This window comes from Amblyomma americanum, chromosome 6 (assembly GCF_052857255.1).
Source record: "Amblyomma americanum isolate KBUSLIRL-KWMA chromosome 6, ASM5285725v1, whole genome shotgun sequence".
NCBI classification, from domain to species: domain Eukaryota; kingdom Metazoa; phylum Arthropoda; class Arachnida; order Ixodida; family Ixodidae; genus Amblyomma; species Amblyomma americanum.
Genome location: NC_135502.1, coordinates 139,018,704 through 139,090,792, shown reverse-complemented (window position 1 = coordinate 139,090,792; position 72,089 = coordinate 139,018,704).

Here is a 72,089-nt window from a genome sequence, read left to right as displayed (position 1 = left end):
TTCAAGCGGTTGCGAAACTGCACAATGATGTTCGGGACTGTGGTATTCTTGGTAGGAACACGGTGACAAGCATCAATGTCATCGAGCGCTATGGACTCATTGATCACTTCACCAACCCTCTGTAATGTGTCTTGAAGGTTCTCCTGCTCAGTTTCGGGAACACCCTTAATTTCAATGTTTTTATTTCTGGAAAACTGCTCTAGAACAGTGCATCGCTGTTCGAAGTCTTCTACAAGCTTCTTGAGTCCATCACGCTCGGATGACAGTGTAGCATTTTCAGCTCTGAGTACCTTGTATTCTTCCTTAAGCGCTGTAAACTCAGCAGCTATGTCATCAAATGTTTTGGAGCAAAATTCAACACTGCTGGATAATTCGCGGCACTTTTTCCGAACATCCCTCTCGATTGATCTACGCAACGAAGTAATTTCCTTTCGGAATTCTATTCGGAGTTCTTCATGTAACTTCTCGACATCAATAGGCATATTTCACAGGCAACGTCAGCTTGGCAGCGACAGCAGCAAAAGGAACTATAATACTATAAACGTAAAAAGGAGCAATAACCATGGACCTGTGGGTGACAAGAAAAAGCGTGCGTCGGTCAGGCTTTGTCCCGCTGCCCCTGTCGCTGCCAAGTGAGGTAGACGCTGGTCCGATGGCGCTTATGTAGTTGATGGCCCCTGGTGGTGGTTCCCTGTCGTTGCAGCCCTCGGCGATGAGCAGAAATAACTTGCGAGACGTAGGCACCGCAGGCGTTGCCGTGACGTCACAAAAAGTTCTTTTCCGAAGGATAAAAATCCTGGCACGTGGATTACGGCACAACACAGCAGATCAGGGGTATCTGTGGGTGACAAGAAAAAGCGTGCGGTCGGTCAGGCTTTGTCCCGCTGCCCCTGTCGCTGCCAAGCTGCCGATTTGCCTTTAGTTTAGACGAAGTGAGAAAGAAAGTGTGCTTCGTCGCTGAATTTGCCGACTTGCACGCCGGTAAAGCTTCGGATGCTGTCGACATCTGTGTCGATGCCAACGAACGAGGGGGGGAGACAGACGAGGGCCAACTGCAGAGCTTTGCATGAAGATAGCGGTGCCGTGGAGGTCAGAATATCTGTCAGAAGCAGCCCGAAAAGGAAGCGAAAGCGCTTGGAACTAGTGTGAAATGCTTCCTTTAATGAGATATTTATCGTGCACACAATGCGCCGGCAGCCGCACTGCAGTAGTGAAAGCAGCTAATCACTCACCATTTATCCGTCTTCGAGCACTGCTGGCGTTCTCCGAACGAATATGTTCCCTGGTCCAGTGATCGGCTCGGCGCCGGCAGCAAGTAAGGAAGAGGAGGAGGAAACGTGAAAGAAAGTAAAAGTGTGACGGATGGAGAACTGAAGAAATTTCCTTCCCTATACGAAGGAACTCCTTCCCGAACACGACCCGCAGGAAAGGACGTTGCTCCGTTGCCGTTTTCGTGGTTCCCTCGTGCATCGTCTGACAGGTCATAATATGCGGCGGTAGCTGAGATTCTTTTAACGCGTAGAGAATGTCTTTCAGAACTGTACGTTGGACACTCTCAAAGAACATGAAATATGATGTCATTGTGGCCACAGACGTCACATGCAATGTTATCAGCCATGCCAATCACAGTAGTGTAATCGTTTTTTGAATGCGACAGCAAGCCACAGGCGGCACAGCAAGGTTGTCTAACGTAGAGGTGGGCCGGATGGAAGCCGTAGTTGCAGATCAGGATCCAGGGGTAGTAGACGCGGGTTCGAAAACTCACCTGAATTACACAAGGTAAGCGTGATCTCTCGTGCCAGTGTTCGAAGCCTACCCGCTGCGTCAGATCTCGAGATGCGGATGGACACAAAATCGCCCTCGGGGTGAGCAGTTCGAGTGGCCTCGTCAGCGCGGTGGTTGCCTGCGATGCCGCTGTGTCCTGGCTGCCAGGAAGAATTTTTTAATGCGCTTTGTAGAAGCAGAGTTATCTTTAGTAAAAATTTGAATTTCACATCTTCACGCCTTTTTCTCTCCTCTCGTAACTTATTGCACGCTGGAAGGTCGTCGCCTTCCGTCGGCCCCACCTCCGGGGACAGATCTTTCTGACCCGGTGGAGCTACGCGGTATATTGGCCGCGGCCATATTAGCTGCCTGACAACTGAAGAATCGGCTCGTTCTGTTGTCACCTTAGCTCAGTAATTTTGCCTTGTTTTCTAGTTATTAAATAGGTTATTTCCATCCTTGGAAGACGGCCGAGTCTTTAAGGCGGTACTGTCCCTACGGGAAGGGTACGGCAGCTCCGGCGCCGGTATCCTTATAGGGACAGCGCCATCCGAAGGAGCCCAGTGGGGCGGAGGCGGCCATGACATCACATGGCGGGGATCTGCCAGTCATCAGGGACGTCCAGCAGTGCAGTGCGTCATCATGGCTCAGTGGGGACGACTCAACTATCGTCGCCTCTGACGAGGAAGTGGCTGACATGGCTGATAGGGTTCCACAGAGTGGAACCCTATCAGGCTGTTCGATGATATTAAAGTACTACTGGGATCTGCTCCGATTCGCAGTCGCTTCACAACGCAAGGGGCTCTTCATCTAGATATCTCAACGGAAGTGCAAGTAGACATTCTTCTGCGGTGCTCTCAGATCGGTGGCATACGAGTTCAAGCCTTGTTGCTACATTCCTACATGACTAACACATGTGTTATAAGGGGAGTACCAGTGTGGTATTCGGAGAGTGCCCTTCTTGACTACTTGAAACCGCAAGGAGTTCTGCACGTGCGACGGCTAATGCGCCGGGTGGAGCCCGGAGAACAACAATGGGCAGCGAAGCCTACAAACTCTATTGTGCTAACGTTTGCTCCCAACACCGAGCGCCCCGGAATAATTGACCTTGGTTTCACCAAACATGCAGTCCACGAGTTCGTTGAAACTCCTCCCCGGTGCTTCATGTGCCAACGCTTTGGACATGTAGCGAGAGTTTGCACCAAAGATCAACGTTGCAAGCGGTGTGGTGGTGGCCATGATTACAAAGAGTGCAAGGCAGATTTTGCTTGCGCTAATTGTGGAGGTGACCATCCAGCGAGTTTCAGTGGCTGCACATTCCGTGTAAGCGCCTTACACCGTCGCAAGCCCTTCATTAGTGGCCCCAAACCACGACCTACTGAGAAGCCGATACATGGAAGTGAAGAGCTCCCTGCGCTCGAGTCGGAAGCTCGGGACGTGGTAGCAAGCGACGTCGCTGCACGACCTGATCCGAGCAAGTCGGCAACGGCCTCCGAGGGTGAGCTGGTTGTTCGATCTGCTTCTACAAAAAGTGTCCATGTTCCTCAGCGACCAGGTCACAGCAAGACTCGACAACATGGAGGACATCCCCTTGCCATAAAAGAGATGCAGACACCAGCTACCGTGGCCAAGAGTGGGTCCCATTCCCCGTCTTTTGTCGAAGTGGTGCGCCAGTGCGTGCAGCAAAATAAGGAGCTCAAAAGCCGGAATCTCTCCGACCTTCTACGCGTTTTGTTTGATGTCCTGGTTTCATATAGCCAAGCGATGCAGCCTGGCACTTTGAAGAACTTTATACAGCTGGTGCTTTCCTTTGAGACCTTGATCACCGCCTTCCCAGAGAACTTCAACTCCTAGATGGCTCGTTTTTTTCAACCTGTTGCAACTAAAAACCCTCGAAAAGTGCCGTTTATCATGCAATGGAACTGCGCTGGATTTATAAGTCGATTATCAGAACTAAAATTTTTCTTGAAAGAGACCTGTGTTCCAGTAGTGGCCCTCTCAGAGGCTGGCTTGCCAAGCGGGAGGTCTTTTCCGGGCTACGTCGCCCACAAGAATTGCAGCAAACAGTCTTTTCGCGCAGGAAGTGCCGCCCTTTACATAATAATAATAATAATTGGTTTTGAAGGAAAGGAAATGGCACAGTCTCTGTCTCATATATTGTTGGACACTTGAACCGCGCCGTAAGGGAAGGGATAAAGGAGGGAGAGAAAGAAGAAAGGAAGAAGTGCCGTAGTGGAGGGCTCCGGAATAATTTCGACCACTTGGGGATCTTTAACGTGCACCGACATCGCACAGCACACGGGCGCCTTAGCGTTTTTCCTCTATAAAAACGCAGCCGCCGCGGTCGGGTTCGAACCCGGGAACTCCGGATCAGTAGTCGAGCGCCCTAACCACTGAGCCACCGTGGCGGGGGCCCTTTACATACGAAGCGAGATTCCTCATGTGGCTTTGAACGCCACCGATCTTTGCACCGACAGTATTGAGGTAGTAGCTTTGAGGATTCGGCTCGCCTTCCGAACTCTGTCCATTGCATCAGTATACGTTTCCCCGCGGAAGAAGGTCGATATGGCTTTGTTACTCCAGCAACTTTGTGACCGCTGCCCAGCACCCAGAATCATCTGCGGTGACATCAACGCCCACCACCCTGCCTGGGGTGAAAGGAACACAGATCCTCGCGGACGCCAACTTGTAGAAGTCATTGACAGTTTGGACCTGTGCGTGGCCAATGACGGAAGTCCCACTTTCTTTCGGCCTCCAACCTCACCCACATCTATAGACCTAACCTTACATTCACCTGACGTCCGTGTGCAGTGGTCAACTAGAGCTGACCGAATGGGAAGTGATCACTACCCGATATTTGTGTTTACTGCCGACTTCCATCTGCGTGGTCCAAAAATTGCCATGTTGTTAATTGGGACAAATACAGGGAGCACTTAGCCTGTGTTTCCGGTGATGTGACAGACAAAATGATTTATGTTAAGATGGCTGCTACCACGGCGCTCAAGCTACCTGATCATTTTCCGACTCCGGATTTAAAACTAAGGAACCTCTGCGCAGCGCGCAGAAGGGCGGAGCGACAACTGTTGCGGAAGAAGGACGACACAGCCTTGAAGACAACTTTCAGCAGGCTCAACTCTGCCATTAGACGTCATGCGAACAAGCTCTGTAGGTCCCAGTGGGCATCTTTTGCGCTAGTTTGACTGTTTTCTCACCGATAACGAGAATTTCGCGTGTCGTTGGCAGTCTTGCTGGTGGCTCTCGTCCGAGTAATCCTTTCGAGGCGCTGCATTGCGCACGCAGAAACATCTCGTGTGCTTGGCAGATTAATTTGCGGATGCATTTGTAAATTCCAGACCAGGCATTCATCCCTGCGCTCTGCCTGCTACGTCTCCGTCTGTTATGGACGCCCCGTTTACACTTCGAAAACTACAGACAGCGCTCCACAGCCTGCGGCGTCGCTGTGCACCAGGTCCTGACGGCATTACCAATCAAATGTTACAGATCCTGCCTCTGGAACACCGGAAGATGCTCCTAACCTATCTCAATCGAGTGTGGGAGTCTGGTGACGTTCCCCCTTCATGGAAGGTGGCTTGTGTAGTCCCACTACTGAAGGCCAGCAAAGAGATGACAGACGCGGCCTCGTATCGTCCTGTATCGCTGACGTCGTGTATGGCTAAGCTAATAGAGATGGCAAGTAAGCGATTGTCTTGGTGGCTTGAGGATAGAAGCGCACTACCAACATGCATGACTGGATTCCGCACAGGTTTAAGCGTGCAAGATAGCGTTCTGGACTTGATAAGACACATTGAACATCAGAGTGCTTTTGGACTTTCAACACTAGCTATTTTCCTAGACGTATCAAAGGCATATGATAGCGTCCTCCAGAGCTCAATACTGAATAGTCTGCAGGTCATACGCGTACAGGGCTATCTTCTGCGATTCATTCACTCATTTCTCAGTGATCGTAAATTTCGAGTGCGGTTAGGCAGTACAATGAGCTCCGAAAGCACGGTATCGCGAGGGGTACCTCAGGGTAGTGTCCTGTCCCCAACGCTCTTTAATGTTGTCATTCCTGGTCTTCCCGCAAAAATGCAAAACCTTGTAGGCATGTCCATATGTCGATATATGCAGACTACATTTGTCTTTGGTTAACCGGATATCAACACAAACGCATAGCTATATTAGCGCGACAGGCCGTGCTTTCAGTTAAAAGTTACCTTCAAGGTGTTGGGTTGACTCTCTCGGTGGAAACATCTGGCTTCGTCCTGTTTCCAGGTAGGGGACGACGGTATGCGCGGCTGAGCATAGACCTTGATCAGTCTTGCCTTCGTCAGGTCACCACATACGTTTTTTGGGCGTCACTATTGACTCACGTCTACAGTGGCGACGAGCTGTGGACTCGATTGTGGCTTCACTATCTTCGCGTCTCAATGTGCTCCGTAGAGTTGCTAGTGATCAGTGGGGAAACCATCCTGCTTCAATGATCCGGCTTCACGATGCCCTGGTGACAAGTCGCATAATGTACCAGCTCCCTTTAATTTCCCCCTCGGTATCGCAGCTGGAACGCTTTGAGGTTTTGCACAGAATGGGACTAAAGAGGGCTCTCGGCGTTCCGCAAGCTGCTCCAAACAATGCAGTACTGTATGAGTCTCAATCGAAACCTCTTCGGCTAGCCGCTTCACAAAGACTTTTGCTGCAAATTGGCCGCCTCAGAGAGACTGTTGCCGGGAGAGCGCTTTTAGAGCGCCTTCGAAAGAGATCTGAGTCCCGGGCGTACTTGGCTTTAAGTACTCTTCGTTCTCTGGGTCTCGACCTTCGAGATCGACCTAAGACGTTAAACCACCTTGGTCCTTTCCGAGCCTCGATTGTTCCTTGACAATTAATTCCCCACGTTCGCGCTAAGCGGAATTCTCCTTTAGCGGCAATGCGTTCGCTCGTACTGGAACATCTTGAGACCGAATATGCCAGTCATCTTCAAACTTTTACAGACGTCTCTGTGGACAATGTCAGAGGATCTACTGCAGCTGCTTTTCATATTCCGTCTTTGAAGTATGATTGGTCTGTTCATTTTACTAAACTCGTGTCCTTCACAATGACTGAAAGCGTTGCCATTGAGGCAGCTCTAAAAAAGCTACGGTGTTGTACGCCTCAACCTACTGTCATAATTACGGATTCAAAATCTGCCCTTCAAAGGTTAGAGTACGGGTTCCCCACTGATGCTTTGAGTCTTAGATCCCTACGTTTGGTGCAGAATCTACATAGCAAAGGCTTCACTATACATTATCAATGGGTGCCCTCGCACATCGGTACATGTAGTCCCTCATGACATCAAGCAAATGTTAAGAGATGTGGTGTTGTGCCACTTCAGTTCTTTGTGGAGCTCTCCTCATCAGCCTTGTGTGACCAAGGGTCTCAAAAGGTACCAAGCCACTTTGCTGCACCGCGTTCGCACGGATTCTGCTCGTACGCCAGCGTGGATGTATAAGACTGGCCTAGCGTTGTCACCATTGTGTTCAACGTGTGGTGTGTGTGGTGACATAGAACATTACCTCTTGTGCTGTACTTTGTACAACGCGGTACGGGCTGTGTTATTCGGATCCCTCAAGAAGGCAGAGTTCCTCACAGTTCTCTTCAGGACATTGTTTTCCCGCGCGGGAGCCAGCCGAGTAGAAGTGATGCTTCTCGCCTTCTTCTACTTTACCTGCAGGACACGGATTTGGCCTCCACATGGTGACCTCAGGAGTGTCTATTTGGGTTTTTGCGGACAGTGTTTCTGTGATTTCAATTTAAGTGTCGCTACGGTGGAGCAATTGCCGGCAGCAACTGCAAGGCTAATCCCACCGGTAGTTTACAACCACTCAACTCAACTTAACTCAACTGAAGAATCTTCCGAATAGCCTACTGTCAACTTGTAAAAGCAGGTGAAATCCTCCGGGGATGTGGGAGCATAAAAATGTCGCCATAACTGGCTCACCAACTTTCGCGCGTGATGGTTGATTGTCTCCTGCCTGTAAAATTGTATTTGTTTTGGCTCAGGGGTCCATGATAACGAAATGCAGTAACTGAGCTAGTTGATCTGCTTTCCTCGGAAAGTGCGGCAGAGCCCCTTTAACCTCTGCAGCACTGCGGAAGTAGCAGTATGAGGGCTTCCAAAGACATGAGTATGTAAATTTGTGAATGACCGATTCCGCGTATATTGGCATCAATTCATTAACGCTTTCTCGTCATACCTTTGTGAGACAGCTTAGGTGTCCCCTTAATTTTCAAGTCTTTTTCTTCAGTTTTTTCTCTCTTTCGAACTTTGTCGAAAGGTTATGATTCCCGCGGCCCAGTGCAGAAAGATGAGGATGTGGTGAGTGTATTGCGATTCAATCACAATCTTAATGATTTCATCCTTCATCCTCCTTACCGTCAGGACTGTCAAAACCATCGGCCTGACCGTCAGGCTTCAACCGACGCGTCAGGCGGGCGTCGACGCCTGCAAATCTTGCGACGCCGGTCGACGCCTGCGACTCCTGCGACGCCTGCGAGGTGCCCGCGTACTTAGAGCGACCACTTGATTTGCTCGCGCAGGCGCTCGGAAAAAGTAACGGTGTGAAGATACCAGGAAATTCATGTACTACGATGAAGTAGGCATCGAGAAAACTTCTAGAACGGCGATAGAGGCCTGGATGTGGCTATTATTATTAAAAATGCCTAAAGCCATTTCTCAGCATTTTGAAAGAGAATCCTTTTTTTCTTTTTTCGAGTATTCTCTCCCAAGCCAAAAAATAGACAATACCTCTTTATTACTTCCAGGTAATTGCAGCTGAATCTGACATGCTTGGAGATGGTTCACTCAGGTGTGGTTCTGTCACCTTTCGCAAAAATCAAGTACGAGACGATAGGTTGGGGAGTACGGCCGCCATTACGAGGAATATATGTCAGACTCCTAATTGCCGGTTGGGGGCGGGGGGGGTAAAGCTAGCCAGACAAGAAGGAGCTCTGCTTATAGGTTCTATCATACATAGAGAATAAGGAGATCACAGCACTACAAGTTTTCTAGCGCCGTTTATTATTTATGACTGGCTGCCAGTGGTTAAACTGCGTGAGGGTTGATGTGCACGGACGCCACGACCACATGACCTAATTATGTTTTGTACTCATTAAAATTTAATTTCGCTCCTTATGTGCCTGTAAAATGCGATGTGCAGCCAATCAGACATATTGCAAAGGTTTTTCAACCTTTAGAAATGCAACAGAAAAGTCCCGCTGGTATTGCATTTCTGTTTCTTGAATGAGCTCTGCAACCTTGCATTCATTTCTTTTTATGCATCTTTACTTTCTGCATTCAATAGGCCAAAACCTTGTGGCAGACAGAAATAAGGAGCTTTTCATGGGAGAAGGGGTGAGGGTGGGGGACCGGTGTCAACGTTTTTTCCTTGAGGTGGGATGGTCCAGATGTCGGCTCCACGAAAATCCAGCCAGGCCCTTCTTCCTTGGAGTACAGAACAAATTCTACCAGAGACAGAGCGCATCCGGTGATCGGATTTGCGATAGCGGATCAATTCATTCCTGCAGAGCGCCAGGTTGGTCGCTGAGCAGGAACTCAAATGCTCTCTCCTACACCGCGTCAAAGGCAGGGTAATGTCACATAAGATTTTCGGCCGTGTCTCTGGCCGGGCATGCCGGGAACTGAGGGGTAGGGTGTGAGTGCAGGTTTTTGAGGATCAATTTCGCTGGTGACAGAAGACGACCAGCCTGGGCCCGGCAAAGAAGCACCGTCTATACCCTTCGGAATGTGCTAGGTGGGCGGCTATTTAATTGCTCAGGGTTGGCGAATTGCTGCACTACGCTGCGGCGATAGCGATATTCGCGATGCCATGCCTCGGCTCTCTCCATAGGAGGTGACGACGGATGTGCAACGTCAGCAGGGGCCCAAGAAGCGGCAACGAGTGTAGATCCAGGTAAAAAAGCGAAAATACTTGTAGCGCGCGCTGCGTGGTGTGTTTTTTGCTTCCCAGTGATTCATTCATGTGCAGAAATTCATTTGATAACTATGGTGTAGCCTACTTCTCGCAGCCTGCGGGCTTCTTTTCGAGTAGTGTTAAGAACGGCATAGTCTTCTCCCCCAGCACGCCAGGCGGTTTGGGCTGCTTTCGAATCAATGTTAACCTTGTAGGTACAAGGAGCCGGATCCTGTCTTTCTACTATTCGAGTAATGGCATGGCATATGGCAATGAGCTCGAGATTAGTGACAGTGTGGTACTCGGAAAGCCGTCGAATTAAAGTTGTATTGACTCAGAGAAGTGACGAGCTATGGCGTCGCGATGTTGGAAATGAGCAACGTCTGCATATAGCTGGATAGCCCCTTCCTGCGAAAGCTTGTGTGACATCTTCTCGTGACCATGGTAGAGAGACGTTGGTCTGATGGTTCTGAATATTCACAAAGTGAACCAGGGAGGAAAAGCCTCAGGGTGCTTTCCAGCGTTTTTACGAGTGGACTTGTCGAAACGTTTTTCTTTCTTCTGTGTTCAATTTTATCGTTACCTTGTGCCCTGCTTCTCTTGCCATCACTTCTCAGGAAGACTAGTCTTCCGCATTCCTTTCCAACCCATCGTTTTCTTTTCACGCTTTCTCTGTTTTTTTTTCATTTTCCTTTGTTACATTTTTTTCGGGTATTGAGTTCGGCCATGCTGATTAATTCCTTATTTGAGATTTTGAGGTCAGCACAGCTAGTCAAACTAACCCACCTGTTTAGTATGGACACAAAGCCTTTCAAGCCCACGTCCGCTGTCTCCCCACGCTCCACACCTCGGATTCCTTCCTGCTGAGCTGGCCTCTTTCCTTTCAGTTTTCCTCATCAACCGGTTAATCAAATTTAGCAGCAATTATGCCTGGAGAACATTCACCCTCCAAATCCCAACGCCATTCTCACTTCACAAACTGCTGCCCCAACCGGGCCTTCCTCCTCACACGGACGACCCTATTTAAATCCCGCCGATGATGAACACTTTTTCCATACGAAGACAATTCCACTTGTCGAAAAGTTGGTAAGCACTCCGAGGTTTTCCCTTTTTTGTTCACTTCGTGATTATATCGTGACGTTTAGGTGAAAGAAGACGAAGTTGTTCCCGACCAGAATGCTATCTCTTTGCCTTCAAGTTTTATCGTTAGTTTTCCACAATCAGTGAGGCGCCGCTCCCTCTTCGTGACGGCGATGGAAGTGGAGGACTTCAGGCCTCCTCTGGAACCGGTGGGTCGGCGGCAGCCGTCCAGAGGAAGCGCTTCCAACAATCGAGCGAGGCAAGCAGCCAGGCCACCGTGCTGCACTCAGCCATAAGCGAGGAGTCTTCGGCGGACGACGGGTTCGTCCCAATGATGAGCAAGAAAGGCAAGAGAAGACTTCGTAAGAGTGAGGACTCATCCTCATCAAGCACATCTATCGTCATCACGACGCGTGGTGCATCGGCGCATACAGTCCTGTTTACGCCTGAATCGCCCACCGACAACCTCAACCTCCTGAACAGACAGGCTACGTCGGTGCTCCTCGAGGCTCGCGTCCCGGGGTTGATCAAGGACGTCAGGATCAACAGCCGAAGGAACCTCCTTGCCATCGATGTAACGGATCGGAGCGCCTTGGAAAGTCTAGCCACCATCAAGAAGATCGAAGACATCCCCTTCCGCTCTCTTGTTCTTGAAGACAATGGAACAACCGCTGGCGTCATTTACGACATCGATGCGAACATTCCCGAATTCGACCTGCCGGTACTCATTAAACCAGCGACGAACAGCATCGAAATAACCAAGGTTCAGCGCCTCGGCAAGTCAAGGTGCGTCAAGCTCACTTTTAAGGGCGATTGTATTCCATCGCACGTGAAGGTTGGCCACTTTCGATGCAGTTCGCCCATTCGTCCCGAAGCCGCTTCAGTGTCGGAAGTGCATAAAATTTTGGCATATAAGTGGTGTTTGTAATATCACCATAGGGTGCATGCGCTGCTCCGAAGCACATAGCTGTGATAGTTGCCACGCTACTGTCAAGTGCGCCAACTGCCGTGGCCCTCATGACGCTTCTTCGCAAGTCTCTCCCCGCCTGAAGAAAGAACGGGCGGTGTTGAAGCAAATGGTGCGAGACCATTCAACGCGCAGAGAAGCCACAGCTACGGTGCGTAGGCGTTGTTCGCGTCGTCGACGATCTGCTAGACGAAAGGCCGACAGCGGCAGGGAAGCCCCCATCGCTCCTGCTACTTGTCTTCCCCCTCCACCGAGTAATGTAAGCCCGGTGACTGGTGAAGCCGGAATGAGTGCTTCAGAGGTGACATGGCCACCATTGCCGAAGCCACGCTCGACCTTTGTGTCTGAGAAGGCATCAAGGCCCCACTGTCCATTGCCTGCAGCTGAGCGAGCCCAAGGCAGAGATCCAGCCCCAGATGAGGAAGTGCATGTGTTCGCCATCTTGGGGTCTCTCAAGAACGCCATGCGTGTGATGCTGTCTAGCTTTCACTCGCCAGCAGCACGGAATGCACTGCAGGTACTGGACGCGCTAAATTCCGTTCTTTCAGCTTTCCACTAGAAGACACAATGGCTCTCCCAGCGTTACCATTTGAAAGCCAAGTCAGAGAAGCGTCAGTTTTCCAGCGGAATGCCCGCGGACTCAATTCCCGTATTTCGGACATTTAAAAATACGTCTAAAATCGCAGATGACTAATCCTTGTGATTTTTGAGCCCAATTTACAAAATCCCAACCGAATTTCTAGCTATGAAGCGTCTGCATCCTCCAAGCACAGGGGAAATAGCAAGGTCATCCTCTACATTCGAAGGGAGCTTACTTACGTGCAGCACACGGTTCCCCCTCACGACCATAACCAGTACGTCTGTGTAACGGTGAAAAGGCGCACCCTGACATTTACGCTTGTGGGCGCGTACTTATGTCCGACAACAAGGTTTGACGCCGACAGACTGAGGGACTTGTTGGCTGCAACACCTGGTCCTTGGATTTTCACTGGGGACTTTAATGCGCATCACGTCACGTTGGGAGGCATCCGGATGAACTCGAAGGGAAGAAGTCTTGTCTGTTTCGCATCTGACTACGACCTACAATGCCTTAACGACTGTTCTCCAACGTACAATCGCGGGCTGTCTTACAGCAGTTGTCTGGACTTGGCGTTTGTGTCTCGGTGCCTTGCGAGACGCGTCCGGTGGTTTGCAGACGTAGAAGCGCCTGGAAGTGACCACATCCCCACATATATGATTGTTCCTGGTCTCGCTGGATGCATATCTGCCAAACGTTTGTAACGAATAGACTGGTCTCTTTTTAAAACACATATGGAAGAAGCCGGCGGAGAAGACATTACAACATGCATTGAAGAGCGCATCAAGGAGGCTACAAAACACGTGAGATGCTTCCTCGCTCCAATGCCAAAGTTCACAGACTTCGATGTGGAGCTGCAGCGCCTCCGATCGGCTCGAGGAAGAGCAGAGAGAAGATGCAAGCGCACAAAGTCGTTGCACGACTTAAGGGATGCAAGGCGCACACAAAAGAATATTCAGCGCAGAATTCAAATCTTCCAGGCTTACCGTTGGAAAGAATTATGTGAATCACTGGATCCTTGAAAGCCTCTCACGCATCTGGAGTGTGGGGCGTGGTTTGCAAACATCTCTTCAGCAGCTCCAACCATTCAAGTCTCTCGCACTTCACCGAGGACGTAGCGAAGCGGACATTGGTGATTTTTGTGCGAGAATGGGAGGTCCCAGGAACCAATCCACAACTCTGAATTGCTGCGAAGTGCCTAGATATAGAGATATACGAATGGACCTTCTTTTCTCCATGGAAGAACTAGACGCCGCCATGGCCGGTTGCAGACGGTCTTCACCGCCGGGGCCCGATGGAGGACATACTCTGCACTTTCAAACCTTGGTCAGGAGACTCGACGTGTTCTTTTAGACCACTTCAACTCATCACGGTGTGTGGGTACAGTTCCGGACGTGTGGAAATCAAGTCGTCTGGTTCCAGTCCTTAAACCTGGAAAATCGCCGCTTGACCTAGCATCGTACCGCCCAACCGCATTGGCTAGTTGCGTGGGCAAAATCATAGAAAGGATCGTGCTTACGCGAACTGACTGGTATCTGGAGCGCTATCAAATATAACCAGATGTAATGTCCGGGTTTCGGTGGGGACGTTCATCTATTGATAGCGTGATTGCCCTGGTTTCATCAGTTCAACATCAGAAGCATCTGAAGCGCTTGACCGCTGCGTTGTTTCTGGATGTTAAAGGGGCGTATGATAACGTCACTGATCAAGCTGTTTTGGACTCTCTGGAAGCTTCAGAACTTGGTGGTCGCATGTTCTGCTGGATACGAAGTTATCTATCCAACCGATCACTATTTATGCAGACTGAGGACGGACCAACATTACACTTCCCGTGGGGTCCCACGAGGTGGAGTACTCAGCCCAACGCTTTTCAATCTTGCCCTTGTCGGCGTTGTCGATGTACTACCAAAGTCGGCGAGAGTCTCAGTCTATGCAGATGATTTTTGTATCTGGGCATCAGGAGTTACGTGACCACAAGTTCTAGCAAGGCTTCAAAAGGCTGCAAGCAATCTTGCTGCCTACCTGCGCCTGCAAGGCCTGGAAATTTCAACTGAAAAACGTTCCGTTGTTGCCGTCACTCGCAATGACACGTCCCAATACCCCTTACGCATAAATGAGCCAGCAATACCCTATGAAAGAAGCCATCGCTTCCTCGGAGTAATCATCGATCGAAATCTAACATGGAGCCCACACGTGTCGTACATGAAAAGGCGACTGACATCGATCGTTCACGTTCTATCCTTTCTCGGAGGGACGTCGTGAGGAGCATCCGTACACTCGATGCTCCAGCTGTACACCGCATTATTCATGGGATTCCTTCGGTACAGTATCCCTGCACAAGGAAACTTGAGGAAAACGAACATACGGTGTCTGCAAAGTGTTCAGGCTCAAGCTCTGCGGACGTGCCTAGGACTGCCAAAATGCGCGTCTACAGCCGCAACAGTACTCATCGCTCAGGAGAATTCAGTGACTGACTATGTCACAGTCGAAGCCTTGAGACCGCATATTCGTTACCTCTCTCGGATTCCCACGCACCATCTTGCGGGTCTTCCTTCTAACCGGCCGAGTACATTGTTTGCAAAAATTATTCATGCCCATCGCGACTTCCTACCAACCCAATTTACACCAGCCTCTAGACCGTCTTTTCCGTTATGGAGTCTGCACCAACCTTGTGTGCTTCTTTCCATACCGGGCATCAAAAAGAAGGCTGATTTATAGACGGCACCACTAAAACAGACAACCCTAGAATATTTGCATGAGAAACACGGACACCGACTGAACGCATACACCGATGGCTCAGTGACCCCTTTCAGGCCCTCGGGCTCTGTAGTCATCCCTGTAAGGGCCATAGTTAAAATGAAAACATCACACCGGATTTCATCGACTGGCGCAGAGTGTACTGCTATTCGTGTCGCCATTGAGCATATCAGTGAAGAAACACCCCAGCAATGGTCTGTTTTAATTGATTCAAAGGCAGCCCTCCAAGCGTTACAATCTGCTCTTCGTCATGGGTCCAATGAACAACTTGTCGCCGAAATCCGAGAACTCCACCACACAACCATCAACAAAGGGCACGATATTGTTTACCAGTGGCTGCCAGAACACAGCGGCATCGCAGGAAACGACCACGCGGACGAGGCCGCGCGAACTGCTCACCATGAGGGTGATTGCGTGTCCATCCCCATCTCGAGCGCCGACGCAGCGGATAGGCTTAGACCACTGTCGCGGAACATCACGCTTGCCGCGTGGAATTCAGGCCAATTATCGCATTCGTGTTTAAAAACCTTGGACCCAGATCTGAAGCTTCGGCTTCCATCCGGCCTACCACAACGTGAAGCAACTTTGTTGTGTCGCCTGTGGCTTGGTGTAGCTTTTACCAAGCACTACTCCTTAATAGGCATGGCTGACAGTCCTGCATGTGCCATCTGCGGGTGTGTTGAGACAATAGCCCACATTCTTTGTGAGTACCCTGCCTACAGCGCCGAAAGACCGTCTCTCTGCCATGCACTGGAGCATCTCGACCTGCGCCCGCTGACGGAAACGAAGATTCTCGGCCACTGGCCGGGGTGGTCGTCGGCGGTGAAGGCGTCCAAGGCACTGCTCCTCTTTTTGAAGCCTTGTGGTTTGCACGATAGGCTGCGATTTTACTGAACGCTGTGGCTTTACATAGTGACTTTAATTTCCTGGAACTGTCTTTTCTCCTTCTTTTTCTCCCCTCACCCCTTTCCCCCGTGCAGGGTAGCAAACCGGGTATTCGTCCGGTTAACCTCCCTGCCTTTCCTCGTCCTCATCCTCCTCGTGACGTTTAGAGGCAGCTCTGCGCCTTTAGTGATTAACTGAACTCCTATTCCTTGGAAATGGGATATCATCTATTAAATCAAATAGTTGCATTGTGGACATGGGACTGGCACGCCTCTAAATTGTCAACGTCTTTGTTTAATGACCGCAGGATTTGACGGCGAGCCGCCGTTGTGGAGAAACAGACACGTTAGACTTGAAATTGCTTCTCTGCCACAACCTGCAGGCCGTTTATTATCCTCTACAGGTGTAGGTACACGACTGGGTACTACTGCGTCAGAGCAGTAACCAGGTGCATAGCCTTGTGATTGATTCGCGCAAGCTGAACGGGTTGAGTCACATTAAGCCGCATGTACGGATATGCGTACAGGATTTTTTTGTTATGAGTGCTCGAGCTGATGCAGTTTCACTTGATTGATTCTCCGCCCATTCCCAGAATCACGGCGCATAAGGTGTAAAGCCTTATGGCAACTAAGCACCGTGGTATGAAGCCAGCTTTTGGCCCCTCTATCCTCGTCACTGGGCACGTCGATGATACAGACTGTTCGTTTCCATCAAATAACTGACTTCCCTTAAATGAAGAGAGATAAGGTTCCATTCGGCCTCTGCTCGCAGCCGCAGACCGTTTATGGCATGCCCGAAGCCGGTTTTTTTCTGGAGAGGTTTTCATGCCACACTCATTCATGTTTTCGAGGACGACATTAAGGTCTGTCTGTAGGGCTGTAGTTCTTGCTCTGCTGAGGATGCCGAATTGGTCCTTAGCGTTATATCACTCCCATACACAGCCAAATTAAGACTGGGTTAGCATTGGCGGGAGACTTGACATAGCAATGCTAAAAAGAGCCGGCGATATGACAGCGCCTTGGGGAATGGCGACTTGGTTTCCACGTTTTGGCGGGCTAGTTGGTCGTTGGCTAGCGCCGTGTCGTTCGCTTTCTTGTCTTTTGTGCTCGTCTTTGTTCGCGCTGTTTGTTCAAGATGCCTAACCAACTAGCCCGACAGCGCCGTGTCGTTCGCTTTCTTGTCTTTTGTGCTCGTCTTTGTTCGCGCTGTTTGTTCAAGACTTGGTTTCGTTGCCATTCACCGTGAATATCTCCAAGCATTACTGAGCACGTTCTGTTCCGCAAGAAAACCTTTCTCGAGGTGGAAGAGGTTCCCGCATATCCCCACTTCCTGGAGCCAGTGAATTATAGCCGAGTGGGACAAGAAATCAAAGGCCTTTGTCACGTCTACCCCAACAACCACCAAGGGCAGTGCGCTGCTAGGGTAAGCGAGAATATCGTTGTGAAGCCTTCTGCGAATCTCTTGCTTGCGAAGCCATCCACGGAAACCTACTTGCGTAAGGGACATAACTTTGTACTTGTCTAACTACCGTTTAAGTCTTCTTAGAGTCATTCATGACTTTACGAAGGCTGGTCATTAGCGATATCGGCCTGAAGTCTTGTAATATTCGCCTTTGCTCTCCATGCTTTTGTATTGGTATCATCAAGCACTCTTCCCAGGCAGAGAGAAGATCACGGTTGGTCCAGTATTCGTTTACCCCTTTCTACAGGGCAAGTTTATCTCACCTGGAAAACGTCAGAATTGTTGAATAAGCACACTATCCTGTCCCGGGATACTTATATGGTTGGATTCATACAAGGCTGCCTCCTGCTCATGGGATGTAAATTGGGACGTCCTAATCTTTTATGATTCAGATAGCGGGCCCGCGGGTATGGCATCTACATTTTCAGGTAGGAAAAAACCATCCCTGCTTGTACTGCTTGTACAGCTAGGACAACCTAGGAGACTAAAATTCAAGGCCATGCCCTGAGAAGAAGAAATCGGCATTTCGCGTGCCAGGCCTTCGGCCAGTTAACTGCTCTACTGAGGGAGCTGCACAGCAGCTGTCAATCTTGGAGGGCAAAGTCCATAAGGTACAGTTGAACCTCTTGAGTAATGCGAACGAGAGTGCGCCTACGATGGGATGTCCGGCCATATCGGCGATACGCCTTAAGAGCACAAAGCCTACGATTCCACAGACTCAAAAGGTAGTAGCCCGGCTTCGGGGTATCTAATTTTGCTGGAAGCTTCGTTGTAGCTTTCTTCTTGGCTTGTTTATTGGAGTAATTAGCCCGTATATTCCTGTGGGAACGTTCACCTCACCGAGCATCTTACGGAAATAATTTCGTGAGGCGTGCTTCTCTATTCGACGGTGCTGTTTCTGTTGTGTGATTTTCGCCATCGAGGGGGCCATGACACTACCACGGGGTAGTGATCACTGCCCATGACATCATCTGCCCGTGACCATTGGATCTCACTGCGGTGGGAAACAAGTGTAAGATCTGTGGAAGTTGTGTAGGGTTTAAGGATATATAGGCGGCTAGGGCCCTTATATGTTAAGCTCAAGGCAGAGAAAAATTGCTTTATGCAGAAGTTTACATTAATGTAAATAACCAACGGTGACAAAGAAGGCACAGAAAATCAGTTTGCAGTCCTTTCTTCTTAGTGATGACTAATAACAAAACGTTTAGAAATGGCTAATAGTGCCACCTTCAAAGAAGGTCGAGAAACCTCCGCAACCATCCTCCGCAACCAACCCCAGGAAATCAAACAAAGGCCCCAGCTTTCTTCTTAGGAATAAAAAAGTGTTGTGATAGGGTTAAAATTGTGCTTATTGTAATAAATTGACTACAATTTATTAAATCTACAATTTTTTTATTACTTCTTTCTTTAAAATATTAAACACCAGTGAAATGGCAGTACGAGCATCTTCAACTAAGAGCAAGGTTCAATGGAACGGCATGTGTTCATTAAAATAAACTCCACAATGCTGTTTTCTGAGTGTTTCTAGCTGTCTGCTTGAAAATAAAACATGGTTTGCTGTTATTTCATCTTCAAATATTTCACACTTTGGTTGTCTTACTTTGTCAGGAAGAAATTATGTGTGAGGTGTCTGTGTCCTATAAAAGGGCAGATATTCACTACTTTGAGACGTCCCTGTTGGGAGCAGGACTTCCTTTCCCCCAAAACTAATTTTAAAAAGTGTAGTGGTTATTTGATTCATTGATCTGCGGGTACTGCCATTCTTGTCTTAAATTAACATGAACGAAGTTCATGCAGTCTTTAAGCGGTATATTAAATTTTGGGTTTCCTTGCCACGAGCCTGAGCAGCGCACAAGTCTCCTCTTTCGTTGCCTTTCATTCTGACGTGGTTCGTTACCCGCGGCGTTATGTTTTTTTTTTTTACCGTTTTGCTATTTCTATATTGTTTATGATGTCTCCAAGTAGAGGAGTGATTGCAGTTGGCGAGTGGACACCTGTAAATAAACCTTTCGATTCTGTGTAAATAACGCTGTGTATGAGGTTCTCGTTTACTAATTTTAAATGGCATCACAGATAGCGCAACGTGCGGCTGTGAAGATGGATGCGCACCGTGGAAGCCTTACTATTTCATTCGAAGTTACTTGCACGACTGCGCTTCCAATATAATAATAATTGGTTTATGGGGAAAGGAATTGGCGCAGTATCTGTCGCATATATCGTTGGACACCTGAACCGCGCCGTAAGGGAAGGAATAAAGGAGGGAGTGAAAGAAGAAAGGAAGAAAGAGGTGCCGTAGTGGAGGGCTCCGGAATAATTTCGACCACCTGGGGATCTGACATCGCACAGCATACTGGCGCCCCAGTGTTTTGCCTCCATAAAAAGACAGCCGCCGCGGTCGGGTTCACAGACTGCAGAGAAGTTGTACCTTAGAGGCAGCCGATCTCGTCTTCGAGTAATGCCAGGTAATGTGTTTAGTGCGCTGAGGTTTCGGCTCATCTCTTCAAATTGGAAGAGCAGAGGCCCATTAGTTTGCGGTTTGTTGATAAAGAGTGTTCTAGGTGGGAGCTTTTTCACTATTTGATGACAGCTGTGTTTAGGCAGTGAACGGATTTTTAGCATCTATGAAGACGTGACGATCGTTTTTCTGTCTGTAAGTGATAGTTCATTAGTTTCAACATAAAGAATGTTTATGGGTGATGTCCTGTGTGCACCAGTCGAAAGACACAAACCTAAAATATGTACTGGGTCCAGTCTAACTGTACGATCGGCTTGCTGGCCCACACACTCCACATCCGTAGTGCAGACTGGAATGCACTACAGAGCGGTGAATTTGTAAGAGACATGTCCTATCGGCCCTCCAGTGTTTTTGCGGCATCACGCTGAGTGTGTTGAGGGATCGGGAGACGTTCTTTTTCACTGCGTTCGTATGAGAAAAGAAAGTGAGGTTTTTGTCAAAATTATACCTAAAAATTTCTGTTCACTTTTTATGGATAACTACTTCCTTGAGGTGCAGGGTGGGATCTGCCTCAGTGAGAATTGAATTGGCAATGTTTTCTGAGGGCAAAACGCGAAACCATATTGATCTGCCCTTGTTCCTAGTTTATTTTTTTGTTAATTGTCTTTGTCCTTCTTATATGCCTATGTTACAGGATGTGCAAGCAATCCGGAGATCGTCCACATAGACTGATTCTCATGCTTGGGATCCCCACGGAAAATTCCCCAAGCTTTGTTTCTTTTTCCTTTCTGCTTCTCTACATTATTGTGTCCACCATACTTTCTGATTTGATTTTACTACTCCGGAGGACTGAGGGTTGGCTAGGCACGCAGTGGCATTGGTTTGTGAAATGTTCATTTAGGTCGCCCACACTGTGGTTGTCGGCAAATATTTTTTCCAGACTGGTCTTTTCTTGGAAATGTGCCCAGTCAGCGAAATGCAGCTCCCAACGTCGTGGTGTTGCTGGGGCCACTTCAGTTGAAGATGTTTACCTGATTAGTATTGATAGATGATCAGTTCCATATCGTTGGTCTAGGAAATGTCATTTATGGTCTGTAAAAATAGACAGTGAGCGGAAAGACTAATGTACACAGCTCATTTCTCCTTCTAGGAGAGAATCATGTCGGGTTTCCAGAGCTTGATATACAATGGTTATTACAGAATATAAAGTCCTCAATAAGTTCTCCTGTAGTGCTAGTTTTTTCACTCCCCCAACAGCTAACGTGGACGTTAATATCATATAATAATAAATACTGCTCTGGTAGCTGCTCTTGTAGATATGCTAATTCATGGATGGTTACCTTGAGTTGTGGCTGCAGGTATGGCAGCACATTTTTATTGTTTTAAATGAGTGTAAGATGGCCGCCACAGCTTGTAATCAAGTTTTGACCTGATGCTCTCGAGCTGGAACTCCATTTTTAACCATGATGGCAGCGCTACTTGACAGCTTGCTCGCCTGCTTACAGTCGCAACGAACGGCTTTACAGTTTTTGAGAATGCATTTGTGCTTCGAACCCTAGTTCTTTTCCTTTAAACACAAGGCCACAAGTAAGTGTGTGGCTAGGATGTCTTATTTTCTGTTATGTATAAGTCCTCTGCAAAGTGAATGTATAAAAGCCAACATGTAATAAATGTGTGGGAAGAAAGGGCTAGATTGTGATATCGAGACCCTGATTATGTGATTCTTTTTTTTTGTCGATCTAAGGAGCGCCGCCGTCATTCCGACGACGACGGCACATGACTGCCTTGACTTGTGCCCATCGCATCCCCGGATACGCTGCACGAGCATGCAGGCCACATGGTTGTTCACGTGTTAGGCCTCTCCGTGTGGTGAGGGGACTTGGGGCCTGCTAAACTGGAGGTGCGCGCAGCATGTTTTGTAGGCGGCACAGGACTGTCCGCTGACACCACGGGTACGGGTGGTCCGGCTCCAGGCTCATTGTGTATGACCAGGGCAGACGCCGAAGGCCACTGTGGTGCTGTTCTCTGCTGCACTACGGTTGAGTAGCTCGTAGTTTGCAACAAAAGTCATTTTCGCAATTCCCTGAAAGATTTGCTCGCTTTAATGTGTAGTGTTAATCTGACTTTTTTTTTCCTTTTTCCAGCCTATGCATGACCGTGAGTAAGCAGGATTGCTCCCCTCAGAGTTTACGCAAAAGGGTCGTTCAACTTGACGGTTCAAAGCAGGATGCTCATGGGAAGCACATTTGGCGCAGGCCGATTGGCATCGCAGCTCTGCGAGCCGCGGCCATACCACTGGCACTTGCAGCATCGACGTTAGTTTGGAATATATGGTCTTAGCCTGATTTTTGTATCACACCACTACAGCATCTCCATGGTAGTAGCCTTGAGGCAAATGTGATGACTAAGTGTTTTGTTTGCGTTTCTTTACCGTTTCGTCTCATGTTATTCCTACACACCTTCATGACATTTTGTTCTTTTAGACCTTCCAAGAGTTTCTCCTTACACGAGTACCTTAAATCATAGTCTGAAACGTCTCCATGGACTGTATTTAATGACTAATGTGGGCACACTGTTACAGCAGTACCGCTAAAACATGACTTCTTGCAAGTTTTTGTGCCCGTGGTTGTAAAGAACATCTAGTAGAAAGTCTCGATTTGCTTTTTTTTAATTTGAAGCCCTGACCTATGGTATCTCTGAGAGTTCTTGTGTCGAGGAATGGCGAAATTACACTAGAATATTTTTTGTTCAGGGCTAGCGTTTGTCACCACTTCGCGCACTTTTGCGTGCGCTCGCAGACACCCTTAGAGCGGGTGGGGGTAGCGGTCTTGGTAACAGAGGAGATGCCCTCGACTCAGCGTGGCAAGCTCAGCCGGAGACCAGCTACCAAGTGACAAGGGGGTTGGTCGTTTGGTGCCCGGCTTTCGCCGGTCGCAAGCCAGAGAATGGGTCGGAGTCAAAGGTTCTCAAAACAAAACAGTTTATACAGCTAGGAGACGATACAAAGTATTTCACTATCACTCGCACGAGCAGATACAAAGTGATTGACAAATACAATGCACTCGTGCAAAGTAACAAAAGAGAGAGATTACAATTCAACAAAACATTTGCACCTATCGTGCACTAACAGAGAGAGACAAACAAACAAAACACAATTTGTTCACCGGGCACTGCGACAGTCCGACGACTTCAGGAGAACGACGGAGCCGATCCGCAGACTGGCGCACGTTGCCTCGCTGGGTATGTTCGTGGCTGGGCGAGTGGTGTTCCCCCGGTAGTCGAGCGGGCGCGCTTCTAAGAAGCTTAAACGGCGGCCCGGGCTAACAGACAGCGGTTGCAGCCCCTCATTTGTAGGCGCAGACAGCGTCTGATTGTTCTTCGCGGCAAGGCAGGCGCGCACCTACACGCAGCTTCAACTGCACAAACTCCTCCTTCTTGCGCAGCGCGCGACCCCATTGTTAGAGCGGGTGGTGGTGGTGAAAACATTTCTTCAGAACGGACAGGAAGTGTTTGGATACGCCCGTAAGGGACCGATCCTTACAAACACTAGGTGGAGGTCCCTAGTTTGGGACCCCAGTGGCGGTAGCCGCCGCCCGGGCGCACCCGACTAAGGCTTGTTGGGCCTGTAAGTCGTGGCAGCCGAGCAGGGTCGCCTCCCAGTTCACCCGGGTTGGGTTGGGGATGGGGGGAATGGCAAGGTTGGAGGGGCAGGCCCACACCATGTGATAGGTGTCCGAAGACACCGCGCTACAGTGCGGGCAGTTGCCGCTAAAGGAGGGGTCTAAATGTTTTAGGACTGCCGGGCACAGCAATGTATTGGTGAAGAGGCGGAGAAGGAGCCGCTCATCCGCCTCCTTGAGGCCTTTACATGGGCTAGGGTAAAGGCGATGGCTATCTTGATAGTAGGTTGCGATATTTTTGAACGTATAGACCGGAATAACATCGGGTTCCTGATCAGGTGGGAAGGAGAAAACAGCCCGATGAGAGAGCGCGCGAGCGGCTGCGTCTGCTGCCTCGTTTCCTGCCAATCCCTGATGAGCAGGGGCCCATATGAGGTGACGGTGCGCGGGGTCCGTATTCCGTATGCAATTTTGGTATATTCGATAGGCTAGGAAGGGAGTCCAGCCTTATTCGACGTTCCGACAGGCCCCTCGCGAGTCGGTGATTATGAATTTTGAATTGGAATGTGAGGCCGCGAGAGCAATCGCGACCTCTTCTGCTTGTGTTGCACTGCGGGCTCTGAAAGTGAGGCCGTTAACTGTGTTGCTGTTGTGAACTAACGCTGCCGTTTACCATCCCCCGTGGTGAGGGCCGGAGGCGTCCAAGTAGTATACACCTGTTTTGTTGCCATAATATCGAGCTAGCGCTTCCGCTCGTGCCAGGCGCCGACCATTATGGTCTTCATGTGACATGTTTGCTGGAAGAGGCCGCACGTGGAGGGCACGTCTCCACAGTTCCGGGATGTGAAACCTGTCTTCCATTGGAGGGGTGTGTTGGATATGGAGTCGAGCAAGAAGGCGACGACCCGACTCCGTTAGCGACAAGCGCGTGTACTGGTTTGTAAAGTGCGCCTCCCGGAGCTCCCGGAAAGTATTCACCACCCCAAGGGCCATAAGCCGGCTCTTTGAAGTAGTGATGGGGAGGTCAAGGGCACGTTTAACAATTTTGCGAAGGATGACCTCAAGGGCGTCCTCCTCTTGTTTCCGTAGGGGGAGATAAGGAGTCGAATAGAGAATTCGACTAGTTACAAAGGCGTTTGCCAGCCGCAAGGCATCCTTACTTCGTAACCCTTCGCGTTTGTTGGAAACCCGGCGGACCATGCGGCCCACCTGGTCCGCCACCTTACGGAAACCAGCTCCTAGAACACTGTAGGTCATTCGCGCCCCGCTGAGTCATAGGCGCAGGAGCGAAAGGGAGAGGGTATCACTTTGGCGTGGACAAGGTTACTACCCCCTTTCAGTCGACAAGCAAAAACGTGTCCAACATTCGAGAAACATCGACGCCGTGCGCGGCCATGCCCCCTTCGGGGCTGCGCCGGCGAACTGAGTTGCAGCAGTACGCAAAGCTACGCACTCTCTGGGGGTCCTTCCGCTGTTTTTGTTTTATTTCATCGCGCGCGGGCGCGATTTCTTGGGCGCAGCGCCGGTTTTGTTCGAAAATGCGTCGAATTTTGTGAGAGCGTGAACCACATGTAATAGTCGAAAATTGATGGCATTCTTTGCAAGGAACTTGGCTGTGGTCTCAGTGCGTCCCCCTTTCAGAGAACGATCAGAGGAGAAAAATGAAATAGCCATAAAATATATGTGCTCTTCGTCAACGGTGCCAGCCACCCACCAAAAAGCTCAACGATGGGACGGGGCAGGAACTTGCAAGCAAATGCTGCCCTTGCGAGCTGTATACTGCGACTACAACCAATCATCGTGCAGCTGAGAGTAGCTACTCCACACATGGTTGACCCTAGCCGCACATAAAGAAAGGAAAAACCGAGAAGCGAGGAGATGGAGGCCCGTTGTGAGAGAGAAGATAGGAGCGTAAGAAGAGAAGAGGAGGACAGAAACAGGCGACTGCCGATTTCCCGTGGTTAGGTCAGGCCGGAGGTACTATCTACAGGAAGCGCGCGAGAGAACAGGAACACATGCCTGCCCATTGGCTACTGAATCCGCAGATCGTGATCCTGGTGTAGGACATCGGGTTTTAAGGAAGGAATGCAGTAAGTTCGCACGCTATAAGATTGAGCATATTAGTGCCAGTCTCCTGAAGTAGGATAGCTAGGGAAAACGCTGGCGTGATGGACAATCTTCTCTAAAGTTGCGCTTCTTCGTACCAGATTCCGTGAGAATTTCATTGCAAGAGCCTAAGAGGGTCCAAAGAAAAACTGCCGTGAGGTTTCGCGCGAATGGCCGCCATTATTAAACTCGATTTTGCGCGGAAGTGAAGGTGGTGTCAGCGCGATTCCGGGCTCTTGATTTAGAGAAACCTGTGGCATTCCTAAGAGTAGAAGCATGTACTTGATCACCTTGGCAGTCGCAAGCTTGACAATGTGGTTGAGCAATTCTTCATATAAGTGTACCATGCGCGAGCGATCTTTCCCAAGATTAGTCTCTGCGCAGTGTTGTGCAGCATGGAGAGTTTCAGCATAAGCCCGATGTATGCATGCTTGCTATGGTGCGTAGCAGGATGCTCAAAAGCTGTTAGGAATAAAAAAACGGAATTAGACTATTGCCGTTACACTGTGGGGAGCGTTTGTGTGCATTTTGTACTTAAGATTGATGTTTACTGCTTGGTGTATTGGGCAGCGCTGGATTTTTTATTTAAGAAAACTCGTCATTGACAACATTTGGCTCCGAGGCTGGTTGCCGTATACTGGCAGCGCTCTTGTGCCCAGTATTCGAAAACTTGTGGTTGACACGTAGAAGCTCTCCTTGTTGCTTGCACTCCTCTCGTCGTGATAGTCTGGTACCAGGAGCCTATCGCTAAGTAGGGCACTTCGTATCTGTGGCAGTGGCTCTGTCGGACAAACCTTTAGGTTGACATGTGTGGGCCGACCGCAGAAAGAGCATCGACAGTTGTGCGACAAGTGGACGCGAAATTTTTCTTTGCCCGAATTTGTGACAGGTCCCACACACGGCAGATTTCGGGTGATAAAGTGTTACCGGTAGGAGTATGCTGTATAGATGGATTTTGCGTTCAAGTATGGAGCTCTAAAACGTGATGAGAGCTGCTTCACTCTTGCCAATGGGCCTAGCGTTAAGTATCCTGCACCAGTAGCACGTGGGGTTGGCCACGAGCTCTTCGCTTGTTAACCCATTGGCACAATATATGACCCCTCGGATATGGGCAGGGCGAATCGTTTCATAATCGTTTATAGATGTCGTCTTTCCAGAAATTAGGAAGAGGCTATAGACCGAGATGATCCTTGGCATGCGGATGTCATATGTTGCCTAAAAACTGCTTGCTTCTTTCTAGAGGTCGTACTTGAAATCCTGAGTGAAAATCAATTTTTTGATGCTCAACGGCAGCGGCTCCGTGCATCCAGTGTGCGAGGAGAGTGAATAGCTGTCCAGGTGAGGTTAGCTTAATTATCAAGTTGTATTTAACAATAACTATATCGACGACTGTACCTTTGTACTTTCTCCTAACAGGCGACCAATAATTCTCTTCAGAATGGTCATTAACAGCAAAATGATCGCTTCTGCCCAATATGGTGAAAATAAGCCCTGTTGAAGGTAGGGATCAGTGTCGCTTCTCGACGCAACCTCGGTCAAGACGACACCCGCTCCGTCCCAGACAGGCATGCCGCTGAGTGAAGGAGTTTGTTAGGGGTAGAAAGAAGTATTAGGTTTATTTACATATTTACAAGCATGCGAGTTCAGAAGTGAGCTGCTTCAACTGCATCCGCAGTCCAGTTTTATGCAGTTCGTCTTACCTAAATTCCACAGGCTGGGGATGCCCTCGCCGTGGTAAGAGTTGCTGAAAACTTTCACTCGCACGCACAAACGAGCACCTCCACACACGTGGACACGCCCCTGGCATAAGTTGAGCCCGAGAGAGAAGGGGATGCGGTTGGGACTCCGCCGGTCTGGTAGGTTGCGTTAGCTGGCCTGCCAACTCTTCTACAGTCGGCGAATCTATTCTTCCTTCAAAGAAGCCGAGGCGCAAAGCCGGAGCGCCGCTTTGAGTGTTAATCCAAAGTGGTTGTGCCATTAGCGAGGCAGGCGACTGCTGTGAATGAGCGGCACTGAAGACCTCCGAAAGGGTTTATTTCCATACCTGAGCTCTTGCTCGTTCGGATCCCGGGAAACCAGAATTTGTTTTGCCATTATCGAACATGGGGAAGGTGTGGCGACAGCTGCAGGCGCTTGCTGGTAGTGGCGGCGTCGGGGATCCCTGAAAGGCGGTTTTCTCAGAACCCTGCTCCGCGTTTGGTCTCACGCCACGACCGGGCGAAGCGCAGTAATGAAACCACCCTGACAAAGGGCGAGAGCTGCTGTCTCGATGGCAAACCTTGAGACCTGCTGGAGCCAATCCTAAAACTCCGCCGCGGCCGGGAAAATCTCGATCGGCCAGTGGTAGCAATTCCTTGCCGAGGAAAGACGGGCTGCTCTTGGGAGTGGGAGGAACGGTTATCTTCTGCGAGCACCAAGTCAACCCCCAAATTTCTCACAATGGGAAACAGCGGCCGGTTCGGCCCCAGCAACAAGGCTCCACACGACGCGCAAGCACTCAGTCTCTGCTCCTGACCCACCAGACTTATCCCAACAAACATGACAATAACATAACAAATTTTGACACCGAATGGTCCCGCCATTTAAGTCAACGTATCAGGGACCTTTGGGCAACAACCAAGTTAGAGCCGTGCATAAAATGAATTGGATTTGACAAATACATTGAAAAACATATTGTAAGGGAAGACTTCAAGGGAGACGTTTATTCCAGCCCGCAGGCAAAAACTTGCTCCCAGCGAACAGCACCAAGCGATGACGATGGGAATGTACAGTGCATGAAAAGAGGATGAAGTCGCAGCCAGAGAGGCGACGACGAAGAAAGCGCATAAAGTGCTCACACTAACTACCCGCGTGTGTTTTTAGTGTTTTTTTTGTGTTTTTTGTTTAGTGTTTTTTGGTTAAATGTTATGAGCCAAAGCCAGGCAATAAAGAAAAAAAACTACCCGCGCAGTCAGAAGCGGCCAGCCTGGCCGCGATTAGTCCGCTGCAAAGCGCCGAATGAAAGGCTTCAGGCGGGAAGCGTGCACAATTTCAGTCCTGCGGTAACGGCGGTCCGGGGGAGGATCAACAGAGGTGACGCGGTAGTTCACTGGTGAAGTTTGGTTGAGCACCAAGTAGGGACCAATGAAACGAGGCTGAAACTTGTCACAAAGACCAGGCGTCCGCAGAGGGGTAGAAAGCAAGACTTCGTCTCCAGGGTTGAACGACACAACGCGGTGCGTCATGTCGTAGTGACTCTTGCGATCCTCCTGGCAGGCGTGAGTGTTCAGGCGAGCAAGATGGCGGCATCGGGCCACGCGGGAGAGAAATTGTGCGGGGAGAGACGGTGAGGAGCTCGCAGGCGTCGAGATAAAAAAAGGCGTCGAGAAGGGTAGTGGGAGAACGGCCGTACACGAGGAAAAACGGGGAGTAACCAGTGGTTCGTTGCAACGCGGAATTATAGGCAAAAGTGGCGAAAGGAAGGACTGTGTCCCAATTCTGGTGGTCAGGTTCGACGTACATAGCAATCATATCTGAGAGGGTGCGATGGAATCGCTCTGTAAGACCATTGGTCTGGGGATGGTAGCTGGACGTCATCTTGTGAAGTGTAGAAGAAGCTTGCAGAACATCGGCAACAATGGTCGAAAGGAACGCCCGGCCGCGGTCACTGAGAAACACCTGAGGGACGCCATGGCGGAGCACGATGGATTGGAGAAAGGAGGCAACTTCGGGCGCCGAACTATCAGGCGAGGCTGCGGTCTCGGCGTAGCGTGTGAGATGGTCGATGGCAGTGACTATCCATCGATTACGTCGTGTAGTGCGAGGAAGCGGGCCATACAAGTCGATGCCGACGACAGCGAACGGCGTGGCGGGGTATGGTAGAGGCTGCAGATGTCCAGCGGCAGGTGAAGTCGCCCGTTTTCGGCGCTGGCAGAGCGGGCAAGATGCGACGTATTTAGCGACGCTGGACGAAAGGCCAGGCCAGAAGAAACGGCTCTTGACGCGGTCATACTTTTTGTGAAAACCTAAGTGACCGGCTGTCGCGTTACCGTGGAGGGCCTCCAAAATACAGGAGCGAAGTGTACGTGGCAGCACGCGAACCCAGCGGGTGCCATCAGGGCAGTAAATGTAGCGGCAGAGCACATTATTTTCGAGTTTGAACTGGCCAAGCTGACATCCGAGCGGTAGGAGGGTAGGAAGCTCCCTTGAGACGGTCGATTAGGGAGCGGCAATACGCATCTTTGCGTTGGTTCGATGCAAGGTCGTTTAAATCGTCAGATGCGACGCAGGGGAGTGCGGCGAGGTGCTGAAGAGCTTGCGACGATGAGGAGGCGCTGTGAGATGTGGAAGGTGGAGTTGAAGATAGACACGAAGAGTTCAGAAGAGGGCAACGAGAAAGAGCATCGGCGTCTCGTTGTGTTCGACCGGACTTGTAGGTTACGTCAGAACGGTATTCTTGGAGACGGAGAACCCAGCGGCCAAAGCGGCCAGTCATGTTTTTAAGGCTTGACAACCAGCACAAAGCGTGATGGTCTGTGATGACCGTGAAGTGGCGACCGTAAAGGTAGGGGCGAAATTTATGCACTGCCCAAACGACGGCAAGACATTCCTGCTCAGTGATAGTGTAGTTAAGGTCGGCAGGTGTCACAGTGCGGCTGGCAAACGCAATAACTCTTTCGCGAGAGGTAGTATCACGCTGCAGAAGAACAGCACCAAGGCCATGGCCGCTAGCGTCAGTGTGTAGAATAGATGGAGCAGCATCGTCGAAATGCCCAAGGGCAAGTTCGGAGGTGAGAGCTTGCTTTAAGGCTTGAAAAGCACTTTCGCATTGCTAAGTCCCAACAAAAGCACTGTGAGCAGTGAGGAGCTGATGCAATGGCGCTGCAATGGTCAGAAAATTTCGTATAAAGCGCCTAAAATTAGAGGACAGACCGAGGAAACTACGCAGTTTTTTAGTGTGCTGGGCACGGGCAAAGTTCAGGACAGCGGCAAGCTTGTCAGGGCCGGGTCGAATGCCGTCCCAGCTGACGAGGTGGAATAAAATTGTGATTGAAGGCCAGCAGAAGCGAGGCAAGTGAGCACTTCATCGAGGCGGCCTAAGTGTTCACGAAAAGTCGAAGAGAAGATAACAATATCGTCCAGATAGCATAAGCAGGTTTTTCATTTCAGGCAGCGAAGGACTGTATCAATCATGCGTTCAAAAGTAGCAGGAGCGTTACACAGTCCAAAAGGCATAACATTAAATTCGTAAAGGCCGTCAGGAGTAGCGAACGCGGTTTTTTTTCTTGTCGGCTTCATGCATGGGGATCTGCCAATAACTAAAACGGAGATCTAGGGTCGAAAAGTATTCAGCTCCTTGAAGAGAGTCGAGGGAGCCATCAATCCGGGGCATAGGGTAAACGTCTTTACGAGTGATTTTGTTGGGGGCACGGCAATCAACACAAAAGCGCACTGACCCATCCTTCTTCGTTGCCTTGTGTTGCGGTCATAATAGACTTTTTCCCCTCGTTGTGCCGCTTTCAAGTTTTCCTCTACTAGAGCACGCGTAGAATTCAGTCGGTCGCGCAATTCCAACACGTAACTCACAACAGTTTGGCTTTCTCTTGTTGCCTCCCAGAATTCTTGCAAAATCTGGAGAGGAGAACGCAGGGCTCTCCCATGCAAAAATTCAGCCAAGGTGAATCCGGTCCCTTCATGAGAATTGTTCTGTGCGCGAACAGTGTTGCCGGCAAGCAGCTCTCCCAGTCATTTTTTCGTTCTTAGCACAACGCGCGCCGAACCCTTTTGAGTACGTAGTGAATTTTTTCGACACTGTTCGACTGGGGATGATACACCGAACTCTGTATTAGCTTAATACCGCACCTCTTCAAAAAGGTGCTTGTTAAGGCGCTGGTGAGCACGTTTTTATGATCCGCCCGAATCTCCGCGCGAAAACCGATTCGTGCAAAGACGCTGAGAAAAGCGTCCATGATTTCTGAAGAGCTTTGTTCTTTGAGAGGGACTGTTCCGGGGAATTTTGTGCTGGCATGGTAAGGAGATACTTGTATCCTGATTTCAACTGCAGTAGGGGCCTTACCGTGTCGATCACTAACCGCCGAAAAGGCTCGATGATCAGTGGAACCAATTTCAGGGGAGCTTTCCATTTGTATCCTGGCTTTCTGACTCGTTGACACGCGTCACACAACTTCACGTACCGCTCAACGTCTTTGAAGCACCCTGGCCAGTAGCGCTTCATAAAAAAGTCGCTCTTTCGTGATGTTGATCCCCAAGTGTCCCGGTCAGCTGTTCCCATGACACAAGCCCAGAATGTCAGCCCGGTACTTTTCCGGAATTACTTGTTGATCAAACGTCTTGCATTTGCGATCTCTGCAGTGCCTGTACAGCAGTCCGTCTTTTTCGAGTATATTGATGTTACGCTTCGCTACGGCCTCTTCCGCGGTAGCATGCCGGCACCTCACAACAGGGTCGTTATTTTGCTCTGCCTTCAGCATCTCTGTCTACCTCCAAAAGCCGCTCAAACCTGCGCGAAGTGGGGGTCAATACCGACTCTCCGGCGGAGTCTATTGCCTGCGGTTCCCTTGGCGCTGCCGCCGCGTTTATATCGCGTGATCCACGGACAACCTCGACCACTTCTTCAACCACTAGATTTGGCTCCATGATTTCAGGTTCTGCTCCGATTTCCGCCTCGCCCTGTCCCAAGTCCTATGTTAACTGAGCGGCGAGCTGGCGGGTTTAGAGTTTGTTAGTGCCATGTACTTTTCCTTCACCAAAGAGCTGTCCTCACTCACGCAACAGTCGTTCAGACCGGTTTGAGAACAAATAAGGATATTCCAGCGGAACTGTTTTCGAGACGGCTGCCTCCGTCACCAGTTTTTCAAACGGACCTGAAATCTCAACCCTTGCCATAGGAAGGCAAACACTGCTCCTCCAACGCCTGTTTAATCCACGTTACTTCTCTCGTGAACTCGTCAGCCGTAACTTAGGATAGGTGCACTACATGCATCATAGCCGCGCTGTCCCTGAGCACCTTACAAAGCTTGCCATTTACCTATAACTAATGAAAGTAGGGGCGAAGCAGTTCTAGGTTTTCATCACTACCGTTTATGTACGAGAACACCACTCGCCGGTTTGTACATCTTGCAGCGATGTGCTCTCTTTCTTGGCAGTTTTAACACCGCAACAGTTGCCTGGCATCAAACTCCTTTTTCCATGCCTTTTCTGCCCCCTCGTCTTTCGTTTTATTGCCGCTGTTCTCTGGAGCCTTTTCAGTGACCTTTTTTGCGTTGCCCCATCCCCCACGTTTCCATTTAAAGAAGGCCGTCTTGAAGAAAAATATTTCCTTGAGGTACTTCCTTTTTCTGACTGTCCTTCCTCCGCATCCGCCTTACTCCGCATCTAGATCTCGTCTGCGAGTTGAGCTGCTCGCTCGACTGTCTATACCTTTTACTTGTCTGCACCAAGAGTTTTACTGACGCCGGGATGCTGCATAAAAACGGTTCCAGACAGACGCACTCGACTACCGTCTCCTTGCTTTCGTACATGCCTGCCCCCGTAAGCCACTGTACAAGGTAGCCTTTCAACGTGTACGCAAACTCCGCGCTATCCTCATTGCTTTTTTTTGTTTCCTCCCTAAAGCGCAGCTGGAATGCCTCACTGAAAGGTGGTATTTCTCCAGTAGAGTCGATTTCACCTTTTCAAAGTTCTTCCCATTTTGTTCGGTAAGCTTCGGATCACATTAGCCGCCTCGCACGGTAAAAGACCTAGCAGGCGCTGTGACCACAAGTTCTCTGCGGTTTTGCTCTTTTGACACGCCCTTTCGTTGTTAACTAGGTAAAGACCGATGTTTTCGTCCATCTTGTAGGAAAACCTCCAATTGTCTGTACGGTGAGACTCAACCCTGTTTAATCCAACAGTAATGCTTGCTCCCCCGCAAAGTTTAGGGCTGCCAGACGCTGGCTTTCGACTTGGAGCTCAATAATTTTGAGCTGTCTCTATTCTGCAACTTGCTTTTGTTTTTTCATCCTCTGGTTTCTTTTCTTTAACCTATGCATTCTTTTTTCATTATGTTTTCTTTTTTGCCGTTCTAGATCTTTTTTTGACCATTTTTCACGCAATTTTCATCCCTTCATCGTCCGCCTCGCTATTTGTGATTGCGTTTATGATATTCCTTTTCCTCATTACTTCCTCTACTTCCACATCAATCTCTTCACCCAACAGCAACAGCTCATCTTTATCTACCTTCCTGAAGTACGTGCTCGCTGACCCAAATGGTGGCTTTGCCCACTCACTAATGGTTCTGTGCAAACTAACCATTGTGCAACAGACACCCGATTACCAGCAGTTCAAACTTTTATCTCAGAGTTTAAGGCCTGGTGAATCACAGAACAAAGACAAAGCCCTCACCCGTACATGGAGAACGATGTCACCTGGTCCATCCCAAGTGCTGCCAACCAGTTGTTGATGGAGGGTATCGCTGTCGCTTCTCGACGCAACCTCGGTCAAGACTACGCCCACTCCGACCTTGTACAGGAGTGCCGCTGAATGAAGGAGTTAGTGGAGAAAGAAGACTTGGTTTTAATTACGTATTTACAAGCATGTGAGTTCGGATGTGAGCTGCTTCAACTCCATCCAGTTTTATGCACTTCGTCTTCCCTAAATTCCTCAGGTTGTGGACGCCCTCGCCGTGGTAGGAGTGGCCGAAAACTTTAACTCCCACACACAGACGGACACCTCCACTCACATTGGCATGCTCCTGGCATAAGTTGAGCCCGATAGAGAGTGGAATGTGGTCGGTACCCCACCGGGCTGGTAGATGACGTTTGCTGGTCCGCCAACTCTCCTACGTTCGGCGAACCCTATTCTTCCTTCGACGAAGCCGAGGCGCAAAGCCGGAGGGCCCCGTCGTGAGATAATCCAAAGTGGTTGTTCCATTAGCGAGGCCGGCGAGTGCTGTGGACGAGCGGCACCAAACACCTCCGAAAGGGCTGATTTTCACGCCTGAGCTCTTGCTCGTTCGGATCCCGGGAACCAGAATTGGTTGTGCCATTAGCGAGCGCTGAGAAGGTATGAGGACGGCCACCGCCGCTTGCCGGCGGCGTCGGCGTCGGGGATCCCTGGAAGGGGATTTTCTCAGTACCCTGCTGCCGTTTGGTCCCACGCCACGACCAGGTGAAGCGCGGTAATGGCAACACGCAGGCACCGGGCGAGAGTTGCTGCCTCTGCCGCAAAGCTCGAGACCTTCTGGCGCCAATCCTAATAGCGCCGAGGCGCAGTCCCGCAACCGAAAAATTGCATCCGCGTAGCGAGCATTTATAGCCGTCGGCGAGCAGCCAGCTTTTACGCCGGGTTGTTTGTTCTCAAAGCTAGAGTTTTTATTATCTGGGAAGCGCCTAAGCCCGTCCTAGATTGCTTGAAACTTTCTAAAATGGAAATGTGCAAGATCCTACTGAGAAGGGTTCATTCCTTTCATGTTTTCTGTAGAATGAACAGAGAAGGTATTGGAGGCCGCAGTCGACGCAACCACTTGGCTAGAACCCTCATCCGTCATGCTTGCGCCGGTGTTAATCACAGCGATGAAATGCATAGCGATAGATTACTCCGCGTTATCTGTGCCGCTGCGGAGTGATGTTGCCGCGGCGTCTTGCTCAGGCTGCGAAGGAGCAATATTGGCGGCATCGGCGGTAAGCGTATTGGATGTATCCGGATGCTATCCAGGGGTAGTCTCTGACACGAAAACGTTCCAAGCGCTGTCTACAGGTACACTAGCCCAAAAATGCCCGGGCCAAAAAGCTTCAAAAAGTCTGAACGATGCGAGCGTGTTGTGTAGACAGCTGCTCGCAGCGCCTCCTTATTTTCTTTGTACCCTCATAATTTTGAGCAGTGGCATTCACTGGGCTATGCCAGGGGCACCTGCCCACAAAATGTAACCTACTCAGCAATCTAAGGACCTCAGCCTGGTCACCTTTTCTTTAATATAGCTCAGCCTGGTACCTTTGCTTTGGCAGCAGTGACAGCGCTACGAGCAGGACACTAAGTCATTCTTTCTGGAGCTTGCAGTTTTGCCGCTAACCGGGAAGACGAAAGCATCGGAGGGACTACGCATGCTTCGTTTGACTACGCAAGCATCGTTGGATTGCGGAAAACATCGGGCCGGCTTCCCCTTTCAGAACGATACATCACCTACTTGCTGCTTGCAAGTGGGCCACGTGACTGCCGAAGAAGAATTAAAGCCGAAAGATCCCGGCGGTTCGGCACTTAGCAGCAGTGACAACGCTTCGAGCAGGACACTAAGGCATTCTTTGTGCACCTTGCAGGTAAGTAAATGTTTGTATTACCGTACGGTTAAGTACAGCAAAGCTATTACAGGGGCTAGTTGGTTGATCATACTGGGAACAAATGCGCTACAAGCGACACAAAAAGGACACATACACACGGCACAAGCGCAAACTAACAACTGTTTATTCCATACGGAAGGTGCGGTTATATACGCAGCGTCAGTTTTTGAAAAAAGCATCATGCGATATGATTCCAGCCAGTCTAAGCTTGTCAAAAAGAGTGTTGCCCAATCGTGTATGACGCAAAGCCTGACGAAGTCCTGCGAGCACAAAATGACTGAGAGCATCAGCATGCAAATAAGTCGGCTGACTGATAGTGTGTTCCCTGACAACATGATTGCGCCAGTGGGCGAAAAAGTGCTGAAATCCCTGACGAGGAAAGAAAAAAAGAAGTCGAAAGAACAGAGTAATAGAGAAGGAATGGTTGTTATACCGTATATACATAAGGTACCGCACGGATTGAAGAAGGTGGCGAACAAACACCAAGTGAAAGTTGTATTCAGCGCACCAAAAAAGTTGATAGGCCTGTGCAACAAGGTGAATGCAAAAGGAAAGAGTGACAAGCGCAAGGAATGTGACATTGCCCGCAGGGAAAGGTTCGTACCATGCCAGAAGAACATCATATATAGAATACCATAATCATGCGGAAAACAATACATTGGACAATCGGGAAGATGTGTCAACACGCGACTTTTGGAGCATCACAATGACTGCGACAAAATTAACCACCTGGGAAATCTAGCGCAACATTGCAGCAGGTGTAAGAAGAAGTGCGCACCAATTTTCCACAGGACCACAATTGGAGGAAAACAGAAAGAAAGGATTGAAAGAGAGATAGTCGAAGCATTTTTAATCGAGAAGGCGGAAAATGGAACTTGTGTAAGCACTACTTTTATTGCACTTACAAAAACTGAGATTGACTTGATAAGTGCAGATGCTTTGTCGTGGAGATGGTCATGTGTTTGATGATGGGATGGTTGCTTCTTTCAAAAACTGACGCTGCGTATATAAACGGACCTTCCGTATGGAATAAACAGTTGTTAGTTTGCGCTTGTGCTGTGTGTATGTGTCCTTTTTGTGTCGCTTGTAGCGCATATGTTCCCAGTACGGTTAAGTACGTCTATTACTGCTGTCGCTGCTGCCTGGTGCCTGGTGTTATGGCTAAAGAAATGTTAAATTTTTTGAATGATTTCAAGGAGGAAATGAAATCTGAGGGGAAACATTAAAGAATCACTCGAACGGAGCATACGGTCAGAAGTAAGAAACGCGTACGGAACTAGATGAAATCAAAACGAGCATGAATTTCATCAAAAGTATTCTCGATGAAGCCAACTTCCGCCTTGAAACTACTCTTAGTGAAAACAATGATCTGAAAAAGAAAATGAAACACTTCGACACAAAATTATTACCGTTGAAAAAGACTTTATTGAGTGTCAGGTCAGCCTTGTGAAATCAGAAGAATATTCACGGAATCGAAATGTTGAGATAAAAAGGTATCACGCAAACACAAACGAGAATCTGGTCGAGATGCTTCAGAAAATCGGAGACGCTATCGGCGAAAGCATATCGTCGAACGACGTTGACGTTCGTCACAGGGTGCCAACCAAAGAAAGAAAGAATATGTAGTGAAAAAATGCATACGCAAGAAGTGCCACTTGATAAAGCACCTTCGTGGTTGACGAACTACGAAGATGGAGTTTAATAGCATTACGGGAACTGTTCTGGATAGTTTCGAAGGTGCCTACAGCTACGGGAGTAATTGCACGTAAACTTCTCTTGAAGTACATTGTATATTTCTGAACTTTTATCTACCGGGTGTCAAAAGCACGCGGCACATCCTTTGTAACAAACGATGTCTTTCTTTTATAAGCGCGTTGTCAACTGAATTATTCCAGCTCAACAAAAGTACTTGAGGCTGATGCATTGTGAAGGACCTTTCAGCGGCGTTTTGAGAAACGTTTTTCTCTCAAGTACATAGGTTCTCCGTGAATCACTTCACTGACTGTATCGCTTTGAACTTGCAATACTCGGATGCCTGCATTCTTTCGAAAGCAGCTTAAGCACTGTCGCATAGGTACGAAGTCAAACCTCAGCTTTAATTTACAAATGTTCATTTCATTTTCATTTCACATGGTGGTGTGCCATTGGACGCTGTTCTCGGTGACGTTGACTAAGTGAATATGTAACGCTTGTGTTGATAAACTTGACCGTGGGGCTTGTTACTTGCATAAATGCACCCGACTCCTACCTTGCACTGGTGCACCGGCGCTGACACCATCGAATAACAGGGCAGACGACGTGTTTGAAACACTGAAGACCAGCTCTTCTCAGTAAATGGCCTTTGCGATGGCTGTGCAACAGATTGGCGGCCGGGTAATATGTGTCAGTCTTCTGAATACTGCGGCAGTATATAGGTGAACACCGTGCGGCACCGACATCACACCAATCATACTTATTGTTTTCGCTTGCTTTGCATCCTCTCATTTTTTCGTTAGGATGAACGCCATGGCAAATTGAAAAGAAAACAAATAACCTTGTCATGTATCCGGCTGTTCTTCAAAATTTAGTTTTTCTTTATTTTGTTCACAATTTTGCTGCGCATACAATTTAGGCACTGCTAACCTTATTCCAAGGAAAAGGCACAGACGAACCGAAACTTGAACCTCCGCAACCAATAGTGGCGAACTATTTTTGTACACGTGCTGCAGCCGCTGTACCGCGAATAGGGGCGGCAATAACTTGACCAACTGTTAGTATATATGTTTCCTTCAAGCGAAGACGATTTCCGTTGCTCCCACTGCCGCCAACACGGTTCCACTAATGCCACCGTTCATGCCAGAGAAAACAAAAAAAAAGAGAGGTGATAAGGCAGAAGAAACTCCTAAGAGAGATAGGGAAGCAGCTAGCGTTTTCAGTCATGCAGGAGAACTTCGGTGTAGCGGTCGCGAGGAAAGTTGCTCGAAGTTGTTTTTTGTTTAAACCCCACACCGAGAGTCCTTTCTTTTCCTCCAAGAGAGCTAAGACTAGATGTTATTTTTCTTTCGAAGACCTCAATAAGAAGCGAGACCAGCTTATAAAGAGATTCTCCTCACGCAAGAGGCTGGGAGAAAATAATGAGCCCATCCTTTTTGCGTGTCCGCGGAAAAGAGGAAGAGAAAACAGGTAAGAGGAAATAACTTTTAAACTTGCGAGCATTTCTTAAGCATGATTCAACAAGAATACTAACGCAAAAAACTGGCATAGAGTGGCTACTGAGCGCCAATTCTCAACGCATATGCACTCTTCATCCTTTCGGTTCTAGTGGCACGAATAGACACCAGACAACAAATGTTCAGCTCAATCCTTATTAAACATGTAAATAGCATTAATTTCTAACATCATATTTCCTCAAGGATCCCTGTCGGTATCGGCATCACTGCTCTGGCATTCCAACTGAGCTGTGCGGTAAAAGCAAGATGCATGAGCCCGGTAGGCATGACTGAAGAATCGGAGGTATGTCAAATTTTAGGTTTACGCCTCCCGTACCATTTTTTTACGCTCAGGTTTTTAAATATTGTGCAAAACGCTTACCAAGCTCATATCTGCGTCGCAAAAATAATATTTATTGCGTAGCGGCTTCATTGCGTCATGCTTTTGACATTGCGATTTTGTCGACACCAGTGCTTAACAGCCGCAAGCGCTGGCCATTGAGTGATAACTGGTAATCTTTCTGGAAAAAAAGCATCTGCTAGTCTTTGTGCATGCACCTTTAATATTGAGTTTGTGGTCTGCTGACATGAATATTCATCGTGGGAAATAGACGAAATCTAAAATTAGCTCTTTGATGAACTGGAAAGCGGATATTTTTTCCTGACATAGAAGGGGATTATTTGGGTCGACCGTTCCTTTACAATGCGGATGTTGGCGAACATCAACCGTAGCAGAGGGACAACGGAAATAATTGAAGCACCGCCTGGAGGTCTTTTTTATTTTTTATTGTTCTCTTCCTCCCTTGATCATGGGCAGCAAACTGCAAAAAGCGACCCGGCATGCACATTGCAACTCGCGCACAGCCGCTAGTGCAACAGGTGTGGCGTGCCCTCTGCGCTGGGAACAATGCAACGTGTCTGACTACTTTTTCTTCCGAAGGCCTTCTCGATGTGCTCATAAACAGGTTCTGCCTCCCTGGCCCAGAGATATCCGCGCCTCATAGTATCTTGTACCGAACAGTAATTTGTCATGGTGCAGCCCGGGTTCGAACCCGACCGCGGCGGCTGCGTTTTTATGGAGGAAAAACGCTGGGGCGCCCATGTGCTGTCGTTAGCAGTAGCCATATCAGTTTTTATAATTTCTAGAAGGTGAATACCCTTGGCGCTGTGGCTCAACAAAATTACGCTTTTTGTCTAGTTATGTGCACTTGAAATTTGCTTTGCCTGCATGCTTTTCGAAAGTGCATGCATTTTGGCACGATGGAGACACATTTTGACGAGCCACAGCGGCGAAGATAGTCGCGTCTTCGAATATGTAATTACTTGTATGGCTATTACTAACAACCGGCTACATTTCTCTAATTGCAAGCGGTTGCCTCTATGTATTAGTTAAAAAGCTACTTACGATAAATTAGCTAACCAGCTTACTACTTAAGGCAATTCAACGGCTTTCCGGTGTCCGAAGGCACTGGTAATACTGTTACGTTGCGGTCAGCCGAAGAAAGAGACACGATGATCGATGACAATGAGATGATTTAATGGCTGCCGACCTAGCGCGAGCGCTCCTGCCCACGCCACTGCACAGTTCGTCGGCTTCTTCGTCACACTACCCTGGGCCACGTAGCGATCGTCCCGATCGGTGACAAAGAGATGCGCGAAGTGGTTACGGACGTAAGAGGATAGTTGGACAGGAAAGAGAAACGGGTGAGGATGTGGCCACCACGATCAATGAGATGGCTGAATGATTCCTGGTCCACGAAGCATCCGGGCCGCTGGTCGCCGAGAGCCGATGGTCGAGACCCCAGGACGTGCCGCACGGCCTGGGCAGGGGAACGGTGTCTTCAGATGTAAGCGGCCTCTCGGGTCGGCGGTGTCGATAGGTCAGGTCCTTGCGTCGGGTTCAGTTCATCGTGCTGAGTGGTCTGGGCTGGGGACGTTGGGGGGGGGGGGGGGGGACAACGGTGAGGTCAGTTCGGGTCTGAAAGGCTGGGGCACGGCCGAGCGACGCAGGCCAAGAAAGCACGGCCGACGACCACGGCTGACGCAGGACGCCGAAGCTCCCCGGACCAGGATGTCGATGCTACCCCGCACCTCCACCAAATGTTACGTGTCGGCCAGCCGAAGGGAAAGACACGATGATCGATGGCATTGAGATGACTTAATGGCTTGTGGCCTAGCGCGAATTCTCCTGCCAGCGCCACTGCACAGTTCGTCGTCTTCTTCGTCACAATACTATTCCGCAAAAGCCATATTTTCCCCGAAAATAGCCTATTTTTGAGTTTTTTTTAAAGAGTTCGCTGAAAGACCTTGTATGTTAGCTTTCCTTTTAATGAACTCGTCTAATCAGACCAACTGCTTTGGAAACAGGTACGAGACAGGTGCATTGTGCATCGTGTCTGCTGAACAGTTCGATGTGCTGGGCTCCGGCCTAAGCGCTAGTGAAGCCCTTTAAGGAACTCGATAGAAGATGGCATTACAGATGCGCGGAAAGACTTCATCCTAAGTCGTTTTTCAGGAACGCTGTGCAAGGTTTGAACGTTGGTGTTGTTGATGTGACGTAAAATCAGCTGGAATGCTGGCCTGTCTGCGACATGAAAAAGAAGAATTGATGCATAACGCAAGGTGAATAGGAGAGAGCGGTACATTCTCTGGCAAGTGGAACCTGTATGTATTCCTTGGAAAGAAACAGAAGCTTCTGTAGAGTTTTCCACAATGCAAAATAAGACGATTTACGTTCCCTTTTTTTCTTGTGCTTCGCTGTAATCAAAGCGGTCTCTTTGCCAATTCACATCCGCATCGGCCTACGTCCGGTTTTGACGTCATTCACCTAAATTTTTTCCTTGCAACAGGAGCTCTAAATTTTTACTGAGCGGATATGGGGTCAAAGGCATTGTAAAAACACAAAAAAAATCTGTGACCAAATTAAAAAATTCAGGGCTAAAAGGGTTAACGTTGGGGAATTGTCTTTATTACCGAGAGACTTTTATTTAGCCAACAATTCACGCAGCAAGCATGGATGGTTCTTTGCACGGAATACAAGCGGTCAGGAAAAGGCAAACAAAGGGTGACATCTGTAGGGAACGTTGTGGGCGATAATAACCCTGAACAATCCTTAAATTCCACGGAGTTATCTTTCAATGCGTCTGGAGAATGCCGGGGAAGACGTCAGGCATTGGTCAGAAAGCGTGGTTGCATGAGATCAGGGGGGAAAAAGACGTCGTAGTTACAGTCTCAGTAACGAGGGATAGAAGTGGCGCGAGCACATTGCTGAGGACTGTGGGGCTCATTGACTTGGGCTTCAGCACGTTTAGTGGCAAGAAGTGTGTACGCGCGAGACTGAGAAATCTCTAGCAACCGTAAAGTCTTCCACGGAAGGTTGTTCAGTGCCATTGTTAATTCGGACTCATGACTGCACTGTCCTCGAAGTAACAACCGAAAAGATTTCGTGTTTTTTCTCGCTTTTTTGAGCGTCATAGATGGGTAATAAAATGCTCAGAAATATGAAAAAATTAGTGACGAATTCCTCGTATCAAAGACTGCACCTAATTAGAAATATTGTGATATAAAGAGATGCTTGTCGCGAAGAAATTTGTTTCAAGCACGTTTTTCGAAAATGATAAACATGAAGTTGAAAACTTAAAACTGATTACCTTTTCTCACCAACAAAAGAAATAAGAACAGATTTTTATGGTTTAGTCACTGAACGCATTTGGATTAAAAACAATTGAAGTGCAAAATTGTTTTCCTGGTGTGCGCACCTGTCAAGCGAATTCACTTACTAACATTTGTTAACGGCCATCATAATTCCCAAAACAGCTGAAAACAACTAATGTGACCCAGTCATCCCGCAACGCTCTCAGGTTATGCCTGGTGCGTACATACTGAAAATGTCTGTGTTCATAACTTTCATGAAAATACACCTTGTTCACACTGTGTACATTGTTGATTATCTACTGCTATTATTACTTGGCCAGGAAGTTATGCAATATGGCACTTCCATATCATCCCGTTGTAATAATATTGCTGGCTGCTAAGCACGACGTGGATGATTCTGAAGTATAATTTGTTACCTGATAGGGCCACATGCGTCTTTAATCATAGAACCAAACGACGTGCAAATCAACAAGTACCCAACTCTGCTGCGTGCAATTTATTTTCCAGTCCCATAAACAGTTTGTAAACCCTCTTCTTCCGTGTGAATGGGAGTGGGTAATAAGGGCGTTTTTTTCACGAACTACAGCATGTGCATCGGCAGGCGATGTAACTTTCGCGCGTTTGTATATGCTACATTTAAACGCTTTACGCAGCTCACAGGAAATAAACAGCGGGAATATGCGTGTCAAGAAAAGATACCTATCGCTGCTTAAATTTTAATATAAAAACTACATTTCGCAGTAATTTTCTCATTAAATGATTAAATGAAAGGTGCTAATCAATCGGCGAACCACAGTTGCATTTCACTCTTGCACTGCACCGAGAATGAACGTCGTCTGGCTTCTGAGCGAACAACTGGAATCTGTCTTGATATCTTCAATGCACGTCTGAACACGGTAAATAGACACACCATGAGAAAGAGACAAAAAGAGACATGTCTGTTCCAACTACTTCCTACGGGGACTGCACGCAGGCAGCGGCCTTCACGAGGGCTAGCGGCCGGAGCGAAAAGTTAAAGTACTCCGGGCAACAATCAGTTAATCGCGTCGGCTTCCGCGTCAGTGGAAAAGGGACATCTCATCCAACCCTGCCCGTCATATATCACGCGCCAACTGTCTGCCGAGTGCAGCTGCTCCTTGGGGAACTAGCACTATGTATCCCTGCAACAGCAACAACAGCAGAGGCAGCAATTAACAATGCGGCCTTTTCTCCTCTTGACTCTCTTTCGTTCCAGAATTCCGCTCTGTCTCGTTGCGCTTAACCCCTTAAGAAAGCAACCAGACGACAGTGAGCAGTGGTAGGAGCCGAAAGAAAACAGGCGGCGCGACGAGCCAAACCTAGGATGTAGGCGCGGAGTTCAGTCGGAGGCGGCGGGCCAAGATTGGCCCAGTGTATTCATTCTGATTAGGTGGAACGATCCCCTTACGCCCTACACTCCCTGCTTTCTAACATACAGAGATGTAAGGAATGGTGAGCACGGGATGAGACGTGCTGCAGCGGAAAAGAGAAAGATGTCGCACATCGTCATCCATCCGCGAGATAAAAGGGGTCCTCAGTTCTCTTCATCCTGGGCCTCCTCTTCGGCTTCGTTGGGCCGACCCAAGCTTGAGTAAATTGGGTTGAGGATAGACCAGAGCACGGGCTCAGATTATAGACGCCATCTTTGTGTGCCGAGCCTTACAAACCGACCAAGGTCTTCTGAGGCGTGTACCACTGTAAGAGCGTGGTGCTGGTGGTAATATAGTTCCGCTACACTTTTGCTTCATCACATACATAGGCTAACAGAATGTTCCCTATCTGTTGACAGCCGAATTGAGTAGACTTTCTCTTCCTCTCAGCTACAGCCAGTTTAACATTCAGCAATCTTCAGAAGGTGAGCGGGTGAACCTGGTACTGTTTTTGTGAGTGTATAAAAATTTTAAACCAGAAGAACCAAAGTAACAAAACTGAGAAAAGTTCTCGCTACGCTACGTAGTGCAAAATCTCGGTGATAGCTATTATGCTGTGCCATGTGTGCTGTGAAAACGCCGACAAAAAGTTATAGCAACGTCGCAAACCCAGCGTTGCGCAAAGGCTATCCAACCTTCGAACCAATCTTCCGCTCATATTTCTTGCTCTCCTAATTCCTCCATTTTTCGGAAACCTACGCCAACATTATTTTATCCGGAGCATTTTGTAAGTGACAGCCATTGCAGTAAAGTTCAAAACGAAAAATTGTAACCTCTGATTTCATTTTCACGAACCTTCCAATATATTTACCTCTACGACCAACTGTGAATCGCCTCCCAACCAATGCACTAAGTAACCACATCTATGTTTGAGAGCATGTCTTACTTTGCCAGGCCTTGTCCTGGACACCTTAATATATTGTTCACTTCCAGTCGCCAGGATGATCGATAAATATGCACAGAAGTGGAGCTCAAGCCGTAGTGGGCGGTAGCGCCACACCTCGGCTCTGGTAAGATGCCGAGGTCACCGTCATTTGCCCCATCAGCCTACCAGGAGAGGGTGCACTCATAAGCGTACCTCTAAGAAGAACGGGAAGGCGCCAAACTGAGCGAGGTACAGCGCCATAGAAGGCACACATCCAGATACACCAGTTCTTATCGCACTCAACGAAGCGCCTACACAGACCACTGCTTAAATAGTTGGTTCATACAGGCATCGACGGCGCAATCACTGGTGCCCGGGTGTGCCACCATCCTAAAGTGGAAATGGACTCCGCCGAGCGTGAGACGAAGGCCGGAAGACAAGCAGCATGGGATTCCCTTATCCGCTGCTGGCTCAAGCCATTGAACACCTCGGTAATCTTTGTTCCTTTTGACAGACTGACTGAGTCGGACAGGATTTTCTGCGGATCCATGCAGGAGGAAGATTTGTTGATTACAGCGGCAACACAGCTCCCTCTTAGCACCAATGTGGCTGGCACTGCCACTCGGCATAGCAAAAAGCAGCTATCCTGTATCCTGGGTGGTGGAGTTTGTCCATAGCGCCGTCATCTGAAGCGTTGTACTCGGACTGGCCCCCTGGCCACAGCTAAGCCTTTGGCTGCTACGATTAACTGGTAGTGGGGGTAGTGGTTTTTTTATTAAAATATAGTAAAAAGGAAGGAAAAGATTTTGATAGCTCCGCAATCTGCCATCGGTACTGAAGCACCTGAGCTGAGGCAGCGGAAATAAAGAATAGCAGGCAAAATGAAGAAATAAAATGAAAGAGGTGAGGGGACGGGAAGAGAATAGGGGGAGAAGTAATATATACAAACTATTTACACAATAAGAAATGTGTCTAGGTTGTGCGCGTGATTAGTTCATTTTAGAGGAATTAGAACACACGCGCAAAACACTGTGTTGGCTACAACTGGAATGGGGCGTCCAGTTATTAGTCGTTCAAGGTAGAACTCGCGGAGCGTTCGGTCACTGCGTGTAACTACCTGACGGAGAACAGACGGGACATCAAGCCCGTGTGTTCGAGGAATGCACACAGGCTCACCAAAGTTCGCTCACGAGTGCGCGCACTGCCCTGCGGCCACAATAGCGTCATGATGGAGTCGGGTAGTATGCCCTGCGCCCTATAGGCCACAAGCATATCGCGGCGAGGTTCGGCGAACGCGGCACAGTGAAGAAGCAGGTGTTCTAGTGTTTCCACTGCACTGCACCCGTCACACACATCACTCGTTGCGATTCCGTGACGCTCCCATCGTTCCCCGGGCCACACGCAGCCAATGCGCACGCGGAGGATCATTACACGTTGTGACCGTGTAAGTGACCGTGTAAGTAAAACAAGGAAACAGTGCTCAGCAGTCACATCAAGTGATCACTTACGCGACGAGCTGTGTGCTAAGAAAACTCGTAGGCCAAACTATATAGCAAATTAAGTCAAAAAATTGAAAATAATTTAATGCCTTTATTAGAGTTTCTGACAGATACGTCTTCGTGCCTGCCGAAGCTAGACGTTGGCTTGACTAACAGCGCCGGGCAGATAGCGGCACAACAGAGGGACCGAAAAAGCTACTAGTCGTGTACGTACTGAAATAGGTAGTATCAAAAACCGAAGAAAGAATGGAAAAGAAAAAAATATTATATACACAAATTAAGCAATGACGACTTCACTGCTCTAATGGTCTGCAATGAGAACCTCTCTTTGGAATGTCCAATTATAATTCCCGGAACAGAGTAGAGAAGGGTACACTAGGTGTTTCTGGGGCCAGTTTGTGGCAATAAATATCGTTCGCGGGGACGTAGTATGCATGCGCGGGCATCCATAAAACAGTTGCCTTTCAGCCATATGTATTTAAACGCAGTGAATCAAGTTCAAAGTTGAACAGTTTCAAGAACACGTACACACTTACTTTGATATCACGAGATAAATCGAAGCGATTCAAGCTAAGTGAACAAATGATTTCGGGTGGCAATGCTTCGCTGTTATGCGTGTCTGCCCTCTGCGAGCCTTGTTCTTGAAGAATATAAAAATTATTGTATGCCTAAGACAAGCGCCTGGTATATATTGTCTGTACGGGAGGAAATTTACGCCTAAAACTTTCTATGGTATATCATTTAAGAGGTGGAAAGAGCGGAAGGAGAAAGATTTGCTGAGAAAATATAGGCCACTTTGCCAGTCCAGCCCCTAAATAAGCAAGTAGTTTCAACGAAAATCGGCCAGTAGTTATAAAATTGAGGTTTTTGAGACGAAGAGAAGCTTTTTCCTGCATAATGTTTACAAATATTTCAATAAAGTACAGCGTTTTGCCACAGAATTTCAGCTTGGACGCTAGTGAGTTTCTTGTCATCCGCACGAACAGCCTCAGTGCATTCAATTGAGGGAAAAAAAATGAGGAATAAAAGAAGAGCTTTCCCTGTGCGGAACGGACAGTGAACAATTTTCAACTGAGAGGGAATCAATTCAGAAACTAAAGTGGCAATCGGAGAGAACCCTACTTATTGCTCACATTGAGATAGAGAGCCTGAGTCAGAACATAGCGTGCGCAGTCGTTATTGCACGACGAAGTTTAGCAGCTAACACAAACGTTCATTCGTCATACTGCTCCTTAGAATTTTATTCTCCGAGAGATTGGGCGCCAGCCATTTCCCACCGGAACGCAAAGCGTAAGATTTTCGTCAGAACTGCGGCAGTAGTGTTTCCAGCAGAGAGCCGTAAATAAGCATCAAAAGTATCCGCTCGTCGGTTTGAACAAATGCTTTAGCCGTATTTTTCTCTCCTCCGTCGGCAACTGACTCAGCAGGGCTTGTAAACGGGCCGTTTGTGACTGGCAATTATTTGTTACCGGCCATTCCAAGAGGACTATTAGCTTTATTGGTTGCCGCTTTCGGTTAGTATTTTCCTTTCTCTATTTTAGCTGGCAGATGATAAAACGAAATATTTACCGCTGCAGAGATTTGGCGCCAATTATCATTAGACTGAACATTTAATCAGTATTTCAACCAGAATACGCTTAAATATCAGCTGCTTTTCTCTAATTTGAGCAGCTAGTATGATCTCAGGAGCCCAAATCTTAAGTCCTTAGAGTAGTGGTGTTTAAACTGTAGTTCGATCAATTTCGAATACATATGAGAATACATCGTTCATTCTCATCTAGGCACCAAACCAGTCTATAAATCCGTGAATTATACTTAGAAAAATTGGCGGTCAAAGGTATTCGATCCACCCATATCGCTCTCCGAGGACCAACAAAACGCCACCTGTTGGAAGCGGAGCACTAGCGAAAGAGGAGCATACGAAGTTCTAGCATGTAAAAGACCTACGACGAATGTGGAAGGCGCCATTTGTCAAACGTGAAAAAGGCTTCCATTATTCCTAACATTTGTAAAAAAATGGCATTCGAAGAAATTTCATGCTGCTGGGCGCAGGCGGTGGTGATGAACCTGAAAGGTTTATTCATGAATTCGACACATATCTCAAGTTGATCTATTCCCGGCCTGCACATAATCAGCGAAAAAAACTTTAAAACTGAAACTACTTGGGAGCTGTATTTTAGCAGCCTATGTTCTCTACGCCCACAATTTATGAAATCAAATCGAAGAAGGCGGTGCTTGCGAGTATAATACTGATCTAAATTGTAAAATCGGATTAGACTGTCCATCCACTCAATACTCGTTGTCATTACCTATTAATCGCCCCTTTAAATAGTACAAAATCATAGTGTTGTAATAGCACCAATAAGGTAGGAGCTGTCATGAGGTTGAAGAAGCTTCTGCCTCAGTGCTACAAGGGGCACGGTAGAGTCATAGGTCACACTTTGTGTATAAGAATAACGTAAACTCTGGAAAGTTAAATTAATATTAATCCCTGACATCTGTCTCAAGACAAGCTTTGCTCCGACTACAGCACGGCTTTCCACTTAGGCAGCATTGTGTTTGATCGCTAAGCCAAGTTGAGCTGACGACAACAATGTTCTTCACGAATGAGAAGGCTACCTGAGGCTAGCTGTGCAGTCAGTTACATGCGCCAGACGTTTTTCTCCGCTGGCAAATTATCAATTTTGTCATCGTCTTCTGAGTGGCGTTGCTTTCACAGAGCGCTATGGCCGAGATTGCATGGCTGGAGGGCACAGCTGTGGCTAACAGCAGGGATGATTAACCGCCACTGCCTGCAGACTGTAGCTATTTGGCATATCGATTTTTTTCGTTTCCGTTGACTGATCCAGAGAAAGCAATATATTTGTGACCGGATTGTTTGTTCGCATAGAAAGCATCGGTTTCCCCGCCCTCAGTTTGAAACACCTTTTTTGACGTTACTTCATATTTAAGACACTGCTTTTAATGTCCTTACATTTCCAGCTTGTGTGTACTTTTTCAGACAGTTTCTGTACTAAAAAAATTAACTAGACAAGACAAATGTTAGTGGCACCCAGAGAATGAGCGTTTGTGAAGCAGTGCATCTTTTTTAAACAGAAATTTGGAATAATTGCTATTGTATTTGAGCGGAAGTGTAGGGCACATGCTCTAGACAAAAAGAGTGGAAGATAGGAGCGAAAAAACCTATTTTATTTTCTTTACTTCCCTTCGCAGCTTTTGTCCCGTTTGCGTATGTCGTCTCTATCGGTGTAGAGAGCGACATTAATTATTTTTGCAGTAAAAGCAAAAACTGCGCCGCTTGCATAAGCAGGCACTACAAGACTACGACTCACCCGTAGGGGCTGTTGTAAGTGGTTGATGATGTTTTCTGCGCGCAAACTTGACGGAGATGACGAAAACAAGTTACATGCACCGTGCTGTTCATGGTATTTTGTGGGCGTCTGCTGTGTTTCTTTCCTCTTATTTTTAAAGTTTGCTCCCACAGAACACCATCAGCAGCTTCCAACTCGCCAGCCTTTCTGTTCTTCTGTAGTCAGGAAAAGTTTTTTGATCTAACTGCAGCGAAACCAATGATGTGCCAAACGCGAAGTAGCGAAGGTGATTTGACATTAAGCCATTTCATTGAACAGCGCATTAAAAGAAATTGCCTGTTTCTGCTTTTTTTCGTTCACAACTCTGAAGTGAGACATGTAGTCTTTCAAATCGGTTTCGATGAGCTGCAGTTGAAAACGTCTCTTCGCTAATAAAGGCGCTTGTCTTAGCTTATTAACCTTATCAACTAGGAAATATCGCAAAATGTAGGTCTGTCGATAATTAGCCTATTAATCGCCAAAAAAGAAGTACCATTGCTGATTATGCCGTGTCAAGTAAAAGTTACGATCAGTTTAAAAGTAAGAAGAAAATGAACAGATTTTGATCATAGATGGTGGACGTTCTGTAATCCATTTTTTTAGGGCACCAGAGCAAAAGCAATCGACGTTCTCACTGTTCCTTCATTTCATTGATGCTAGTGTTTACGTGGAGCAAACAGTCACCGAAACAAAGGTGCATAGGGAAATGTTTTTATTTATTTTTTATTGTGAAGTGCTAATCAGTGGGATAATAATACTTAGATTAATATATCGCTTAAAGAACATTGCTTATAAACGAGCAGAAAAAACGACCTTGCCGCCGGTGGGATCCGAACCCACGTCCTCCGAATATCGCGTCCGGTGCTCTTACCAACTGAGCTATGGCGACGGATGTCCAATCTGCTGTTCTCGTGGGTATTTATGTTTATTGGGTGTAAGCGAACATTGAGAGTGGTCACCAGCGCCACCCTTGTCCATAGCGGTTGACGTAGCACGTCCTGTATTACCGCGAGTGTGACGTGGAACGTCATCAAACAGCGAGGGCGGAAACTGTGCGAGAGCCCTCTTATGCTACCTATGGCATCAAGACTGCCACAAACCGAAACCCAGGTTAAGCAATTAGCGGACAAGGCAAACGAAATGAGAGACTCGTTTTGGACAAACTTATGAAGGGAGCCAACAGTCACCGAAACCAAGGTGCATAGGAGAATGTTTTTATTATTTTTTAATGTGTGGTGCTAATCAGTGGGATAATAATACATAAATTAATCTATCGCTTAAAGAAAATTACTTATAAAGCAGCAGAAAAAACAACCTTGCCGCCGGTGGGATCCGAACCCATGACCTCCGAATATCGCGTCCGGTGCTCTTACCAACTGATCTATGGCGACAGCATGTCCCATCTAAGACAGTTCGGCCGCGGTATGGCACCACTGGATTGATTGGGACTGTGCCATTACTCCCCCACTCTGAAGGGCAACGACTCGGTGCCGCAACAATAAGAAGCACGAAGACAAGGGACGGCGCATGAGTCCGGCGGCTGGTGTGGACACGCCTGAAGGGCTAGCGGGCGTGGCACGGCTTCATCCGTGCGACATGGATGACTTCGGGGGTCGGCCGTCTAGAGGAGCGAACTGTACCCTGGGGAAGAACTTCACAGTTCACCTCACTGACTTGGCGGAGTACTTCGTGGGGGCCAAAATATCGGCGCAGAAGCTTCTCAGAGCGCCTACGCATGCGTATTGGGCTTCAAACCCAGACTTGTTCGCCGGGCTGGTAACTAACAGCTCGGTGGCCGAGGTTATAGCGGCGAGCGTCGGGACTTGCTGGTGCCGGATGCGCTGTCGGGCGACTTGGCGGGTGGCCTCGGCGTGACGAACGAATTGGGCAGCACCCATAACAGATGAGGTACTACTAGTCGGGAGCAACATGGTATCCAGCATGGTTGCGGCTTCGCGACCATGCACTAAACGAAATGGAGTGAAGCGTGTCGTTTCTTGTAGGGCAGTGTTATAGGGAAAATTGACGTAATGAATTACGGCGTCCCAGTTGCAGTGGTCTGCGTCAACATACATAGAAATCATGTCGGCGATCGTCTTGTTGAGCCGTTCAGTGAAGCCGTTCGTTTGAGGGTGGTAAGCGGTTGTCTTGCGGTGACTGGTGCCGCGCAGGCGCATAACATCCTGTGTAAGGGCCAAGGTGAACGCCGTTCCCCTGTCAGTTAAAACGATGGTGGGTGCGCCGTGACGAAGCACAATATTTCTAACGAAAAAGTTCGCAATTTCTTCAGCGGTACCGCGAGGGAGAGCTTTAGTTTCACCGAGACCGAGGCACAGTACCGGCTGAGGTCTTCGGTGGCGACCACAATGTAGCGGTTACCCAGTGAGGACTCCGGAAATGGCCCTAGTAAGTCCATGCCGACTTGGTGGAAGGGGACTTTTGCCGGATTACTAGGCTGCAGTAGTCCGGCTGGCTTAGTCGGCGGCGTCTTGCGACGTTGGCACTCGCGGCAAGTTCTGACGTAATGCTGGACAATTGAAGCAACACTGGGCCAGTAGTACTTTTGGCGTATCCGCGCCAAAGTGTGGGAAAAACCCATGTGACCAGAAGTTGGGTCATAATGGCACGCCTGCACAACTTTGTCGCGCAAGGCCACAGGTACGACGAGCAGATCGGCAGCTTCTGTCGGGTTGTAGTTTTTTTTATACAGAACGCCATCGCGCAAACAGAATGACGACAGTACACGTGAGATGATTCGCAGGGGCGACGCAGCGCTTCCTTCAAGATACTTAATGGGAGGCCGTAGATGTCGTCCCTTTGGTCGTACCCACCGTCGTCCCTTTGGTGTTGAGTGAGGACTGACGTGGAGATGGCGCCAAGAAAAAAAGAATCATCGGCGGGATCAGCTCGTTTGTCCTCGATAGCAACACGAGACCGACGGTCGGCATCACTGTGCTTTCTACTGGGCTTATAAACGATGGTGACATCGAACTCTTGAAGGCGAAGGCTCCAGCGTACAAGCTGTTCCGAGGGATCTTTGAGGCTCGCCAGCCAACACAGCGAGTGGTGGTCATTGACGACCCTGAAAGGGGTACCATATATGTACGGGCGAACTTTGATCACTGCCCACACAATGGCCGGGCATTCTTTTTCGGTGGTGGAATAGTTTTCCTCAGATCGTGACAAGGTGCGGCTCGCGTATACGATTACGCGTTCGAGACCATCCTGCCACTGCACAAGGACTGCACCGATGCCGATGTTGCTGGCGTCTGTGTGCAGTTCAGTGGCGGCCGACTCGTCGAAGTGTAGAAAGATGGGCGTACTTTGGAGACGAGTTCGGAGGTCATCAAAGGCCTTCTGTTGTTCCAGACCCCTGAAGAACGGTTCGGAATCTTTCGTGAGGCGGGTGAGGGGCTCAGCGTTCTGGAAGAAGTTCTGCACAAAATGCCGTTAATAGGCGCCGAGAACCAGAAAGCGGCGCACGCTTCGCTTATCGGTGGGCACAGAAAAAGCGGCCATAGTGGCTGTTTTATCGGGGTCGGGGCTAATCCCTTTAACACTCACGATGTGGCCCAAAAACTTCAACACTTCGAAAGCGAAGTGACACTTTTCGGGCTTGAGGGAAAGGCTGGCCTACCGAATTGCTTCGAAAACAGCGCGCAGGCGTCTCAGGCGCTCTTCCAACGTATCAGAGAAGATGATAACGTCATCCAAGTACTCGAGACAAGACTGCCATTTCAGATCGGCAAGAACGGTATCCATCATCCGCTGGAAGGTTGCAGGAGCCGAGCACAGGCCGAAAGGGAGCACCCGGAATTCGTGCAGATCGTGCCGTGTAATAAAGGCGGTCTTTTCTCGCTCGCGTTCGTCCACCTCGTTTTGTCAATAGCCGCTGCGTAAATCTAGTAATAAGAAGTACTTGGCATGGCGCAGCCGATCCAGGGAGTCATCAATGCGCGGCAGAGGATAAAATTCATTTTTATGACTTTGTTTAAACGTCGGAAATGAACGCAGAACCGTAGGATTTCATCTTTCTTTGCTACTAGAACAACAGGCGATGCCCACGGGCTCGTCGACGGCTGTATCACGTCGTCCTGGAGCATTTCTTGAACTTAGCGGCGAATGGAATCACGTACCTTTGAAGAGATCCAGTAAGGCAGCTGACATAACGGCCGCTGGTTGGCGTCGACTATAATTCGGTGCTTTGTGAGTGGCGTCTGCCTAACCTTACAGGTCGAGGCAAACCAGTCACAGAAAGACTGGATAACGCTTTCGAGGCAGCGTTTCTGATTAGACGGGAGGTTCAAGTTCACGTCAGTTTTTATGGGAGTGGTCGGTGCCTCCACTGATGCCGCGGCTTCGGACAAAGCGTGCTGTCCCGCGAATTCGCCGAGTTCTTCGAAATTCGCAATAACTGTTCTGCCAGGCAAACACTGAGGTTCACAAACAAAATTGGTCACCAAGAGCTCGGTTCGGCCCTTGTTCAGTTCAACAATTCCTCGAGCAACAAAGACTTGCCGACCATGAAGCAGCGACATGTTGGTTTCAGCGATGCCACGAGTGCCAGTGATGTCGCAATCTACGGTAACAAACATGCTAGCTCTTGACGGGATTAATACGTAGTCGTCAAAGACGTGTAACTTAGTCCCGCGTGGCTCGGGATCGCCGTCAACAGGGAGTTGAGTGGAAAATGACACGACCAGCTCCTGAAAGTTGATGACAGCATCGTACTCCCGAAGGAAATCCAAACCAGGTATCAGGTCTTTGGAGCACTCGGGTAGCACTACAAAGCAACCAGGGAAAGTAGCACCATGGATCTGGATTTGTGACGTGCAGGCGCCAATCGGCGTAACCACATGGCCGCCGGCGGTGCGGATCTGGGGTCCAGACCAAGGGGTCAGAACCTTTCTGAGGGCCGTAGCTACCCCTTAGCACAAATGGGGCTCTGAATTGCGGGTCCTTGCGGGCCCGGCACGGGCTGCACATAGGGGCTCGATGTGGGATATGTGCGGGATTTGCAACTGAGCATTAGGGGGGACCATCAAGGGCAGCCCGGTGGGCTTACTGCATAGCCCCACAAAGCTCCGCACTGGATCCCTTGGGGCTGGACCATTCCCAGCCCCCGTGGGTTAGCCTGTACTGTGCCCAGTATGGGCTATCCCGTACTGGGCCCACGTGGGCTAGCCCATACTGGGCCCACGCAGGCTAGCCCATACTGGGCCCACGTGGGCTAGCCCTTACTGGGCCCCTAAGGGCTAGCCCTAACTGGGCCCATGTGGGCTAGCCCGTACTGGGCCCACGCAGGCTAGTCCATACTGGGCCCACATGGGCTAGCCCGTACTGGGCCCCTAAGGGCTAGCCGATTCTGGTCCCAGTGGGCTTCATAGGTGATAACTTGCAAGAAGTCAACAAACGTAACCCATATAGAACCCATAGCTGTATGCCTTTGGGCCCACCGACCCAATTAGACTTAAGGCCCATCTTGCCAACCCAGAGAGGCTTTTTTCACTTTATCAGTATTTTCTGTGTACATGTTAATACAGAAAAACAATGCAAGTAAGAATGCTGCTTAATTATTGATTTGTTTTTGCAAGACATTTTGGGCATTCTTGCTTACAAAGACCCAATTACTGGGGTGAAGGTCTACCCCTTCATCCGTGCTTTCCAACCGTCATCCCAGTCTCTCGCCCCCCGCAGGAACGCAGCCACTCTATTGTTGATGCCTTCCATGGTGGCTATTCTGATTCTGCACTGCATAGCAGATGTAAAAGTGAACAAATAAACACACATATCAAACTGATATACAATATGGTGGATAAAAATTACTTTGCACAGCATTACAGTCACATCTTCCAGGAAATGCTTCATAACTGTATGCAATGCTACAATGTGCAATGCTTAAAATATCAGCAAATTTCTTTTGCTATTAATATCCGTAACCATAATGACCATAAATATTCATAATAAGAATAACCGAAAGGTGCATGAGCCATTAAAGGACTATAGACACCTAAATTTATTGTGTGTTTTCTTTTGTCAAACGATGCGTTAGATAATAAAATACAAAGATTACCAGGTGGTATTTACCTACAACCCCGCTAAATAATTTATAATTGAATTTCTTCTCTCATTCTTTGTTTCCATTGACCGAACGCCAACTGTCAAGTTGATGTTTTGGCCACATGATATAAATTGAAAAACTAATACAATCATTGATATGCAGCTTTAATTCACTACGACGTTTAATCCAGCCTCTTCCAAGACCTTCAATGACAAAAAATGACCTGTCAGCCATAATATAACCAATTTTTTATTCCTCATGTGACATTAACATCAACTACACGTCATAGTCATCGTTCGACTGATGAAACCGAAACAGTGTCAGGAAGAAATTAAATTGTAGAAAAACTGCAGATTGCCCTAGTTGGTTTGATGCATAGTGGCGGTTGAAACGCGTAAACATACACGGACCATGTAAGAGACGAGACACACAAACCAGCTCTGAACTTACAACAGATGTTTTATTAGGAAGAAGCACGTCATATACACACACGAAAAAACAGCGCACATGGGCAGTGTCAACAATACTCCTAGTGCTAGTAGAAGGAAAAAACCGCTTTAAAAGCACGTGTGTACCTGCAGAACCGCTACCCACTATGTAACATATTGATTTTTCGAAGCGATAATGTAACAGATGGCGTACTCACGCACCCATTACTTTTCTGATATATGAAACGCCTCAGCTACTTCTCTTGTGCGCTGGTCAGAATGAGTGAACAAGACATCAGTATCGTCAAAGAACGGCGTACAATTGCATGTCAAACATTGCTTAGCTAGGTTAGTTTCTTTAATTAGCGTGCTCCATGAGCCGCACGTTAACACGGCGGCCAGTCTGGCTTATGTAGGTAAGGCCACAGGACCGGGATTTGATACACTATGCCATTCTTACAGGGAACATATCTATTTTCATGATTTATGTTGCAAGCATTTCTTCTGCGCCCTTCTTGCCTTCTTTGAACCGCCGCCCCCACTCTTTCTAGCTGGTTATGTGCAGAGAACAGAACCTTTACCCCATGCTTGCTCACCACTCTTTTAATTCGGTGCGACAGTGTGTGGACATATGGCATAACCACTACCTTTCTTCTCCCATCTTCCGAATCCTTTTCCAGCCCCGATGTACTTGCAGACGATTTCAGCGCACGGAGGACTTTGTATGCACTCGAAACGAGAACTGAGGCTGGGAAACCAGCTTTCCTACATCTGTCTGCCTGGGCTAAGAGGCTGGGCATCATTTTATTAGATTTCTTTACTGCCATGCCTAAGCATCCTGTAGCGATGCCACTTTTTATAAGCTTTGAATGAAAAGACCTGTAATTCAAAAGAGGCTCTTCACACCTAGTGGAATACTGCCAACAGACATGGTTGGGTTCGAAAGACAATTTTAAATCAAGAAATTGCAAGACTGTTTCTTAAGGGACTTCATGTGTGAACCTCAGCCCTGACCCATTACGTGCAAAACCATCAAGAACATTTGACACAAATTCGGGATTAACGGACCTAGCCAGCACCAGTTAATTGTCCACATAACAGAAAATGCGTATGCAATAACCGGCTAGATCAGTCTCAACTTTCATATCCACCCGGCTTTGATAAATGTTACTGAGAGTGGGAGCTACATTGGCACCTATGCACACATTAAAGTTTTGCATATAAAGTCGACAATACTACTCAACAAGCGTGTTACTGAGGTTGTAAGATAACCAACCTTTCCAGAAAGGAACCTGTTGTGATTCCACACTCATTTTGGAACCTGCATTCATTGTTGTCCTCCGTATTACATTGAATATACTGGATTAGTTCAAAGTGTGGAAAAGAATAAAACAAAACAACCACATCTGCGTTTAAAGCATTACATAGTGCCCGGCTCTCATTTCGGAGGAAATCAGCTACTGCCTCAGAATTAGGTACGAGAAACCGATCCTTTATGTGAAGTGACGACAAATGGTTGCGAAGATAGGTAGACACAGACAACTGGCAAGAATTGTGCTCAGAGACACTTCCCCGGAAAGGAACGTTAGGCTTGTCCATCTTAGCACTAAAGAAAATTTCTAGCAGTGTTCAGCTTCCTTCCCTTTCTTTGCTATATCTTCAAACTTAAAACTTCCGAAGTAGTCACCGCCTTCTCTGAACACTCGGTGCTAGAAATTTTCTTTAGTACTAAGACACCCAAGCCTAAAACATTCCTTACAGGACAATTGTCTCTGAGCACAATTCTTGGCAGTTGGCTGTGTCTACCTCTCTTTGCAAACATGTCGTCGCTTCGCGGAAAGGATCCATTTCTCGCACCTAATTCTGAGGCAGTAGCTGATTTCCTCCGAAATGAGAGCCGGGCACAATGTGACGGTTTAAACGCAGATGTGGTTGATTTGTTTTATTTTCTTCCACACCTTGACCTAATCCAGTATGTTCAGCAATGTATTACGGAGGACAACAATGAATGCGTGTTCCAAAATGAGTGTGGAATCACAACAGGATCCTTTCTGTAATGGTTGGTTATCTTACTACCTGAGCAACACGCTTGTTGAGTAGGATTGTCGACTTTATATGCAAACATCGGATGTGTACATAGGTGCCAAGGTAGCTCCCACTCTCAGTAACATTTATCTAAGCCGGGTTGATATGAAAGTTGAGACTGATCTAGCCGGTTACTCCATACGCATTTTCCGTTACGTGTACGATTACCTGGTGCTGGCTAGGTCAGTGAATCCCAAATTTGAGTCAAATGTTCTTGATGTTTCTGCACATAATGGGTCGGGGCTGAGGTTCACACATGAAGACCCTCAAGGAACGGTCTTGCAATTTCTTGATTTAAAATTGTCTTTCGAACCCATCCATGTCTGTTGGCAGTATTCCCCTAGAAGTGAAAAGCCCTTTTTGAATTACAGGTCCTTTCATTCAAAGCTTGTAAAAAGTGGCATCGTTACGGGATGCTTAGGCATGGCAGTAAAGAAATCTTATAAAATGATGCCCAGTCTCTTAGCCCAGGCAGACAGATGTAGGGAAGCTGGTTTCCCGGACTTAGTTCTCGTTTTGAGTGCATACAAAGTCATCCGTGCGCTGAAATCGTCTGCAAGTACCTCGGGGCTGGAAAAGGATTCAGAAGGAGGGAGAAGAAAGGTAGTGGTTATGCCATAAGTCCACACACTGTCGCACCGGATGAAAAGAGTGGGTAGCAAGCATGGGGTAAAGGTTTTGTTCTCTGCAACTAACAAGCTAGAAAGAGTGGGGTCGGCGGTTCAAAGAAGGCATGAAGGGCACAGAAGAAATGCTTGCAACACAAGTCATGAAAATATATCTGTTCCCTGTAAGACTGGCGTACTATATCAAATACCTCACTCCTGTGGCCTTACCTACATAGGCCAGACTGGCCGCTGCGTAAACGTGCGGCTGATGGAGCACGCCAATTCTTTAATAAAGAAAGGAACTAACCTGCTAAGCATTGTTTCGCGTGCAAATGTACGCCGTTCTTTGACGATACTGATTTCTTGTTCGCTCATTCTGACCAGCGCACTAGAAAATTAGCTGAGGCGTTTCATATTATCAAAAGTAATTGGTGCGTGAGTACGCCATCTGTTACATTATCGCTTCGAGAAATCAATATGCTACATAGTGGGTAGCGGTTCTGCAGATACACACCTGCTTTTAAAGCGGTTTTTACCTTTTACTAGCACTAGGAGTCTTGTTGACATTGCGCATTTGCGCTGTTTTTTGGTGTGTGTGTGTGTGTATATATGACGTGCTTCTTCCTAATAAAAAATCAGCTGTAAGATCAGTTCTGGTTTGTGTGTCTCGGCTCTTACTTGGTCTGTTTGTGTTTGTGCTTTTGGACCACCACTAGGAATTTCAATTAGAAATTATTTAGTGGTCGTACAGGTATAGAATGTCTAACGCATGGTTTGAAAGAAAACACACAAGCAAAAATTTGGTACCTATATTCCTTTAAATTTGGTTGGCTACTCAGTAATTGATAAAGGAATTGTTGAAAACCACACCAGGTAGATTGAAAGTAGCTTTTTCCTGCAATTAGATGGTGTGTTCACAAAATGTCTATACCCCCAGAAGATTCACGTGTACTCAACAACAATTGTGCTTTACAGCCGAAGGTTCTTAATGGCTTCTTTTTCACCCCGTCTCTTCGATGTGTACCTGAGGGCCACAGGAGTCTTCACCACTGTCTTCATAATAAGTTTTGTAGCCTCATCATCTGTCTCACCCCCAATGAATGCTAGCTTTTTGATCTGAAATAGATTGTACAAAGTGAACTATGCCATGAAAACCATACAATGAATATTTCATAAAACTCTGTCTTCAAGGAACCATGTGCGATTCAACAGAAGAACAGAAGCATGGAGAACAGGATCATACAGAGGACTCAAGCAGACCTATGATCACAGTGGTGTGACTCAGCTTAACGATAACAGAATTCTCTGTTGTCTTCTAAGTGCCTATCTTTGCGTCATCATATTAACTTCCTTTTATTCATGACTCAATGGCATATGCTTCCCAAACAATAAGGTAAGGGGAAAAAGTGAAGCCATTGCTTTAAGGCCACCTTGAACCATGACAAAATTCTAGTCTGGAGCTACATGAGTGATGTAAGCATATAACCGTCAGCTGCCACTATGAACAGCAAGGCTAATGCTTGTGCTAATTTCTTTTAGTAGGCTAGATATTGTCTACAGCAAATCCTCGTTAAAATACACTTGTACAAAATGAAGCTTCCAGGTCTACAAATCCAAACGCAACATTTGGCAATTTCGGACTCCCAACTTAATCTGAAGTGGACTTACGATATGTAGAGGGCTCAAATTAAACTACAGCGGAAAAAAACAGTATGCTTCAAAATTATATTAAAAGGGATCAATACGTTGCCTGGAGTTTATAGGTGCAATTGAAAGGCCATATACCCAGTCGAAAAAAACACTAGCCCGTTTCTGGTGTTTACACCAAACTGTCTTTTTTAGACACGGGTTCTGGTGTGAACGTTTCTGATGTTCCGACCAGACCAGGATATTCAGACACGGGTCTTGATGTGGCATAGTGTGGTGTGTTTTGGTGTGTTCTGGTCTGGTGTTCTGTGCTGTGACCCGCTTGTCTGATACCGCCTCTGGTGTGCTTTGGTTTAATGTTTCCTGGTGTGATCTGTGTACCATTCAATTTGGTGTGGTTGGTGTACCGTAGAATGTCTTGATTGAGATGCTGTGAGTTTGGACATACTATCGTGAGAAAAATTAAGAGATGCCTGCAAATGCACGCCAAATGGTGTAACAAGGCAAGCACTCCTGATGTCGAGACAGTTGCACTAGCATCCCCCAATCTCGCTGCGCCGGCCTTGATGACACGAGCATTTCATTAGATGGCACCTGCACGCAGTTAGGCATAGTGTGGCACACACTAGCAGTGTCAATTTTTCACGATTGTACACTGGAGCATGCACATAACCACATAATTTCTGGTCTTGCCGAAGATGAAGAGCAAGCACGTATCGTAAAGAAAGAAAAATTGCTCACATTTGCTTGAAAGCACCTTAGCTTCATTGGTAGAAAAAATTAGCAGTATAGTCAAGATGGAGGCCCCTAGCATCTTAGCGTGCATCTTTTATGAAAAGTAGAATAGGTTGCCTTTCCCTGACAGCTGCTTGACTCCAGCTGTGTAGCCACAATGCCTGAAGAACAACAGAACAAAATCAAGAATTTGTGTGAAATACACTATAATAATCACAGTGCAAAGAAAACCAGCAAATACTGCTATTAAATTTAGCTCAGCGGTGCAAACATATACTACACATTCAATATGACTTGCAATGCCTCTGCAGCAAATCAACTGTCTTCTGCTTTATAGTAAATCAATGCTACTCACATAAAGCACCCCACTTGCATTAATTTGCTTCAAATCAGTGTCTGTATGAGCTAGTAGTTCACACTTTCATTCACACAGTGCAATAATGAACACAGGCAAGGAGGAAGACACAGAAAAACACTTTGAGGTGTCTCTCCCCTTGTCCCTGTTCATCATCATGCTCTGTGAATGAAAGTGCGAATTGTTGCGTTAAGTGCTTTTCTTCTGTATTCATAACTAACATTCATAACTGACTGCATATATTCATAACACAGCTGGGTATGTCTGCATCATAATCTGAGTTCCTGTCATATTTTGGTGTTGCAGCTGATATTGATCATGACAGACCTCCTAACACAAAGTCAGGCTTTCTGAGACAATCAACAGCACTCTAGTATCTCCGGTAATTTGATTCATGACCAGGCTCAGAGATACAAATACTTGGCAACCTAGAGAAATAAATCGATATGAAAATTCTACTGTTGCAGAAAACAAAAAATAAGAGGAATTAAGGAATTAGATACATGATTACAAGATGCCCATAAAGATCTGCACAACAAGGAGATAAGATGCAGTTCCACAAAAAAAAATATTTGATATATGTATATTTCACGTTGACAAAATCCATGTATTGAGACTTTTTATGTGCACAGGGTGCAGAACTGTAAAGCACCGGTTGGCTGCATCTGTTTAGAAGACCATTCCTCTTCATTTCTTTCAAAATAGTGCAGCAAAGCATAAAAAGCTGACTGGTGAAATTTATTTTCAGCTGAATGCCACATACAAAATGACAAGGCTGGAATGTTAATGATTCAAAAGGAAACCTTAAAAAAGATACTCTGAACTCTGGCACTGGTAAAACCCCAACAGATGTGAAAAAAAGTTGCCAGATTATTTTTCCTTCTGAATTTATTGAAACCAAAGCTGCCTGAACGCCCATCAGTTTTTTTAGGCATAGCTTGCTATACACATCCTGAGCCTCTGGTGCAGTTCACTGCACAGTACCTGCACACTTGCACACATACAAAACCCGCACTAGGTTCTGCGTACTGTGCATTTCCCACTATGGTGCCTTGCACGCCCCGTCTTCCAGTGAGATGCACTTCTTTTGGTGCATCCACGCGTTAGGGTTCCAGTTATAAAAAACATCAGAGTCAGAGTTGATTACGAGTTAAGTGAATAGGCTTAACCAGTTGACTGGTTCTAAGCAGGCAGATCACTTGCAAGAGCCGCTTCTGAAACCAAGGCAGATAACAATAATGGCTTCAGGGCACTGTAGTGCAGGGCTCCAAATTAATTTAGACCAAGTGGGGTTCTCTAAGCTTCGCTGACATTGTATGGCAGACCAGAGCCTTCTCCAAAGTAGCAATGTTTACTGCCACACGTATACATAACACACAAGTCGCATGATTCCTGCCAACATGTATGCAACAAAGTATTCCAACATCTTCGAGCCATTTTTACAGGCCTCACTGGGCCATCCCTGCTAAGTGTGAAAAAAAAGTGGCTAAGATATGCTTTGTCATAATCAATGCTACAAACTATTTTTACAAAGCATGCAGCAAAACTAGCATAAGAGAGAAGCACACCTATGCTTGAGTAAAAAGTAGCCAACATTTTTTCACATGTAAACTGAAGAAGCCGAAGTTAGAACGTGACTTGCAAAACTGTATGCATAACAGCTAGACAAGAGAGCAGAGAAGGTAAACAGGGACTCATCATGCGCTACATGATGGACTCGAACCGTCACTTCCATCATGGGATCTGACAGCTAAACAATAGCCTGGCTAGCTTTCAATTCAAGCTTATTTTCATGCTAAATGCTTTCAGTGATGGCTACAAGTTATAACATTAATTTTCGCTAAGTAGAGACAACCAGAGGATTCATGTACGATGGCAAATGTGGCGGCACTCACGAATGCCTACACTGAATCAGCATCACTTAGGCCTCAGTACCTAAAATGCAAGCTTCAGGGCTAATTACTTCTAAGTACCGTCCGTCTTCTATTTCCATCGCATGGGAAGTATTCACTAAAAGTTGTTCATTATGAGTAATTTCACTGATCATGCACTGCTGCACTGCACATAGAGCTAGGCTTTTAATCTGCTTTTATCCTCACACAAGCTAACTGCACCCATCAATTAACCTCCTGTAAATAAACTTTCACATAAAGACAACATCTACAATTATTTGGTCACGCCTTGTATGTTTGGCATTATCATTTGTTTGGCACTTTCATATTAGAAACCACTAACAAACCTGAGTCGTAATTCTAACATACAGTGATGAAGTGAGCATATGTCTCTGAGATAAATCCAGCAAAAGCTAGCAATTACCTCTCAGTGCATCCATTTCGCACTTCAGTGAATTATGAAACATCACTCCAGCGCACAAAAACACACGAAGGAAGAGGATAGACACCACGGACACCGGAAATATTTTTTGTGCACTGGGATGACGTCTCATAATTCTGCCCAGAACAGACTATACCAGCCCTCTATGCTTAGCCTTGTGGAGAACCTTTTCTTTGCCTTCCGCTGTCACCTCCTGAGCACTTGCCACTGGAACTGCATTGTACAACTGCTCCTGTTGACCAGATGGTAATGGCAGTCCTCTTTTGAAATACTGCATCCTTTGGGATTCCCTTCATGGTGTCGTACATTGCCTTCTCTACCTTGAATTCAGATACACCTAGAGGAAAAAGAACACGTGCATAAATATTCTTAGCCATATTCGCTGCCAGAAATATGCTAAGAACTGTATTTGTACGCTTCACAGCAGCAGTATGCCTTAACGCCTGTTGAAGCAAGAAAGTAAGGAATCATTTTGTTTATTACTAACACAAGACTTACACCTTGACGTTGGTGGTGCCATGCAATAATGATGAGTTCTGATAGCAGTGTGAAGTACAAAAGGCAACTGCCTGCTTTCACATTTAGAATATGCAACTTTCACTGCACAATTATTGAAAAAAAATTGACTTCATGCTTGAAAATCGCAGATAAATATGTGTGGTAGAAAATACTGAAAATAAAAATAATAGGAGCAGTACCAGTGTTTAAAGCAACACGCAGTGACTGGTTCAGTTTATGGTTTGGCTTATATGGGTTTAACGTCCCAAAGCGACTCAGGCTATGAGAGATGGCATAATGAAGGGCTCCAGAAATTTCGGCCACCTGGGGTTCTTTAAAGTGCATTGACATCGCATAGTACACGGGCCCCAAGAATTTCGCCTTCATCGAAATTCGACAGCCGTGGCTTTGATCAAATCCGCGTCTTTCGGGCCAGCAGCCGAGTGCCGTAACCACTCAGCCACCGCGGCAGCTTCGCAGTGACTGCTAAGAGCACTTCTCTAATTACAGTTCCTGCCCATGCCCTTGTCGAGCAAGGCACTAATGCCGATCGACCTGCCGTAAATCTAATGTGTCCTCAACATGCTGCCTAGTTAGAAATTTTCTTGGCAAAATTGAACGAAATACTACTTACATTTTTGAGCTAGAAGCGCATGAGCTATTGATATAGTCCAAGGCACACAACTTAGTGCCTTAGAATAGTGTTCAACGAGGGGCCCACATGCAGAGACACTGGACTTGCCACTGTTTCTTTATACAAAGTATTACAGGAGTGCATGGCATGTGGTGTTCATGCTAAGAAACACAAAACATAAATAGAAACAAACTGAAGTGCAAAGAAAAATTAGAGAAAAGTTCTGTCATTAAACCTTATGTCACACTAGAGAGTACATGTTCATAAAGAAGTAGCAAAGTGGTCATTTTGAAATTTTGCACAATCATCAAATTGTCATGAGCATAGTCAGTATGCCTTTTCTTCACACAAAAGGTTTCCAGTGGCTCTGGTGCCCTTCACCTTCTTTTTAGTGCAGTGCCTTTAAAAGACAGAAATTGTTCAAGGGCCACAAAGTGGTAATAACTTTGCATCATCATTTTCATTTCCATGCTTCATTACTTTTGAACACAACCTCCCATATGACCCATATGATTTGCTGCAGGAGCAGGATTCTGGTGTGAACCATTCACATTCAATGAAGGACCTGGCTGCCTTTTCCAAGTGTACTAATTTTCACAATGAAAGTGCGTTGAACGAGGTTGACAGCAAGCAAAACATGATTTCAACCCAGTAGCTTAAGGAAATTTTAAAGTGTGTCCGTAACAATATGCTTGTAAAAAGACAACTTCAGGTGCCAATACACATCAAAGTTGCCATCAGATCTCAGCTTCGGTGTGCTCATAAAGGGAGGGTGGGGTGCTTAGTTATAATGACCAATTGTCACGGCTGGTACATTATGCTACGTACTTCAAGGATAAAGGCTGTGACAAACTATCCTGCAAAATCTGACATCTGGCAAAAAGGCTGAAAAGCAAAAGCAAATGAAGGAACACAGAGACCTGAAATTATTTCCTTCTTGCACAGTTATGCACATCATAAAGAAAGCTGACAAACAGCACGAAGTTATACTGGTTATTTTGGCCCCAGATGCTCGCTCATTTGAGCCTCAGTATCCTAACTAAAGCAATAAAAAAGACATGAATGTTGAAGAAGGCATAATAAGCTCCTGTAAAGCTCATCAGCAGTGAGAAAAACAAATTCTAACCCGCATATTAATACAAAAGTCAGCCAATGAGGCCCCTGTGTCTGTCACCGACTAAGAGACCATGTACAAACTATACACTGTAAATGCACAAACTCTACATGAGAGCAAAGCATGCCCTGCACTTGTGAAACAAATTTGTGTCAATGTAAGATTCTTGGCAACAGTAGGCATCACCATTATTGGCATGTGCTAAAAAGGAAGAAGGCACCTTAATGATGCTGTACAATTTAGAATTCAGCCTTTCAATAAACTATATTTTGTCTAGTACCATGAGTACCGTCAGTGGAGAAGGCAAAAATGAAAGGAAAGCTGCCGGCTGTCATGAAACCAGCCACAAAAAAAAACACTGAACAGATGTGATGCACAAACAAAAAAGAAGGGATGCACTATGCGATTACACAACAGACAACACAGGAAAACAGGGCCCAACCAATTAATGAAAAGAGAACAACAAAAAGAAGTTAAGCAGTACTAAACACTGCTACCTCTGCAAATTGTGAACAGTGAAATATAAAACACATAAAAAATTAGTTTCAAGAACTATAAACATGATTTTTCGTCACATATTTTTTTAAACGCTGCATTAGACGTTAGAATACATTAATCCCCAAGTGGTATTTGCCTACCATTAAATAAATTATAATTCCATTTCCCTCCCTGATCATGTTTAGGCTTGATCAGCCAAATGATGGCTGTGATGCTTAGTTGGCCTTTAGGCCTGTTAAGGCATGGAAAAGGCTGCAATAAATATGTGGATATACAGCTTTAATTCACTACAACACCTAAAACAGCCTGTTTCAAAAGCTGGAATGACAAGAAATGCTATACCGGCAGTTATATTACCAGTTTTCTTGCTTTTGACCCTGAAAACCCACTACGCGTCGCATTAATCGTTCGGTTGATAATACTGAAACAACAAGGAGAAAGAATTATAAATTATTTACCAGTCATAGAGGAAATATCATGGGGTGGTCCATGTACATTAATGTCTAAGACATTTGAAAAAAGACGCAAGCAAACATCTGGTACCCATAGTATATATCAGTTTCTTTGAAGCTTTGTTGAACTATGATATCAGGTAGCATGCCGAAAGGCTGAGTCAAACAGGTAACTACAAGCTCCTAATTTCCTGTAAGTGTATTAGAGCAAGTATATTCACTGAACTTGCACAGTGTCATCACCAAGCAAGTGAAATGGCAAAAAAAATCAAAACTCTCCAAGATGATCACTGTGGTAACAATTTATGATGAACATTCACATTTCTTCATTTAGCACTTAACTTTTTGTACCCTGTAGTAGTTTGCAGTAGACGGTGCTTGTTTTCCAGTCAGATCTAGAGGCAGTAAGAATATTGCAACTACAGTGAATAAGTTCATTTTACAGTATTTCTTGCTGGACTAGTTGCTGTAACATTGTGTAACAAAAATAAAAACAGCGCTAATGTTTATACATACAACACAAAAAGAACAGACATGACGGGCACTGCCCTGTCTGTGTTTTCTGTGTAGTTTGTGCAAAAATTAGCACTGTTTTTACTTTTGTTATACAGTGAGGGGCCACAGAAGAGAAGCTTACAAGAGACGCTGTCAAGTCCAATTATTGTTTTATCTTTGAGGTGCATTCATAGCTGCACTATATAACACAATTCATATTATTTTCACCAAGTGAAATAAGGCGTCTTTCCTAGACCAGTCTCTGAGGAGTGCCATGTGACACCGGCATTACTGCAGACGCTTGACATGGTTATCCTTCTACTATGATTGTCTATGAGGGGTGCCACGTGAGATGGGTACTAGAGGAAAAAAGGATAAAAGCATTGTTCTCATGCTGTAATGTCACATTCGAATGCTGCCCTGTAGCTCATTACTTCTTATTGATGTTTTTTAAAGCCTGAGTGCATTGAAAGGGGTCTCTAGTGACTCGAGAACAGGTCAGGAGGGAACTAGAGAGGGAGAGAAAGTGGCTGAGCTGAGACTATGCCAGTGTGCTCGCTGTTGCTGTGTAGCCTTGGAGCTGAGCAGCCAGCTCTGGACTCAATCGGGGTATGAGGGTGCGGGTTTCCCTTTTTCTTCTACCCTGTGTTTTGTGCTGTCAACTTTGCATTTTTTGCATCTCGGCTATAAGAAAACGTTTCAATGATTCTCGCTAAAAATCACCACGAAATTTTAGAAATGGCACGAGAAATGTTCCAATTAACACTTTTTGCTGGGCTAGTTGTTTAATAGTTCTATGTACAAACGTTAGCACAAAATAAGGGACAATCACAGGAAAGGTGGACAAGATGTTTGTACATAACGTTTGTGAATATAAATATTCCAACCACTACTAACAAGAAAACGAAAATTGGTTGCTTGCTCCGCATTCATACACTCCCTACATTCTAATACGGGGAGTCTCAGATTCTTCATTAGTTTTGTAAGGGTTCTGAGGCCAGCCGAGACCCCCCTGTATTTAAGCACTGCTTCTTTCTGAGCATGAAACTGGCACTATCTGATGAAGACCTATTGAGAAGAGACACACACGTTATTTTGAATAAGGGAATGCCAATACATGCCATCAACGTTCTGGTCCAAAGCAGAGATTGCAACACACTGATCTCAACACAGAGGTGAAAAATATTGATCTTAGAAAACTCGATACATACTTGTGCTCTGCAATGTACGCTGGATGGGCACAGACAAGAACAGCCCCAAATCTGGACAGTGGAGACATCCTCTCCGATGAATGTCTTTTCGGACCTCTTCACTACTTAAGAGAAGGCACTTTACCTGCATAATATCATAATTTCCAGCTGTGTATTTTGCACCCACGATGTCTGGCACTTCCTGAAAATTATTTGCATTGTTGGCATTTCACACAACCACAAGAAAATCTACAAACAGCCAAACTTCAAATACATGACGCCACTTACTCAAACTAGTTTTTATGATAAGCTCTGTACTACTTAGGTTATTCAAAGCCCCTTAGTTTGAAAGGGTTACAAAGCGCTCTTTTTCTAGGGCTACTTCTTCGTCAACACTTAGCAATGATTTCTATTCACAGCCGCCTGCAACTGAAAGAACTTTACCGCTACAGGCAACGTTACCAATGTTACAAAAGTGATTGAGCAGGCAGCTCCCTGTTTGTTGGAGTATCGCAGTGACGTGTCGCTCAATACATCCAGTCGCTTGAATGCCTTGACGCTTATCACCCCTCCCACTCTGAGCTTGACAGCTGGTATAATCGGCTCGTAGAGGTGTGAACTAACCTGAAGACGCCACATCAGATCACTATAAAGCCGCATATATGCGTAGCGAATAACACAACGCTGAACAGACCGAGCGGCGCACGCTATCGGCAGTTCGCAACGGGCTGATACTGGCGTCAAAAACACGCGTGCAGGCAGTGCACGATCACGTCCCACGTCGAATAATGAACAGCAAGTCGCGCAACCACCTTAACGAAAGCCCAAAACATAGTCACGCGCCTTGCTGGCCGGTAAAGAAATGCCACATTTACATTTATAACTCCTACGTGGGCCTGCCACTCAGCAAACGTATCTATGCATACACCTCAGCGCTCGCGTCGCAACGCATACACTGTAAACACTGATAGACCAGCAGGTTGATGCTTCGATGTGGAACGCACTTTGCTGTCGCGGAAACAACCAGCGACTCACGCGCAATGCCGAAGGGAAACGAACAGGACAGTGCTGACAGAGCCTCGTCCCTACCGCTTCTTCTATACTTTGCGCTCGCTCGTTTATTTTCGCGGTCGCAAATTGCACGCACTCTTGCGCTACACTATGGGTCTCACCTGAAGACGAAGACTCGACGCATTGCAGCACGGCCGGCATCCGGTCGTGCATTGCAGTAACCTCTTTCTTCTCTTGCCTCGCGGCTGCTATCGTTGAAGTCGAACGTGTAGTCAATATGAAACGGCTCCAAGCTTCTCGGCGTGGTCACTCTTTCACGAAGTGCGCGAACGGCTGCATTGCTGACACGCGGTGCAAACTACGATAAGCAGGAAACCCAAACTGAAGTCTGAAGGCACGATATTGAAATCAGACACAAACAGCACACGAACAGCAGCAGCACGGACAACGCCACGGCGCGGCGTAAGACCTAGCCGGATATCACTCCAGAATGCACCGAGGGAGAGGAGGAGAGGAGGGTTTGCTGCGTCCTGCCACGTGACATGGCAGCCAGCGCGCTGGATTTGAACGGCGTTGGGAAGCACGCTTGGCGCTAGCGCGTGGCTATTACCGCGGCTATTAACGTCATGGTAAATAATTACTGCAAACTGTTACAAAATTGCAGTCAGACTAAGGCGCTCCGCGCCTCCGTGTATTATTGCCGTGCAGTTTTCATGTCAAAAGCAGGCGACAACGTTTCCGTACCTTGCCCAACCACTTTAAAAGTTGTTTTCTTAGCTTTTCTTTTTTCTTTCTGGTCTTTTGCAGACCGGATTAACGAGCTTTCACTGCATACTTTTTAGCACATCACCAAGTTTCTCCTAAACCGTATTTCTGTTTATGCTACAAAGATATGATATGCAGAACAAGACTGCTTTGCTCAACTTAGTTTGGTTAATGGGGGTTTAAATGTCCCAAAGCGACTCAGGCTATGAGAGACGCCGTAGTGAAGGGCTTCGGAAATTTTGACCACCTGGGGTTTTTTAACGTGCGCTGACATCGCAGTGTACACGGGCCTCTAGAATTTCGCCTACATCGAAATTCGACCGCCGCGGCCGGGATCGAACCCGCGTCTTTCGGGCCGACAGCCGAGCGCCGTAACCACTCAGCCACCGCGGCGGCTCTTACTCAACTTCAAAAAAAAAGTTAATCTCACAGGTTCTATTGTAGCTTTCAAAAAAATGTGTATTACTGCAAAAACTCAATAAATCGAACATCAAGGGATCATAAAAACTTAAAATTATCGAATGACCCTCAACAAAACATCAGAGTATAGGTCGGAAGAGGGGACCGTCTCAGTTATTGTTGGCAGCCGGAATTCGTCTACCTATATGCTTTGTTATTTTGAAACGCTTATAACTTAAATTACATGCTTAATTGCATATTCTATGCAGGATATATTTAGATTGAACGCAGTAATGCAAGCTATTTTCCCACATCCTTCTGGCTTCACCATAGTGATGAGTGGGCAGCCCATATACTGAGTGTATATATATATATATATATATATATATATATATATATATATATATATATATATATATATATATGTATATATATATATATATATATATATATCCCACTTCACCCACGCACCCATGCAACCGTTTTGCATGTGATGTAGGATATGCAGCCAGACTAATGTAAGTGGGACTACATGTCCATAGGTGTCGCCGGGCAACGACCGCTAACATTACGCGTGATGTTTCTGCACTGCAAACTCCAGAATAATCGACTCAGGACTTACGAAGGCTACAGGCAGACATATACTTCTATGCAGCCAGACTAATGTAAGTGGGACTACATGTCCATAGTTGTCGCCGGGCGACGATCTCTAACATTACGCGTGATGTTTCTGCACTGCAAACTCCAGAATAATCGACGCAGGACTTACGAAGGCTACGGGCAGATATATACTCCTGTTTCCACACACAGTGTCGTTAGAGTGATGCACGGCAAGCCCCCATCGG